Source organism: Borostomias antarcticus (assembly GCF_949987555.1).
Source record: "Borostomias antarcticus genome assembly, chromosome: 27".
Classification (NCBI taxonomy): domain Eukaryota; kingdom Metazoa; phylum Chordata; class Actinopteri; order Stomiiformes; family Stomiidae; genus Borostomias; species Borostomias antarcticus.
Genome location: NC_140260.1, coordinates 2,641,645 through 2,713,465, shown reverse-complemented (window position 1 = coordinate 2,713,465; position 71,821 = coordinate 2,641,645). Strand labels below are relative to the sequence as shown.

Here is a 71,821-nt window from a genome sequence, read left to right as displayed (position 1 = left end):
TATCTGTCTCAGGCGTCTCTACTACCTGCACACACCTGCCCTCTGTCACCTGTTAGGCCTACATGACATTACATTAGGAATTTAGCTGACGCTTTTATCCAAAGCAACTAACAATAATTGCATTTAAAAAGGAAAAGACACTTGTGTGTCAGAAGGGGGAAATGACTGGACCGATTGTGTCATCGGCATAGCAGTGATAGGAGAAGCCATGTGAGCGAATGACAGAGTCCAGGGATGTAGTGTGGAGGGGAAAAAAGGAGAGGACCCAGGACAGACCCTTGTGGAACCCTTGTATTCAGACTACGCAGTTCTGACAGCGACACTCTCCAAGTCACTTGTCCAACAGTACATAACATATTTCATTCACTAGTTATTTCCTCTGAATGATTGTATTTTGCTGAGGAGAATTTCTAAGGTCTTCCTCACACCCAAGAGTAGGCTATATTTTGGGGCCTTTTGTTAATCGACCTTTTCTTTTTGTCTTCAATCAAGTTCAAATTATGTAGCCTACTCCTTTTCGTCAGTTGCTGGGTGGCTGTGTTCCACATCCTTGACAATTAATTCAATATAGCAAATGGCTAATTAAAAAAAAAAAGAAGTGGGATCCAGGATCCTTCTCAATTAATTCAATATAGGGAGGGAAAGTGAAAACATGCGCCCCTAGCAGATTTGTTCCTATCGGAGAGGAGTTTCAATGTAAACTCCCCTAGACCGGATTTTCTAATATTTACTACGAAACCATTTCGGCGAAGTTATCAAAACAAAACTGAGTGTTTTTACATTAATAATCTACCAACTGTGAGAATTTCAAACAGTATTTTGCCTTCTTTCAATTTTTCGAAATTGCTCCATTCCTCCAGTCAGTCAATGGAATTTAAGAAAAATATTTTCATAATTCGAATTGTGATTGAAAATCAACTATGATCACCAGAATCAATAAAGTTTGTCTCCAAGTATTTGTCGTTTAAGGCATTCTACTAACTTTTCGGTGTCGACCAAGATATAATTTTTTAAAAGACATGTCTATGAGAAATCCCATTCATTCTCTCTGCATTAGTAACGCTACCACTAGGGGGCGATGAGATTACTTTCCCTCCCTATAGCTAATAGTAAAAAAAAAGAAGAAGTTTTAAATAGATAAAAAGCATATTTAAAATGTAACGAAACATCCTTAAAGGATAAGGACACTGAATTTCATGTTTAGCCCTATTCCTGGCTTCCCTGGCATGTATCTGACTAGTACAGGTTAAAATATTTCTGTTTTGTGCAGTACAGAGTAGTGTGTCAATAACGTCAGCGTGCGCACCCTGGCTCGTTGCTAGCTATGGGCACACTTGAAAAACTCAAAAAAGTATGATGTACGTGGATTTCAAGTTCAGGAATTACATGCTTTATGCTTACCAAGCTCTGAAGTTGTCCTGTAAACACCATAGGCCCTTTCGCCTCTGCATTTCGAAACAACTTGAACTTGTAAACAGTACCAATTTCACCGAACATACAACAGCCATCCCTTCACGCTGTAAACCTCCGCGAAATTTCAGAATTTCGCCGAGGTTTACAGCGTGAAGGGATGGCTGTTGTATGTTCGGTGAAATTGGTACTGTTTACAAGTTCAAGTTGTTTCGAAATGCAGAGGCGAAAGGGCCTATGGTGTTTACAGGACAACTTCAGAGCTTGGTAAGCATAAAGCATGTAATTCCTGAACTTGAAATCCACGTATATCATACTGTTTTGAGTTTTTCGAGTGTGCCCATAGCTAGCAACGAGCCAGGGAGCCAACTTAGACTCATTTGAGCTGTAGTGCAGTAGTCTTAAATATTTGCAAACCTTAAAATTTGCTTCAAGTAAGTTAAAAACTACCTTATAAGCAGTTGTATCTAGTGTTATTGTATATTATATGATATAGGAAAATACATATTCTGATGTCTGTCTGATGTGACCAAACTGTTTGTCTTCTTTCCGGTTTTCGGTTGTTTACAGTTGATCTCCTAAAGAATATTGGACAGTGGGCAGTTGTCAACAAACTGTGAGTGAATGTAAAAATGCTGAAAATGGAAAATTGAGAATGTATGCTATAACTGCTCCAATGCACCCAGTCCATTTATTTACCTATTTTATGCTTACATCAAAATGTTTTTTTGTTCGTTTTCATTCAATATAAATGTTCATTCATGCCTATCTGACTTGTCTCATTGAGTTTTCAATTAAAACATTTTGTTTGATTAAAGATGAGAATTAACAGGTTTAGTGTATTGGTCTTTACATTGAAGTAATCCATTAATTTTAAGTAATTACCACTCAATATCTCTTGGCCAGAGATATGCATGCGCTTAGGGCAGCCTTGTAGCAACAAACACAATTCCCTTTAAGAGTGCTCATCCTCTGAGTGAGATGGAGATGAGCTAGCAGAAGCCACTGAGCTGTCCTGTCCTGTCCTGTCAGCGGAATTGAAATGACAATGAGATTCTTGAACGTTTTGCAGGTCAAAATGGCAAGTTCTTCGTTATGGTTTTGACAAGTATTTATTGTCGTCAGTATGATTTCATGTTTTTATATGTAAATGTGTACATAATGTTTTTGATTAATTATAGTATTTTTGATGAATTTCCATTTTTAGTTAATCTCACCCCTAGCAGTGTTTCCTGTAGAAGACCTGGTGGTGCGTTCCCAGGGTGGGGCTCATGAAGGGGTCTGGGGGTCCTCTTCCAGGGAACCTTTCAACATCAAACCTTTAATTTCCTGGATTCTGGTGAATTTAAGTGTTGTAGCCGCTTCTATATGTGACGTGTGGCCGTCTGTTCGTTCATAGCATGAGACTTGGACACCAGCAGAGCTGCGCCACTTACTTCACCACCTGGGTGTGATTTTTATACACCGATTTGTACTGGATTAGCTGCTAGATAGTGAGTTAACTTGCATGCTAACGCCATTTAGAACTCTGTCCACAACACACAGCAACATTGTTACTAACACTGGGGTTACATTACTTGTGTAGCTACAGAGTTTCCCATTATCAAATCAACTTTTATTTATATAGCACCTTTCGTACACAAGAGCAATTCAAAGTGCTTTGACAATAGAATAAATAAATAAATAAACAAGGTACAGTAGGACCCCACTTATCCGAACCCAACGGGACCGAAGGTCGTTCGTATCTCTGAAATGTCCGGATGACTGAAACTTATGTTAAAATGCACTAAAATTCAATAAGTGGTATACTTGTTTCATATAGACTCATAATAGACCGATAAATACCCTTAATTACTTGTGAAAATGCATCAAAATTGCAATCAAATAGCCAACTAAACTCATACAGCCTAGCCTATAATAGACCTACAGTAGCCTTTAATAAAATAAATGAATTTCCACTTGAGTGCATGCTTTGATCAAATACAGTACTTTATTCTCAAATGAGGCGTACGCTGCATCGATAGGCAACTGTATTCGCAGAACAAAATGGTATAGCCTAAAAACAAACCAACATTAGAACAATCAGAGCAAATGATAATAAATAAATAAATAAATGAAATGACAGACAAGTTGTCGTGTCTTAGGCTATTGTAGCCTAAAAGAAAGTCTCTAAAACAACCGATGTAGGCTAACGTGGCCTAGGCTGTAGGCTATTATTTAACAAATACAGTAGGTCTAGTAGGCTAATCTACATGCTTACAACACGTCTGTGTTCCTGAGGTCCATTAACTGGGAACGAAAAATGACTCGTTACTCCTCTGCTTCAGGTTGCTGACGCGCTTTCTGGCTACCAAGGAATGCAGCTCTCAAGCAGCAGACTCGTTTGCGTTTTGCGCTCGACATTAAAGTAACAAAGAAATTAAACGTGACAGTAGGCTACAGCCTACAGGCAACATGTAGGTCTACATACAGTTCTGTTTTTATTCACAGTAGGATACAGTACGTGTTTATTATGACAGATTTAAATGCAAGTAGGCCTACAGTACTGTAATGAAAATCCCACCAGTAACCAGATAGCAGGCTAAAAAAAAAGCCTGTCCGGTAGACCGGGAGGTTCGGATCTCTGAAGTTCGGATGAGTGGGGTCCTACTGTACAATATAAAAATGAACACAATACTACAACAATACTACAAAAAAAAGAAAAGTTCGTATAAAATATGAAGGGAACAGGGTTTACGAGAATGCAAGGCTAAAAAGTTACGTCTTCAGTTTACTTTTAAAAGTCCGTACAGTCTGTGGTGCCCTCAGACCCTCTGGCAGGCTGGTCCAGAGGCGAGGGCCATGGACACTAAATGCCGCCTCCCCGTACTTCTTTGTCATCACCTGAGGGACAACCAGGAGGCCAGTGCTTGAGGATCTGAGGGGTCTGGGGGGATTATATGACACTAGCATGTCTGAAAGATATTCAGGTGCTAGGCCATTCAGTGATTTAAACACCAGCAATACAATTTTAAATTATATTCTGAATTGTCCAGGTAGCCAGTGTAAGGACCTCAGGACAGGGGAGATGTGCTCTCTCTTCCTTGTCTTCGTTAAAAGACACGCAGCAACATTCTGAATGATCTTAAGTCTGTTGACAGATGTATTAGGAAGGCCAGAGAAGAGGGCATTACAATAGTCAAGTCTACTGGAAATAAAAGCATGCATGAGTTTCTCTGTGTCTGCCTGGGAGAGAAATGGTCACACCTTTGCAATATTTCTAAGGTGGTAGAAGGCGGTTTTAGTAATACTGTTGATGTGAGAGTTAAAATTCAAATCAGGATCTAAAAGCACGCCAAGATTTTTTGCTAAGGGCTTGTTGTAAAGGCCAGGGACTTTAGGTTAGTGCACAGTGTCTCTCTCTGGGCCTTAGCACCAATAATTAAAACCTCAGTGTTGGCTTTGTTTAATTGGAGGAAATTATGTGACATCCACTGGTTGAGATGGTCAATGCAGACAACCAGTTTATCTATCGGGCTAGTGTCATGGGGTGATGGTGAAATATAGAGCTGTGTGTCGTCAGCATAGCTGTGGAAATTTACTCCATGTTCTCTGATGATATTTCCCAGCGGCAGCATATATAGACTAAACAATACTGGTCCCAGGATCGAGCCTTGGGGAACCCCACAAGATATGCTGGTTTTGGCCGAGAGGTGCTCATCAAGAGAGACAACATAGTCTCGACCCAAAATATAACTCTTAAACCAGTCTAACATTGAACCAGAGAGCCCAATGTAATTCTCAAGTCTTTCAATAAGAATGTCATGATCAACGGTATCAAAGGCAGCACTCAAGTCAAGCAGTGCAAGGATAGACAGTTTTTTGTTGTCTGTGTTTAACCTTAGGTCGTTGACCACTTTGACTAATGCAGTCTCAGTGCTGTGGTGAGGCCGAAAGCCAGATTGGAATTTATCAAAGATACAGTTAAAATTAAGATATTCATTTAATTGTTTGTAAACCAGTTTCTCTAGAGTTTTACTTAAAAAAGAAAGATTTCAGATAGGCTTGAAATTATTCAGCACTGTGGGATCTAGACTGCTTTTTTTGAGGAGGGGCTTCACAATAGCAGTTTTTAGTGCTAAAATTCACCAGTGGTCAGGGAGTTGTTCGTAATTGCTACAGCAGCACTTCCTCCTTTAAACAGGTGAAAACCGTTAAAAAAAAAAAAGGTGTAGGGATAGGGTCACGTGCGCAAGTGGAGGGCTTTAGTTGCATGACTTCTTTCCTGAGTGTTTCTTTATCAGTAGCAACAAAGTGACAACAGTTTTAGATACAGAAAGAGTAGCTGAAGGCTGTGGCTCACACACATTTAGGATGGTACAATCTAGATTCAGTCTGATATTTGTTATCTTGTCTCTGGAGAAAACTGCAAACTCTTTGCATTTTGAAGATGAGGAGATTAGGGAGTGGCTTTTGGGGCCAGGATTTATGAGAGAATCAGTAGTTGTAAAAAGCACTCTCGGATTGTTATGATTCTGCGAAATCAGATTTGTGAAATGGGCCCGTCTATCAGATCTGATTTCTAGATTAAAACTAGCAAGATTTTCTTAAAAAATATTGTAGTGGAATGCAGCTTAGTTTTTCTCCATTTACACTCGGCTTGTCTGCATTTTTTCTTTAATTCATAACAATATTGGTTCTCCATGGTGGTTTTTGTTTAGATCCGCGGATGGATGCAGGTTGGTGAGCACCGGTGTCAGTTCGATTAAATCTTCAACTCTAGCGCCAGGAAGACAGAAAGTGATAGCGCCTGGGATTTCTACAAATCTAACGATGAAGTTACCGATAATGAGGGTATCGGGCTGTCCGTCACTGCAGCCCCCATCATAAAGTTTTGGTGATGGTGAATAGTGAATTATGATCTGCCACACTCAATGAACCGACATTTTTTTTTATTTCATCATAAAATTGTCTGCTGTCTAACTTCCATTGACTTATACTATAATGTTAGCGATCTAAAAGTCCTCTATTTTTGGCATAAAAAACCTTCGCAGTCAGGTGGTGATGTAAGTGGTGCAGGTTTATGAGCAGTTTACTGCCCTCTGCTGCTGTACGGTATTGGTTACTCCGGTTTGGTCTTAATCGCATGCTAAGGACGGACAGACGCACAGACAGACGGATGGACACACAGGTCACATGTAGAAGCAAGCAGCTGCACGGCTTCAAACATGTCTGGGTCTGGCAGGGGTTCTCATTGACTAAGCAGAACATAATGTTTAGAATTTTTTATTGTCTTTACTTGCAACCGTTTGGTCAATGTTCTTTTTTTACAGTCACTACCATTGAATTGTCATGATTTGCATACAGATTACATTTGTTTGTTTTAAATTAAAATTGCAGTTTGAATGCCTGTGTTGAGTTATTGAAATGTTTGATTGTAGAACTAAACCAGTTTAAATAAGCAGCTAATTTGTAAATGTGAAAGTTCATTATTTCAAGACATGGCAGGAGGATGGGTTTCATTGAGCTTGATGCTATTAGTGTTGCCGACTTGGTGACTTTCTTGCTTTAGAGACTTTCCAGGGCTGCGTTTCCCAGAGGCATCATAGAGGAAACTCAGCCCAGACCCTCTTGGTGACTTAGTCAAAAGCGACTAGCGACAAATATAGTGAGTTTTTTTTGGTCATTTGGGGAATGATTGTGTTGACAGAGCTCTGCAAAAGCATCTAACATCCCGTTCCACGATTCACGTTACAACTGAGCTCAGGAGAGCCGAGGTAACAGCGAGGGCTGCCGTCTCCTCCTAAAACAAATAAGCTAACGTTATTTATGCGGCAACAAAAACAAGTTTGTAGGCCTAAATATGTTACTTAGTCCAGGGGCCAATACTGATATTTTCACAAATTGCTACCACCCAAGGTGACTGAACAATTTTGGTGTTTTTGTCTTCCTACATGTCTAGTATATTTTAGTTTGATAACCCTGCCCATCTAGTAGCTTAGTAATAGTAATCACATAGTAATCAAACATGCCCACATATAAAATAACAAAACCCTGATTACTGTTTCTTTTTTACTTCTAGACAATATTTTTGCAAATCAATGATCTTACAAACAGTGAATATGTCTCCAAAGTGTTTTATCTTTCACATACATTGGTATACGGTTACACAGTTAACCCTTTGATGCACATGCTAATGCTATGCAAACTAATGCACAACATGTAGTCCAGGGGCCAATCCAGAACATTAGTGGTACCAGAATGTCAGAAGGGTCAGTATGAAAACGCTAATACATGATAACCTCTCCAGCCTTGTAACTTAAAGACTTTTGTAACAACATTCAAATGGTGCTTTACGTGGCATTCACACTGGAGAGAAGCCATATGAGTGTCATGTGTAACAAAACAGCTGGGCTCAGCTGAACGGGGCGCTCTTCAGCTCCGCTCTCTGAGCTACCTAGCTAGCTGGATACGACAGAACCCACAGCAGTAATCTAGCTAGCTGGATACGACGGAACCCACAGCAGTAGTCTAGCTAGCTGGATACGACAGAACCCACAGCAGTAGTCTAGCAGGCTGGATACGACAGAACCCACAGCAGTAGTCTAGCAGGCTGGATACGACAGAACCCACAGCAGTAATCTAGCAGGCTGGATACGACAGAACCCACAGCAGTAATCTAGCTAGCTGGATATGACAGAACCCACAGCAGTAGTCTAGCTAGCTGGATATGACAGAACCCACAGCAGTAGTCTAGCTAGCTGGATATGACAGAACCCACAGCAGTAGTCTAGCTAGCTGGATACGACAGAACCCACAGCAGTAGTCTAGCAGGCTGGATACGACAGAACCCACAGCAGTAGTCTAGCTAGCTGGATATGACAGAACCCACAGCAGTAATCGAGCTAGCTGGATACGACAGAACCCACAGCAGTAATCGAGCTAGCTGGATACGACAGAACCCACAGCAGTAGTCTAGCTAGCTGGATACGACAGAACCCACTGTTAGGGTTTGGATGGAGGACCCAAGAGCAGACACGATTGGGGTGAAAAGCCCGTAGGCACGTTTATTGCGATCCGGGGAGAGGCAGGCAGTAACGTGATCCGTAGACAGGCGTGGGTCAGGCGGGGACGTGGTAGTCGTACAGGCGATGGTCAGGCAGGAGCGTGGTAGTCGTACAGGCGATGGTCAGGCAGGAGCGGGGTTGTCGTACAGGCGTGGGTCAGGCAGGAGCAGGGTTGTCGTACAGGCGTGGGTCAGGCAGGAGCAGGGTTGTCGTACAGGCGTGGGTCAGGCAGGAGCGGGGTAATCGTACAGGCGTGGGTCAGGCAGGAACTGGGAAGACAGGGAGAACAGGGTAAGGCAAGGTTCAAAAGACAGACGAGGCAGGGAGCTAGAGACGTGTACCCACTAGGTTGGTTGGTTAACGATCTGGCGCCGCATGCTGTGTGGAGTGGCTTCTTAACCTCCTGGGCTGATGGGCTGCAGGTGGTGGCTGGCCAGGATGGGGTGCAATCACCGGAATGACCGGCAGCTGCTCACGCCGACGAGCCCGCAGTTCCCTCTGTGCCCTCTGGGAGGTGCCAGGGGACTCGTTCTCGGAGATAGGGTTAGGGGCAGGCAGAGAGGCAGGGTTAGAGGCATGGGTTGTGACAGGACCCCCCCCTCTACGGGCGACTCCCGGCGACCGACCAGGCAGGCCCGGGTGGGCCCGGTGGAAATCCCGGACAAGAGAGGGGTCCAGGATGTGCCTGCGGGGCACCCAGCTTTGCTCCTCAGGCCCATAACCCTCCCAATCGACAAGGTATTGCAGACCCCGGCCCCGGCGACGGACCCTCAGCAACCGCCGGACAGTCCAGGCCGGATGGTCGTCGATGAGGCGGACGGGGGGAGGAGCATCGCCTGGGGGGCAAAGGGGACTGACCTTCACAGGTTTGATCCTGGAGACGTGGAAGACCGGGTGGATCCTCATGGCGGGGGGCAACCTGAGCTTGACCGCCACAGGGTTGACCACGCTCTCAATGACGTAGGGGCCGAGGAAGCGGGGGACCAGCTTCCTGCAACCTGCCCGCAGCGGAATGTCCCTGGAGGAGAGCCAGACCTCCTGGCCAGGCACATAGCTGGGGGCCGGGGTCCGACGCTGGTCGGCATACCGCTGGCTTCTGCGGGTGGAGCGGAGCAGGGCCGAGCGGGCGGTCCTCCAGATCCTGCGGCAGCGGTCAATGTGGGCCTGGACTGACGGGACAGCCAGCTCCTCCTCCTGCTCAGGAAAAAGGGGCGGTTGGTAACCCAGGGAGCACTCAAACGGGGACTGACCTGAGGAGGCGTTGGGCAGGGTGTTGTGGGCGTACTCGACCCAGGAGATGCGCTCGCTCCAAGAGGCCGGGCTCCGGCCCGTGATGCACCGCAGGGCAGTGCCCAGGTACTGGTTGGCCCGTTCCGCCTGCCCGTTGGTCTGGGGGTGGAAGCCCGAGGACAGGCTGACAGTGGCCCCCATAGCCCGACAGAACTCCCTCCAGACCCGAGAGGTGAACTGCGGCCCCCTGTCTGACACAATGTCGAGGGGGATGCCATTGAGACGGACCACGTGAGTCACCAGCAGGTCCGCAGTCTCAGAGGCAGAGGGGAGCTTAGGCAGCGGCACGAAGTGGGCAGCCTTCGAGAAACGGTCAATGATGGTCAGGATCACCGTGTTTCCCTGGGATGGGGGGAGACCGGTGACGAAGTCCAACCCAATGTGGCTCCAGGGTCGGCCGGGAACAGGCAGGGGACGCAGAAGTCCTGAAGGGGGCTGGTGGGAGGACTTACTCCGGGCACACACCGTACAGGCCTGGACGTACTTGGTGGTGTCGACGGCCATGGTGGGCCACCAGAACCGGCGCCTAAGCAGGGTTAGCGTGCGGCTGGCTCCTGGGTGACAGGCGAACTGGGACGTGTGGGCCCACTGGAGGACCTGGGTACGGACCCGGTCAGGCACAAAGAGGCGGTTTGCCGGACCACCGCCTGGGTCTGGCTGAGTCCTCTGGGCCTCCCTCACGATCCCCTCTACCTCCCAAGTGAGAGCACCCACCACACAGGAGGAGGGCAGAATAGTGTCCAGCTCTGCACTCCGCTCCGGGGGCGAGAACTGGCGTGAGAGGGCATCTGGCTTCACATTGCGGGACCCTGGTCGGTAGGTCAGGGTGAAATTGAAGCGGCCGAAAAACAGAGCCCACCTGGCCTGCCGGGGATTCAGCCTCTTTGCGTCCCGGATGTAGATCAGGTTCTTGTGGTCAGTCCACACGATGATCGGCTGCTCCGTCCCCTCCAGCCAGTGCCTCCACTCCTGCAGTGCGAGTTGGACCGTGAGAAGCTCCCTGTTTCCCACGTCGTAGTTCCTCTCGGCCGGCTCCAAGCGGCGGGAGAAGAAGGCGCAGGGGTGGAGCTTGCCGTCCGTCACGGCCCTCTGGGACAGGACCGCCCCAACCCCCGTGTCGGAGGCGTCAACCTCCAGGGTGAATTGGAGTGAGGGGTCCGGTTGGATGAGGACAGGTGCGGAGGTGAACAGGGCCTTGAGGGCCTTGAAGGCCACGTCCGCCGCAGGGGTCCAGGCGAAGGGGATGGCCGTGGATGTCAGCGCTGTCATGGGGCTCGCCACCCGGCTGTAGTTCCGGATAAACCTCCGGTAAAAGTTAGCGAACCCCAGGAACCGTTGGAGCTCCTTGCGGGTGGTGGGGACCGGCCACTCAACCACCGCCCTGATCTTCTCTGGGGAAGCCCTCACCCTCCCGGACCTGCCTGACGTGCCCGGTGTGCTCCTCCATGGTGCGCGAGAAGACGAGGATGTCATCCAGGTAGACGAAGACGGTGTGGTTGAGGAGGTCTCTGAGGACGTCGTTCACTAGGGCTTGGAACACGGCCGGGGCGTTGGTTAGGCCGAAGGGCATGACGCGGTACTCAAAGTGTCCGAGGGGGGTGTTAAAGGCCGTCTTCCACTCGTCTCCTTTCCTGATGCGCACTAGGTGGTAAGCGTTCCTGAGGTCGAGCTTGGAGAACACTGTGGCGCCCTGGAGCGGTTCGAAGGCGGAGGCGATGAGCGGCAGGGGGTAGCGGTTCTTGACTGTAATGTCGTTCAATCGCCGGTAGTCGATGCACGGGCGTAGGGTGCCGTCTTTCTTGCCCACGAAGAAGAAGCCCGCTCCTACGGGTGAGCTGGAGCGCTTGATGAGGCCGGCGTTCAGGGACTCGTGGATGTATTTCTCCATGGCCTCTCTCTCAGGACGAGACAAGTTGAACAGACGGCCGGAGGGCAGGGGCGCTCCTGAAAGCAGTTCAATGGCACAGTCGTAGGGGCGGTGAGGAGGCAGGGAGAGGGCCCTCTGTTTGCTGAACGCCTCTCCGAGGTCATGGTAGATGGAGGGAACCGTGGACAGGTCAGGTGGCTCCAGTGAGGCGCTGACGCCCTCTGTAGGCGGGGTGGCAGAGGTGAGACAGGTCCTGTGGCAGTGATGACTCCAGCCAATCACCCTGTTGGTCTCCCAGTCGATGTGGGGGTTGTGGCGCCGGAGCCAGGTCTGCCCCAGGACGAGGGGACTCTGGGGTGATGAGATCACCAGCAGGGAGAGGGTCTCGTGGTGGTTGCCAGACAGACGGATCTCCAAGGGCTTTGTGACCTGGGTGACCTCGGCCAGCAGTCTCCCGCTGAGGTCGTGAACGGCAAGGGGCGTGTCCCGGGGTTGTGTGGGGATGCCGGCCTGACGGACGAGCGTGGCATCGATGAAGCAGTCGTCCGCGCCCGAGTCAATCAGAGCAGGTACGGGAAACGGCCGGTTGTTAGATGTGACCACCGCTTCCAAGTGCAGGCGCCCCTGGTGGCTGGGGGTGAGTACGCCGCCCATCAGTGACGCCCCGCCCAATACCATGGGCTCGTCCTCAGGGGATGGAAAGGCAGACAGAGTAGAGGAGCGCAGGGGGGCGGAGTCGGGGCGAGACGAGAAGGGGGCCGGCTGGCCTGGGGGACGGTGACTTGGGGGCCGGACAGAGCCAGAGGGACGGGTGGCTCTTTCTCTCCTGCGATCCCGGAGCCTGTTGTCCATCTTCACGGCGAGCGAGATGAGGTTGTCCAGGGAGGTGGCATCTTCCCTGAGCGCCAGCTCATCCTTAATAGTCTCTGTGAGGCCTGAGCGGAAAGCGGTCTGGAGGGCGGCATCGTTCCACCCGCTCCCCGCAGCCAGGATGCTGAACTCCACAGAGAATTCTGCCACACTCCGGGTGCCCTGCTGGAGATGGAGCAGGCGTGAGGCGGAGTCGCGGCCGTGGGCTGGATGGTCGAAAACCTTTCTAAACTCCACACAGAAAGTCTCGAAGGACCCGAAACAGGCCGCCCCTGACTCCCAGACTGCTTCAAACCAGCGGAGGGGTTGGCCGGTCAACAGGTTGGAGACGAAGGCAATCCTCTCCGCGTCCCCAGAATACCGGCTAGGCTGGTGAACGAAAATGAATTTGCACTGCATCAGGAAGGACCCGCACTCAGCCGGGTCGCCGTCGAATGGCCTGGGGTTGGAGAGCTTGGGCTCTCTCCGGGGCAGAGCGGGGGAAGCGGCCTCGCCAGGAGCTGGAGCGGCGGGCTGGTCCTGGGGTGGTGCTGGGTCCTGGGGTGGTGCTGGGGCCTGGAGAGGGGTAAGGTGGGCGATCAGGTTCCGGAACTCCTGGGTGAGAGCCTGCAGGCCCTGGTCGGTTGGGGCTGCCTGGGTGGCGAGCGCGTTCACGCTGGTGGAGAGGCCCTGCATGGCACTGGCCGCATGTTGGAGGTCAGAGTCGTGTCTCCCAATCAGCGTACCTTGGTAGGCGATGGCAGTGCGTATGGCGTCGACGTCCGCTGGGTCCATGTCTTGGCCAGATCGTTCTGTTACCCACCCACAGCAGTAGTCTAGCTAGCTACAAGCATATCTAGCTAATTCAAAGCAGTTGATCTTTGCCATGATTAAACAAGTGCAGGTGAATGGAGGTGAATGGGCGCCCATGTGTGGCCAGCTCTGTGGCCCCAGCACTCCACTGGCTTTGGTCAAAGTGTTTTAATGCAATCCGCTCAATTCAGATCCGCTCAAATATAATGGGTTCTAAATTGGCCCATACAATAAATTGGCCCTACAATCTTGACTCCCAAATCAGACACCTGAGTTTGTTGCCCAGAGGTGGAGTGCTTTTGAGTTATCCTAAACTAAATTGACCAACTGTGCGGTTGTTTAAAGTATGTGTGTAAACAGCTGTAATGTAAATGAACAGAGACATTGGAAGGGTAAATGATCAGAGGAGAGTATCAGAGCACTGATGTGCCTGTGTCTGCCTGCCTGGCCTGTGTCTGCCTGCCTGGCCTGTGTCTGCCTGCCTGGCTATCGGTCTTTCTGTGTCAATAAAAAGTCCTCCCACTGCTGCTTGGACCAGTTGGTTCAGTTTGTCTGTTAGTGTGTTTTGGCTACTGTAGTTCACATTGCTCCTAATTCCAGTGGATTAAACATTGATATTTGTAAATACATACATTTGGGGTGGTATTCCATGAACTAATAAAACTATTTTTTTACATGGATCGAGTTAAGGTATGTTAAGGTTTGTTAACATTTAGTGCTGGTGCCTATTGTACTGTTGTGCTGAGAAAATGTATTTTGATTCATAGGCAGGGTTATCATACCGAAATAAACTAGAGACATATAGGAAGACAAAAATACTAATATTCTTTGGTCACCTGCCTTTTCTATTTATTCTGACTCTAGCAGAATTGCATATTATGCAAATTAGTTGATGACATCATCTAGCTACGTTTGGGAGAGCCAACAGCTACTTCCCATCCGGAGTTGGGTCTCGCGCTGGGTACTGTAGTGTGTAAGGGTACTGTAGTGTGGAAGGGTACTGTAGTGTGGAAGGGTAGTACTGTAGTGTGGAAGGGTACTGTAGTGTGGAAGGGTAGTACTGTAGTGTGGAAGGGTACTGCAGTGTGGAAGGGTACTGTAGTGTGGAAGGGTACTGTAGTGTGGAAGGGTACTGTAGTGTGGAAGGGTAGTACTGTAGTGTGGAAGGGTACTGTAGTGTGGAAGGGTAGTACTGTAGTGTGGAAGGGTACTGTAGTGTGGAAGGGTACAGTAGTGTGGAAGGGTAGTGTGGAAGGGTACTGTAGTGTGGAAGCGATATAGTCGCAAAAACGCCTGGGAATTAACGCGATAACACGACGAGCGTGCGATGGCGATGGAACAAACAGATGTAAAATCTTGGAATACTATGGATAATTTGTATTTTATTTTACATTAACTGATGTACGCTATTTCATAAAGCCTAATCATAGGGCTAGAACAGTGGCCATTTGTTTATAATATTACATAATGCGTTATATTGTAACCAGTCTGGGTGAAGAGATGTTTGAGTAAGTTTGGCGAACTAGTTTAGTGTTTACGACCGCCGAGACCGGTTCAAACTCGCTTTATTCAGGGACGGCTTATGGTGCGTTCGTTTGTGGTCGGAGGTGGCAAAATACCTACCTCCGACCTAGTGCATTCAAGCTATATACCATTATATCACAGTTACCTAGTTATATCTAGTGCATTCGAGCAACTGGGGGCTGAGAAACATCCGAATTTGCGACGAGGAAGTGCGAGTTCACGCGGTGTTTTATTTAATCATTCCTAGCAAGTCGCATTTTGCCACCTCCCAGTTATAAACGAACGCACCATTAGTCCACATTGAAAACCAGCACTGACACTGCGACAGGCTTGGAATAACAAAGCGAGTTGCACTTGCGAACCATCGTGGATAAAGCACATTTCGTGTGTTCAATGGGTATCTTCTGTCTCGTAAGGACCCGGTGTCTTCCCCGCCAGGTGCTACCCGGCCTGCCCGCTGTCCTTCATCGGAAGTACAGCCTGGACATCTCCCCGCAGCTCCTCCGCACGCAGGGCTTCGTGGCCGGGCGCTGGGTCTCAGCGGACTCGGTGTTCCCGGTGCTGGACCCGGCCACGGGGCGGGAGATCACCAGAGTAGCAGACTGCGGGCCGGCCGAGGCGAGGGAGGCTGTGAGCGCAGCCCACAAGGCCTTCTATTCATGGAAGCAACACACAGCGAAGGTACCGGTCCCCCTGTAGGCCTGTATATTATGAGTGGATCTGACTGATGCATTGCTAGCTGCTACCTAGAGCCCACTGCTCAAATAAGCACGTTTCGCATTAGCGCCACCCGTGAATTGCATTTCTTGGTAGTTTTGTCAATTAGCATCATCATTAGGGTGGTCCTATGTGAGGGGTACATTTTCAAATTCATTTATTTTAAGCTCCAACCCCCGGAATTCATTGGAATAGTGGAGAAACTCCTGGTGAATTGTGTTCGTGACGTGATGGTCTGGATCCGGAGGGGCGCAGAACCGTGTAGTCTGTTAGTCTAATAAAGAGACTGTGTTAGTCTAATAAAGAGACTCTGTTAGTCTAATAAAGAGACTGTGTTCATGGAACCAGTCTGTTAGTCTAATAAAGAGACTGTGTTAGTCTAATAAAGAGACTCTGTTAGTCTAATAAAGAGACTGTGTTCATGGAACCAGTCTGTTAGTCTAATAAAGAGACTGTGTTAGTCTAATAGAGACTGTGTTAGTCTAATAAAGAGACTGTTAGTCTAATAAAGAGACTGTGTTAGTCTAATAAAGAGACTGTGTTAGTCTAATAAAGAGACTCTGTTAGTCTAATAAAGAGACTGTTAGTCTAATAAAGAGACTCTGTTAGTCTAATAAAGAGACTGTGTTAGTCTAATAAAGAGACTGTTAGTCTAATAAAGATACTCTGTTAGTCTAATAAAGAGACTCTGTTAGTCTAATAAAGAGACTCTGTTAGTCTAATAAAGAGACTCTGTTAGTCTAATAAAGAGACTCTGTTAGTCTAATAAAGAGACTGTGTTAGTCTAATAAAGAGACTCTGTTAGTCTAATAAAGAGACTGTGTTAGTCTAATAAAGAGACTGTTAGTCTAATAAAGAGACTGTGTTAGTCTAATAAAGAGACTGTTAGTCTAATAAAGAGACTGTGTTAGTCTAATAAAGAGACTCTGTTAGTCTAATAAAGAGACTCTGTTAGTCTAATAAAGAGACTGTGTTCATGGAACCAGTCTGTTAGTCTAATAAAGAGACTCTGTTAGTCTAATAAAGAGACTCTGTTAGTCTAATAAAGAGACTGTGTTCATGGAACCAGTCTGTTAGTCTAATAAAGAGACTGTGTTCATGGAACCAAAATGATACTTCCATGTTGTGTTCAAATATACTGCAGTTACACTTGATTAACGTTGGGCTACAGCCGCTACAAACTATGTAGTATTTGAGATAGAAAGACATTTTGCTTAAGATTTTGGTTAGTTTAATACATTTAACTGTGTAATGAGGTAACCATTTATAAAACACTGTATGTTGTGTGTTATAAGCTAACATTTTGGGAATAAATTGCACAAAAATTTGTCAAGGATTGTTGTTTTTATTCATTTTCATTCTCATTTTAATCCTTATACGCTCTATTAATTCCCAGATAAAAAGCGTCTCAGGGATCCTCAGGGTGAAACTTCAAGGTGGATGAGGGAGGGGTAAATGTTGTCTGATTGAGAAAATAATTCACCAGGAGAGTTTTCTCCACTATTCCAATGAATTCCGGGGGTTGGAGCTTCTAAGTCTAATTAGACTTTCCAACTTTAAATTTTTAGGACCACCCTAATCACCATTACCGTGCTCTACTTCACATGAAACTACTAACTGCACTTCACGTGTACAAATGCTTGTCTTCCTCTGTATCATGGTACACGTAACATTTTACATTTTGGGGTTTTAAAGAAAGTAATGGTGCATGCTCTAATTACAATCATTCAGTTGATCATTATACTGCAGGTGTGTTGCCAGAGTAGTAGCCATGTAGCCTGAACTTTGAACTCACCACGCGTGCCATGCAAAGTGCACATGTTATGAGGTTGATATTACCAACATAATTTGAGCTGGTCAAGTATTCACCAACCATTCATTTATCGGACTACTAGCAGATTCCTGCATGCCCAGTGATGTTTCTGGTAGGAAATCACCTCTGCAGAATCACAAGGTTGCAAGGGCTTTTGCTGTCTATGGATGATTATATACTTATTCAACTTCACCTCATGCTCCACAACATGTAATACATCACTCAGTAATTTGGCCAAACATTAAATTGGGAAGAGCGAAGTCCAACATATTATACTGCATCCTGTCCCAAGTCCTGTCCTTTCCAGTTTTGTCCCTTTTCAAGCTTCAGTGCTCAGCATTATTTTCCACTCCAGTAATCCAACCCTCCCCCCTTCTCCTCTTTCACTCCTCCACCATGTCCACATGCTCTTCTCCTCTTTCACTCCTCCACCATGTCCACATGCTCTTCTCCTCTTTCACTCCATGTCCACATGCTCTTCTCCTCTTTCACTCCTCCTCCATGTCCACATGCTCTTCTCCTCTTTCACTCCTCCTCCATGTCCACATGCTCTTCTCCTCTTTCACTCCTCCATGTCCACATGCTCTTCTCCTCTTTCACTCCTCCATGTCCACATGCTCTTCTCCTCTTTCACTCCTCCTCCATGTCCACATGCTCTTCTCCTCTTTCACTCCTCCACCATGTCCACATGCTCTTCTCCTCTTTCACTCCTCCTCCATGTCCACATGCTCTTCTCCTCTTTCACTCCTCCACCATGTCCACATGCTCTTCTCCTCTTTCACTCCTCCATGTCCACATGCTCTTCTCCTCTTTCACTCCTCCACCATGTCCACATGCTCTTCTCCTCTTTCACTCCTCCTCCATGTCCACATGCTCTTCTCCTCTTTCACTCCTCCATGTCCACATGCTCTTCTCCTCTTTCACTCCTCCATGTCCACATGCTCTTCTCCTCTTTCACTCCTCCTCCATGTCCACATGCTCTTCTCCTCTTTCACTCCTCCATGTCCACATGCTCTTCTCCTCTTTCACTCCTCCATGTCCACATGCTCTTCTCCTCTTTCACTCCTCCTCCATGTCCACATGCTCTTCTCCTCTTTCACTCCTCCTCCATGTCCACATGCTCTTCTCCTCTTTCACTCCTCCTCCATGTCCACATGCTCTTCTCCTCTTTCACTCCTCCTCCATGTCCACATGCTCTTCTCCTCTTTCACTCCTCCATGTCCACATGCTCTTCTCCTCTTTCACTCCTCCATGTCCACATGCTCTTCTCCTCTTTCACTCCTCCACCATGTCCACATGCTCTTCTCCTCTTTCACTCCTCCACCATGTCCACATGCTCTTCTCCTCTTTCACTCCTCCTCCATGTCCACATGCTCTTCTCCTCTTTCACTCCTCCACCATGTCCACATGCTCTTCTCCTCTTTCACTCCTCCTCCATGTCCACATGCTCTTCTCCTCTTTCACTCCTCCACCATGTCCACATGCTCTTCTCCTCTTTCACTCCTCCTCCATGTCCACATGCTCTTCTCCTCTTTCACTCCTCCACCATGTCCACATGCTCTTCTCCTCTTTCACTCCTCCATGTCCACATGCTCTTCTCCTCTTTCACTCCTCCACCATGTCCACATGCTCTTCTCCTCTTTCACTCCTCCTCCATGTCCACATGCTCTTCTCCTCTTTCACTCCTCCACCATGTCCACATGCTCTTCTCCTCTTTCACTCCTCCACCATGTCCACATGCTCTTCTCCTCTTTCACTCCTCCTCCATGTCCACATGCTCTTCTCCTCTTTCACTCCTCCATGTCCACATGCTCTTCTCTTCTATGCCCTGACACTGTACACAAACCAATGCTAATGCTTGAGTTAAAAGCTATGCCCAAAATCAACACCCTATACTCACTGAAAATAACACGCATGATACAATACGATATACTTTATTGTCCTCTTAGGGAAATTTGTCTTGAACTCAATACTGCGCATACATAGATCGCCTCTATACAGAAACAGAGAACACATATCCCACATACTGCACATAATACATATATTGCACATAACCCGTATTGCACGTACCTCAGTGAAAAAAACACGACCCATTGCACAACCCCTACGACCTCACTTAACACCATTCAAAATCCTGATTGAGGTCGGCACAAATTAATGTTTAAAACAGATTAATTTCCAATCGGGCGCTTTATACCGTCTGCCCAAGGGCAAAGGCTCAAATTCAGCGTATAGGATATGAGATGGGTCAGATGGGATGAGAACCCACATTATCCTTTCTCTTAGTGCTTCTTGTTGTCATGCCTGTTGATGTGCGTAGTACAAGCACAAGACAGGTTCTGTTAGACAGACACGTGAACATCACCTCACTGCTTCCCCTCTCTGGTCTGATTGGTCCCCAGGATAGAAGTGTGCTCCTGCGTAAGTGGTTCGATCTGCTGACGCTGCACAAGGAGGACCTGGCAAGGCTGATCACCTTTGAGTGTGTGAGTATCGCTGTCTGGGTCCCAGGAACAGAGCTGCCTGGTCCAACATCAGATAACCTATCTCTGGTCTGGCATTTGCATGGCAAAACTGCAGAAGGTGTGTAAAAATTTGCATTATTAATGGATAATTGTCCCCCATCCAATGAGATCGAGGGGACGTTGCTTGGTGTCTGAGTAAAAGTAGTCTGGGGCCTGTCTCGTTCGCAGTTGTTTTGCCGGTCTAGAGCAGAAGCGCGATGACGCATCACAAAATCATCTGGTCTGGACCAGAAGAAGAACAGTTGTTGTAATCTTTTTACTGTAGGCTGATCAACAATAAAGAAGGGTCCGTACTCAAAATTATGTTCATGCTCTTTAATTCATAACGGTGGACAGACCTGACAGACGCGTTTGGGATCGGCCTTCTTCCGTGTTTAGCTACTGAACAGGTGCTTGTTCTGGCTTTTATAGTCGTGTCGCACCTGTGGACCATTTCAATCAACCCAACCCATGGATCATTTCAGTCAACCCATTCTCACGTGGGAATTACATATGCAAACAGCACGTCATAGAAACAGCAAATTTTACATCATATTTACATAGCATATTTAAAATGTACAGAAAATAGTTAATAGCCGGGGCTGATAACATCAAGTCGTTAGACCGTTCATTACTGTTACTGTAGGCTGCACATGGGGAAGTTTTGAGTAGATAACATTCGCGATGGCATCACACCGACGGAAATTGTAAAAGAAGATGCGAGGAGAACTACCGGTTAAGGAAAAATAAAGCAAGCGGATGTTGGAGGCGGGCTCTACAGGCTCAAGCCGGAAGAAGGGGCGGGCTTAAGGCAGTGAAGTAGATACCAGGCTCTTCTCCCCGAGGAGAGACTAGTAAATAGACACCAGGCTCTGCTCCCCGAGGAGAGACGAGTATATAGACACCAGGCTCTTCTCCCCGAGGAGAGACTAGTAAATAGACACCAGGCTCTTCTCCCCGAGGAGAGACTAGTAAATAGACACCAGGCTCTTCTCCCCGAGGAGAGACTAGTAAATAGAGACCAGGCTCTTCTCCCTGAGGAGAGACTAGTAAATAGACACCAGGCTCTTCTCCCCGAGGAGAGACTAGTAAATAGACACCAGGCTCTTCTCCCCGAGGAGAGACTAGTAAATAGACACCAGGCTCTTCTCCCCGAGGAGAGACTAGTAAATAGACACCAGGCTCTTCTCCCCGAGGAGAGACTAGTAAATAGACACCAGGCTCTTCTCCCCGAGGAGAGACTAGTAAATAGACACCAGGCTCTTCTCCCCGAGGAGAGACTAGTAAATAGATACCAGGCTCTTCTCCCCGAGGAGAGACTGGTGACGCGAGGCTACAGTAAGAGTATCTCAGTCTATTCTACTCAGCAGCCCGTCTGGTTTCTACTCAGCAGCCCGTCTGGTTTCTACTCAGCAGCCCGTCTGGTTTCTACTCAGCAGCCGTCTGGTTTCTACTCAGCAGCCCGTCTGGTTTCTACTCAGCAGCCCGTCTGGTTTCTACTCAGCAGCCCGTCTGGTTTCTACTCAGCAGCCGTCTGGTTTCTGAATCCCCAGAGTTCAGAGCTTGAGGTGTTCAGTAGCTCCTTTGGTGCTTGTTCTAAATGTTAGGATTCTTATAGGTTAGTATTGGGGTTAGGTGCACTGTGGGTACAATTATCATTATAGTCGTTATGTTCAACACACAGATCAGATGACTCTTATTGAGGTAGTTGTCATGCTGGATAGATCTGAGATGGAGTATGGCTTCATCATATATGTTTTCCAAACATGAAGAATTGAGTCATGCCGTTAGGTGGGGAGTCTGGGGTTTTATCACAGGCGGAGATGTAGTGCTAGCCTTGAGACCAACCTGATCTCGCCAGCTCACACTCACACTCGCTCACGCTCACACTCGCCAGCTCACTCCGTTTCTCACAGATCAGTCTGGAACGGCTCAACATAAATCTGTTTGTACCCCAGTAAAATTGACTTGGTCCAACTGAGAAGAGGAAGAGGCAGCTAGGTACATCTCAGATTTACATTCCTTTTATTATTACATGATCCATTGGAACCTCCGGCAGCAGATGAGTGCAAAACGAAGCAGCCGTATTCGGCGCCATCTTGGTTCAGCTACGGGTGTGGTTCAGGTGTGAGGGCAGAGTGGCAGCGGTCATTCAGTCATTCAATCAGTCACCTGCCAAGTCCTTTTGGAAGTGCCTGCTTTTTTCCAAACAGTTTCTAACCAAGCCGTCCCAGATGGTTGTGTGGAGCCATGTCTGGATCTCCTCCTACTTCTCACACAGAGTTTAGAGCTCTGGAAGTTAAATACAATGCACATTAAATGAATAACACTTAAAGCACTTAATATATTCATATTCATGAAGAAAAATCTCATTTTTAACCACCTTCACGTGCCCCTGGGTTTGAGCTCGAGTCCTTTGACCGAGAACACGTGAGCACCTCTCATAAACACGGCTGTAGCCAGGGCAACACCGAAGAGACAGCACTTCCATGGTGGAGGGATGGATTTATACGGAGCAGTGAGTTGAACCAATCCCACTCGGTTCCACGTTTGCTGTTGCAACTGGCTTGTTTACAAACTGCACTGTGAAGTAATTTGTTAAGTGTTTTATTTTTGGGCCGATTACATTCTTGTTCACATGATAGTATTGCACCAGAACATGTATTACAGCTCAGGCTGCTCTGTTCTGATCACATGTTCTCTAAATGAGCAGCCTACTCTGCCAATGAAAAACCAGGAGTTGTGCTGATAGGCCATCACACATTCATAGGAACAGGCAAATATTTGTGGCAAACGTTAAAAAATAAAAGTCACTTATTTTCATATGGTGGCACAGAACCACTATGACATTGTTTGAGGAGAACCTGTTTTGTGCAACTAAAGGTCAGCCTGTAATACAAGCATACGATTAAAATTATAATACAACCAATAATTTCATTGAAAGAAGCATGAGTTTCCAGGTAAGTGCCTCTGACAGTGATATTCACTCTGCATGTTTTCACATTGATAGTAATGAGCACATTAGTGAGTCATATTCACATTGATAGTAATGAGCACATTAGTGAGTCATATTCACATTGATAGTAATGAGCACATTAGTGAGTCATATTCACATTGATAGTAATGAGCACATTAGTGAGTCATATTCACATTGATAGTAATGAGCACATTAGTGAGTCATATTCACAGTGACTCGTCTAACTTGTTCTGCTGTCTGGCATCATACTCACACAGGAAACCTGGTGCTTGAATACGTCTGACTCAGTTAACTCCCATCAGTCTCTTTCCTACCGTATATCACCTATATCCTATATCTGCTACTGTCTTGAGCATCAGGAGGAAATACAGTTCAGTGAAAGCAGCAAATGAAATGCAAATCTGCAGAAAACGGAGGAAGGAGAGGCTGTAGTGAATCAACACTGAGGAAGAAGAGGCTGTAGTGAATCAACACTGAGGAAGAAGAGGCTGTAGTGAATCAACACTGAGGAAGAAGAGGCTGTAGTGAATCAACACAGGAAGAAGAGGCTGTAGTGAATCAACACTGAGGAAGAAGAGGCTGTAGTGAATCAACACTGAGGAAGAAGAGGCTGTAGTGAATCAACACAGGAAGAAGAGGCTGTAGTGAATCAACACTGAGGAAGAAGAGGCTGTAGTGAATCAACACTGAGGAAGAAGAGGCTGTAGTGAATCAACACTGAGGAAGAAGAGGCTTTAGTGAATCAAAAAAGACAAAAAGACATTCTAACAACTGTCTTTGTCTCTAGTGGTGTCTTACCTTTGCTTGTTGGGGTCTTTTTCCTTGTCTCTGTGCTGTTCCTCTCAGGGGAAGCCTCTGAAGGAGGCTGTGGGGGAGGTGGTCTATGCGGCCTCATTCCTGGAGTGGTTCTCTGAGGAGGCGCGCCGCGTCTACGGTGACGTCGTCCCCTCGGCCGCCAGGGACCGCAAGATCCTGCTGCTCAAACATCCTGTGGGCGTGGCCTCCATCATCACGCCGGTGAGCAGCGCTGCAGCACGTAGAACGGGTCATGTTAAACACGCTCTGATAAATAACGACTAAGAGACGACCTAATTGAAGACTGAGGTCGACCGATGGATTTTTTAAGGTCGACCGATGGATTTTTTAAGGTCGACCGGTGGATTTTTTAAGGTCGATATAATAACGATAGTTTGGGGCAGGATAAAGCTGATGGCCGATTAATCAGCCAATAGCAAAAAAGAACAAAAAAATCCCACTTTCACATAAATTAAATAGCTAAAGATTCAAGATTCTGTTATTGGTCGCATGTAATATACGGTGTACAGTCACAGTGAAATGTTGCTGCCCGCTCCAAGATTACGGTACAGATAAACGTAGATCGCTAAGGTGGGTCACCCTGACCCTTTACTCAGTACTTTGCTGAGGCAGCTTTGGCAGTGATTAGATTACTGATTGGAGTCCATCTGTGGTCAATTATAAGTTATGGGAGGGGGAGGTCTGGGGGTCTGGGACATTTTGAGCATCACATAATTTCGAGCATTCTGATGAATTTCTCTGGGAGACGGGGAGCCACTAGGAGGGGCTAGAGAGCCCCAGGTTCAAACCCCTGGTCTAGACGGACGGTGTTGATAATAGTTCAGAGGACTCATTGGGATGCGGCCCTTGATCTACAGATGCTCAACAACCTCAAACTATAAACAACTGGTTTGTATTAACTGGCTGCTGACCCCTCCCCCTCTCCCCCTCAGTGGAACTTCCCCAGCGCCATGATCACCAGGAAGGTGGGCGCGGCCCTGGCTGCCGGCTGCACCGTGGTGGTCAAACCCGCTGAGGACACGCCCCTCTCCGCGCTGGCGCTCGCTGAGGTCAGCGTCTCACTCCTATAACAGCACATACTTCCTCTACACCTCGACAGTGGAGGCCATTGAATGTCATTCAGCATATTTTATGATTATTTATCATGAACTTTGTGCCTTGCAGCGATACGGTAATTTGACTCCCTGTAGTTGGGAGGAAGGGCTGAAGGTGACGTGTGGGTGGGTGTGTGCGTGCGTGCGTGCGCGTATGCGTGTGTGTGTGTGTGTGTGTGTGTGCGTGCGTGCGTGAAGCTGGCAGACCAGGCAGGGATCCCGGCTGGGGTGTTCAACGTGGTGCCCTGCTCCAGAGAGAAGACCCCCTCTGTGGGGGAGGTCTTGTGCACAGACCCCCTGGTGGGGAAAGTCTCCTTCACGGGCTCCACGGCCACCGGCAAGGTGAGATGAAGACGAGCCATGCCTCACACTAGAAAACACTTATTGTAACCATTCATTACAGTGTACATGAGTTTAGGATTAATATCCTAGTATACGCTCATGATGATTATAAAGCAGGATGTTTAAGGTACAGTGTCTGATTTCTGGCGGCATCTAGTGGTGAGGTGAGGTAATTACATGGTGCAACATGGCAGCCTCCGTGGAAGGACCTGCCCCCTATGTAGATATGAATGGCTCATTCTATTGTAATGAAAAAATAATAATTTATCTTGTTTTCATGGGATTATACACTAATTAAAACATGCTTCTGAATATTATATTCCATTTCTGCCAAGTCTACACAAAATTCTGCCACAAAATTCTAGACACTGCACATTTAAGGAAGGAAAAGCTAATTGATGATGAATTTGAATGCCATTTAGCATATTTGAATAATTATTTAGCATGGACTTCATTTACACTCAACTACATGTCTTTGTACAGCACCCTGCGTTAGTCTAAATGTATCTTTGTATGAAATGTGTAACAGCTAATTGATGGTGTCATCGGTTAATATTTGATAACTGATGTCACCTCCATCTTCAGATTCTCTTGAAGCATGCTGCCGACACAGTCAAGAGGGTTTCCATGGAGTTGGGTGGCCACGCCCCTTTCATTGTGTTTGACAGTGCTGATGTGGACAGGGCTGTGGCTGCAGCCATGGCGTCCAAGTTCAGGAACTCAGGACAGGTACAGACAGAACACAGCATTGCACTGCAATGTATTTTCAACCTTTACAGTGCATTACTTTGAATTCAGTAGTATACTTTTACTACAGTAAATGTATTGACCATTGTTATACAGGACTGTTCTTATTTTGTCCCCCACCCGATGAAATCATGTGTTAGGGACTTTAGATCGACTCATATGTTAGTTCGTTCCTTTGTCTGTGCATTCGTTGGGCACATGTCCCAGAGCCCACCATCTGGGCGCGCTCGCCACAGTTAGTTTTTCCCATTGCCAAGTATATTTTGCTTTGTATATAAAAACTATGCTTGGTGTCTCAGTAAAGGGCCTGTCTACGTTCTAAACCACTTCAGATTAGTGGTGCTAGTTCAAAATGTTAGGGTTGTTATATTTATGACATGGATGAGATGACTTATTTAGGTCAGGGTGGATAGATCAGAGATATGGTGAGGTCCTAATGCAGATCTTTATCATTATATCCATTTATTCTTCACATGCCACGGCGTGGTATTTGTTTATCATGGAATTTATTTATAGTAAAAATCATTGTAAATTCAAGTGTTCATAACAACAACAAAACTTAAACAGGGCAGAATCCAGGCATTCCAAAAAAGAAACACAAGGCTTGTTGGGGAATAATTAATTGAAATAAAAGTAGATTTTTGACTGCAGTATCGTCCTCGGAAGCGTGCACTCGACAAACACAGTGAGTGGACTTCACACCCATATGGTCGAGCCATACAGGTTTTGAATGCACATGGGTACTGTACTCTGAACACCAAATGTTTGTTTTCTCAACGTCGGGGGAGTGAATGTACTGGAGGTGAAATTCACTTCCTGAACCGAAGCCGCCCAAAAGTTGTCACCTCGCCCAAGTGCAGTCTAGTTACCTGCTATTAACCTGCTATTAACAGAAGACATTAACAATGTCTTCTCCTGTGCATAAAGTCAGAAACACATTTTGAATCATTGTAAGTTCAAGTGTTCATAAACACCACGAAACACGGGGCTTGTTCTGGAATAATTATAGACTACCGAGACATTATAGTGTTGTCTAGAATACTAGAAACTCATTTATTGCATTTAACCGTGATTAGCAACAAGTATTTATTTGCATTCTAATAGATTTAATCCAAAGTGACTTACAAAAACTGGTACCCAATATTCTTATATTGAAAGTCGGACTGAAACTGGAAATACTGTACTGTTATTTATATTCTATACCATTGCAAAATTGCGCCTAGCAATTACACGACCACGGCCAAAACGAAGCTCTAACCCGGAGGCGGATCGATACGGCCGGAGCTGCGTTTTGGAGGTGGAAATCCTGAGCTGCGCTCTAGCGTAGTAGTGAATACGATACAAATAGGGCTACACTGTAACGCTGTTTAAACCAATCAAACAGGTGATTTAAGAGTATAGGAGCCTATCTTAGTGGATACAATGGTTAATATAAATTTGGAAATAAGAATAACAGGAGCTGATAATAATGTAGGACATAAACTGAATTCAGTGTTTAGCCTACAGGCTCCCCCCAAAAACTAGACATTTCAAATCATAACCCAAATAAGAGTAGACACTTCATGTCTTCCAAAAAAAATAAAAAAATAAAAGGCAAAAAGATAAAAGCCTTTATTGAGATATGGCGCTATACGAGTGGGTAGGCTCCCCAGCTCAGTCTGTGTTCCCGACCAAACATCTCCTTCATCACACCTGTCTGAACTTCCCAGCTCTCCTGTCGGGGCGGAAGTCATAACACTGCAGCTACTTCACGTTGTCATGACACAAGTAAAGAACTGACTGGTGCACGTTGCATCCTTGCTGGCAGGTTTTCATGTTTTCTGGATTTCCAGAATTGAAAGTGTTCAGTGTCCCTTCTACTTCTCACATAGACGTTAGAGCTCCATTAGTTAAATATGATACACATGAAATGAATAACACTTAAAAGTATTCCATATATTCAACAAAATGTCACGTTTCCACTCCTTTAGTAACACAAAGGAACATGCAAACATGTTTACTGTTTACATCAGGCTAGTTAAAATTTGGCATCTCCAATGGTAAGATGAGATTTAGCCATTGTCATTAAGTTTTCGTATTTGTATGACTAGCTAGCTTTTCAATGAGGACTTCACTTCAAATCTTTATTAATCTGTTCTCACAACTCTTCCTCTAATTGTTAATTCTCCTCTCACCTTGTTGTTTGGCTTCCCCTGTGTCCTCCGTAGACATGTGTATGCTCCAACCGCTTCCTGGTCCAGAGTGGGATCCATGAGCGCTTTCTGGAGAAGCTGAGCCAGGCCATGGACACGGAGCTGCGTCTGGGTCACGGCTCCGACCCCAACACCACCCAGGGACCCCTCATCAACGTCCGCGCTGCCCAGAAGGTAACTGGTCACGCCTGACGTCACGCTTCCGGCAGATCCAGGATCCGTTTGTACTCATATAAATGCATCTTCATAAATAACTGACCTGATTTGTTCAAGGAACACAAGGAAAAGAGGAAACACAGATGCATTATGGTTTCGGGTTGTCCGTCCGTCCGTCTGTCTGTTCGATGTTTGTTAATGCAATATCTCGGGAAAGCATTGACGGAATTGCTTCACCTTTGGTACAAATGTTCACTGGCACTCATGGATGAACTGCTTAGATCGTGGGGGTCAAAGTTCAAGGTCACTGTGACCTCACAAAATGTGTTTTTGGCCTGATGAACACAATATCTCAAGAACGGCTTGACAGAATTTGTACATATTTGCCCAAAATGTCCAGTTGGACTTAATTCGATTCATTGGATTCGATTTTGGTATACAAATGTCAAAGGTCAAGGTCACCGTGACATCCCAAAAATCCACTTTTGAACGCTAACGCTAGCTAGCTAACGATAATGCTAACGATAATGCTAATGCTAGCTAACGCTAATTCTAACACTAATTCTAACACTAATGCTAGCTTTAGCTAGCTAGCATTAGCATTAGAGTTAGTGTTAGCTAGCTAGCATTAGCGTTAGGATTAGGTTAGGTTAGCAGTTAGTTAGGGTTAGTTAGGTTAACTGCAACTTGCATTGTTGGACAGAGGCATTTAGCCGCTATGCGGTTTTTCTAGTTGAAGTATTCAACCCAGGCCTTGGTTGGTTGGGTTCTTCTCTATCTTGGCAACCCTTTACTGAGGTGGAGCACCAGATCACAGATGCAGTGTCGCGAGGGGCCAAGGTGCTGAGGGGGGGCAACCGTCTGGATGGCTCCTTCATGCAGCCCACCCTGCTGGCGGACGTCACCACGGACATGCTGTGCACCAGGGAGGAGACCTTTGGCCCGCTGCTGCCCGTCATCAGGTCAGACCCACACAAAATACTACTCAGTATTGGTTCAGTATACCATGTACAGTCACAGTGAAATGTTGCCGTGTACAGTCACAGTGAAATGTTGCTTCTGGCTCCATGATGTGAGCATTACAGATAATTACAAATACACAATTTACAAATTACATGAGAATTACAAATCTATACAAGATAAAGATACCGGTATGGATGGATTATGTAGAAGCTATTAATATGGATATGAATAACCCAAGAGGGGGCGTGGGTGTGTTATGTTCATGCTGTAGCTATAAATGATCCTGGGGGTGAGATATACGGTCATCTGCATCTACATGTACAGGATGGATATTCTGACTCTGTGTACACTAGATACTGTATAGTGACCACTGTATACACTAACCAGTCATTCAGGTGCCCAATGGCCTGGGCGAAGAAGCTCTTCCTGGGTCTCTGTGTTCGCTGTGTGTGTGTGTGGTTCCTTTCCCGGAGCAGGGAGAAAAGTCCATTACCTGGGGTCCTTCAGGGTCCTGTTGGCCCTGCTCTTGCTCTTGCCTCTCCTGGTGTAGATGTCCTTGAGGTGAGGGATGGGCCCCCCTAAGGTACGGTCATGATGCATGTTACTGAAGCATTTCTCGTCTGATCCTTTGACAGGTTTAATACAGAGGAAGAGGCACTTGCCATCGCCAATGCGTCTCATGTGGGTTTAGCAGGTGAGCTCATGTATTTGAGTGGGTCAACATCTCATAAGAAAATTAGTCCTTTATCTACAATAAGGTTTAACGGTGAGACAATGGCCGTGTCCGAATGTGCATACTGCCTACTATATAGTACCCACTGTATAGTACCTATTACTCCATGCAGTATGCGAAATAAATGTAGTATACAACTTCGAGTCTCCAGCGGAAATGACGGTGGTGCGACAGGAATGACATTATGAAGAGTGACATTTGCTCTCTTTTGACTGGGCATACATTAAAAGGAATGAGACAAGAGGCTGATGTAATTGAAGAAAGTTTAATTAATAAATTGACACAACACAACCCATCTTCATTTCCCTCAGCTCCTCCCTGTAAGCTGCCTCCTTCTCCTTTCTCTCTTTTTCTCTCCTCACTCTCATTCTCCTTCTCTTCTTCCAGCCTGTTACTTTCCATCTTCCTCCACATCTCCAACTCACCACTCCTAGATCGCCTCTTCTCTCCTCTCCCTGTCCTCGCTCTGTCTGCGGGTGGGGTCAGCGCAGAGGGAGGGGAAGCCACAGCCGATGAAGGGTACGAGGAGATGAGGACCACTGGGGCAATAACGTGGCTGGCCCCCATCGCCTCGTCCAACAACCCGTACCACTTCCAAGACACGGCTGTGGTCTCCCCATTCTCTGAGCTGACCCCCGTTCTGGGGCTCTTCAGATCCTATGAAGGGAGGTTAGAAAACTTGTCTAGTGTTATATAAACGCTGAATCCATATATATATATATATATATATATATATATATATATATATATATATATATATATATATATATACACATATTTGCTAACATGCAGCCAACATGCAGCCTGACATGGAACAGAGCTAAACAGTTGAACAACTAAATGTTAATCCATCACCTAAGAGGAATGAAGCCACAATGTTGTAAGACAAAATCACCTTATATTTTGCCACCAGATTCTCCCATTTCTTTTTTTCAAGTAGCCTGCCTCTACCTTCCCCCGCAGGCCACTCTCTTCTATGTAGGTCCTGCAAAATCAATAATCAAGTTAATGGTAAGGTAGGCTACATAATACATCAGATTACTCCCAAACAATCAGGGGCGGACTGGCACCGGGAGTTTTCCCCAGTCCGCCCTGCAAACAATGCAGTTACAGCCAAACAATGCAGTCACAGCGGCGTTTCTCATTGGCTGTCCGCCACAGGATGAGCTGCCTGGTGTCATCGTCGCTCCCTGTAATAACGTTAATATGAACTCTTAAAATTAGAGTTGCAAGATGCTGGGGGTTAGCCAGCTAGCTAACGTTTAGATAACCTTAGCTAACGTTGGGTCAATGAATGGTAGCAGCTAGCAACGAGATTGGCAAATCGTTTTGAAATCAAAACCTCACGTACTGTATGAACACAAAAATGCTTTCTAGCTCTGAATCATAACTAAGAACTTTATACAAAAATATATTTTTTATGGACAAATTTAAAGGTATATGTTATTTCCCCCATCTAGTGTCTAAAGATAAGAACTGCAACAACACAACCTATTGGTTTCCAAAATGCCAGAGAATGCACTGTTTCAGTCATACTGTGATAAGATCTTCACTCAGAGAGGAACATAACATTGCACTAATCAGTAAACACAATCAAGTATTTCAGAGTGCCATGTAATAAGTTACGTTAGATGCTGTAGTGTGGAGATAACGTTAGGTCTGGCTATGCAGATTCCAAGAAAGATAACGATAGCTAGTTAGCTAGCTTACTGGTTTAGTAGAAAAGTAGCCATGTCACCATGCGACTTTATCCCATGAAACTCCATAAACTCCGTCCAGCGAGCAAAGGCTGGCCCGATATTTATCCGACTTTTGCTCCTTCTTCAGTAACTGAGCTTTTGAGATTCGTATTGCACGGTTCGCCGGGGCTCAGGCGGAGAAGCAGGACGACAAAACTCAACCATTTTACCAAATGTTTAGCTGAAAAGAGTGAGCGGAAGTGGACGGAAAAGCTCCCGTTTTATAGTTGCACACACACTTGATGCTAACCAACATCTATAATGCTTCTAATTCATGGAAGTATAATGTTTGCTGGCTACTGCTAATATTACAGTGGTGAAGCTAGAATTGTACCTGGCAATCCAGCGCGTAGTACCAACGCTGTAATACGATTGGCTGGTATGATATCAACATAGTGTCATTGTCGGGCCGTCAAAAATTTCATAATGTAATAATTTTAGACAAAATATCATTTTTTATGGAAAAGCAATACTTTTACTCTACAGCCTTCGCAAAGCCCTATGGATGTATTAATTTTGAAAAAATGTTTATTTTAATCCACATATAACATATTAAACCTTTAACTAATACTTACATTTAAAAGGTACCGCTACTATTACCACTATTATGAAATAAATCGCTGAAGCGGAAGGTGAACAGTTGACGACGTCATTTGAGGCATTACTTCCAGAACAGTATGCTATCGACCTTACTACTTTTTTGCACTACATTTCAGCAAAATGTAGTACCTACTATACAGTATGCCAGATGCAGTATGCCCATTCGGACACGGCCTACTACATTTTCGCCTACTATATAGTAGGCAGTATGCACATTCGGAAACGGCCAATATCACCATTTACTAACCTCCTTATTTACTAACCTCCTTGTTCCTCCTCCTCCTCCTCCCAGGGTATTTCTTCTCCCAGGATGTGAGTCAGATCTGGCGGATGGCTGAGAACATGGAGGTGGGGATGGTGGGGGTGAACGAGGCCCTCCTGTCCACCCCGGAGGGCTCCTTCGGAGGGGTCAAACAGTCGGGCCTGGGCCGCGAGGGCTCCAAGTATGGCATCGAAGAGTACCTGGACATCAAGTACATGTGCTTTGGAGGCCTGACCCCCTGAACGAAGAAGCTTGTTTGACCCCTAGAATACCACTGCGTATGATTTATGTTATAGGGTGGGTAATCATGGTACAGGCAGCCCTTAACTATAGATCCCGGAATAAGAGAGAGATATCTGCAATCTGAAACTTTACTTAGCGTTATGGAGAGGGCACAGAAACATCTAATCCAGAATCAGTATTAACGTTGACCTACCCCAACTGTCACTCTTTCTAAGATAGGGTCAAGTGTTTGTGAGAGGGAAGATTGTCTGAGGGTCCAGTCATAGGGTTAGTGAGAGTGTGTGTGAGAGGGAAGATTGTCTGAGGGTCCAGTCATAGGGTTAGTGAGAGTGTGTGTGAGAGGGAAGATTGTCTGAGGGTCCAGTCATAGGGTTAGTGAGAGTGTGTGTGAGAGGGAAGATTGTCTGAGGGTCCAGTCATAGGGTTAGTGAGAGTGTGTGTGAGAGGGAAGATTGTCTGAGGGTCCAGTCATAGGGTTAGTGAGAGTGTGTGTGAGAGGGAAGATTGTCTGAGGGTCCAGTCATAGGGTTAGTGAGAGTGTGTGTGAGAGGGAAGATTGTCTGAGGGTCCAGTCATAGGGTTAGGGTTAGTGAGAGTGTGTGTGAGGGAAATGCCTGATGTCCTGTCATATGTAAGAAATGTTATCTGATAAATATCATATAATTTTACCATTATTTTTCAAACAGCTGAAAAACAATACAGTACATGTTCAGATAAAAGGTTTCTTGTGCTGCCTACTGTATGCGATTTGAATTAACTGTCCAATTAAAGAAAAAAATACAGATAAACCAGGCTGCAAATTTAGTATAAACTCTAATATGTTATTTGATTGTCGTCTTTTACATTTACAGTATATTGAGATAGTTGGGTAAACTGACATACCTGTCATTTAATGTTAGTTTTGTCCTATGAAACAGGCGTCTCCTGCCACATGTCCTGTAAGTGCCATCTTAATGGTTCTAATAACTGTAAATGGAGTACTTTGACTAAAATAAATTACTGTGAAATATTTTGTTTGCACGTGATATGACAAAACATGTCATTGTTATTAGATACAGTATATTTATTATGAAATAAGGCTTTCAAGAGAAACAGAATGCCAAGCAGTGAGCATGCTCATGGGATGGTACTGGGGTAGACAGGTACTTGCATAGTTTCTGGACTTGGTTATTATGTTTAACCCTAACCCTCCCTTCAGGCTCCTCAGGCCTGCAGGTATGTAGGTTCACCCCCCCCCCCCCCCCCCCAGGAAGGAGGAACCTGAACACACCCCTCTCTCCTCAGGCCTAGAGGAACCTGAACACACCCCGCTCTCCTCAGGCCTAGAGGAACCTGAACACACCTCTCTCTCCTCAGGCCTAGAGGAACCTGAACACACCCCGCTCTCCTCAGGCCTAGAGGAACCTGAACACACCCCGCTCTCCTCAGGCCTAGAGGAACCTGAACACACCCCGCTCTCCTCAGGCCTAGAGGAACCTGAACACACCCCGCTCTCCTCAGGCCTGCAGGTATGTAGGTTCACCCCCCCCCCCCCCCCCCCCCCCCAGGAAGGAGGAACCTGAACACACCCCACTCTCCTCAGGCCTAGAGGAACCTGAACACACCCCGCTCTCCTCAGGCCTGTAGGTACCTGAACACACCCCGCTCTCCTCAGGCCTGTAGGTACCTGAACACACCCCACTCTCACTCTTCACTGTTGAATGTCACTGAATGACCATGGTGCATAAATGTACCTGGTGCACATCAGTCTAAACATGAAAAGATGTAGACAAAAACCAGTTGACCCTGTCTAGGAGTCTTTAGTCCCTCCCATAGTCTCCACAGGGACTAGTCAACCTAGTCACACAGTCTCTGCTCATCCCAAAGCCTGTCCGTTGCAGGGGGCTGGAGCCCTGGCGCGGTTCCCACTCCTGACCGGTCGGTCGTGGCTGAAGACGCTGTCCTGGTCGCTGTCTGGCTCCGACTCTGACATCATCAGGCTGGAGTTGTGCTCCGTGCTTCTGTGTTTGATGTCTGAAAAAAAGTGAAATTGACTGATACTGACCAGTACAGTCTGCTCCGGTTTAGGAGCAACACCTCCCCCTTAAACCAGCCTGCAATAGAAACACCTCCCCCTTAAACCAGCCTGCAATAGAAACACCTCCCCCTTAAACCAGCCTGCAATAGAAACACCTCCCCCTTAAACCAGCCTGCAATAGAAACACCTCCCCCTTAAACCAGCCTGCAATAGAAACACCTCCCCCTTAAACCAGCCTGCAATAGAAACACCTCCCCCTTAAACCAGCCTGCAATAGAAACACATCCAGCTGACACAGAGAAAGATTAAATATTCTCACTATATTTGGGCCATAGCTCCATCCTCTCCTGTTCGTCCATGTTGTCCAGGATGGTGTACTTGGTTTTCTTTCTGACCTTCGTTCGCCTTCTCCTGAACATGGAAGTGTAATGCAGTTCCATTGACTCAACCATTCAGGTAATCTGGTTGGTACTTCACAAACACATCACACTGCACAAAGACCTACCAAGCCATCTAATGTAGGGTTTACTTATTTGTTTACATATAAACAATGTTCATAGTTCATATATACTGTAGATACAGAATTGTGCAAAAGTCTTAGGCTACCCAAGAAAAGTCCCAAAGCTATTTATCTGGGCAGTGTTTATTTACTTTTATACAACGGTATAGATCCGGTCCATTGTCTCTATTGGTCAGTTTGCATTCAAGCCATGGCGATAACCCGATAACCACGATATCCCCACGCTAAAATGGAATGTTCGCACATCTTTTAATATCAATCCACCTCTTATTAGTAGTCGTGTCAGTGTCCAGATCAATGTTTACAAAGATGTGCTGTAGCATTGTCGTTGCCTGTCAACATTCCCTTTTTCAGCGGAAGTATCCGCAAATTATTAACAAATAGTACCATTAAAAATACATTTTAAAGTTCGTATTGTGTTTCTTTTTGAAATATTGACGGATAAATGCGGCAACCGTTGTATAAAAGCATTATGGAACTCGAAGCCGTGGGATCTCACGGATATCGCCACAGCTAGCGGGGTGTAACGGTGTAACTCCGCTGCGCGTCGTGTCTAACCACTCCCGCTAGCCATGGCGATATCCGTGACATCCCACTGCTACTCGTTCCATAATGCTTTAGTGAAACACTTTATAAACCAGGCAAGGTCCAGCCTGGCTTATGTGCATGGCTGGCTTGTTTCTGTTCAGGACTGGTAGGGTGGAAGCTAGTCATGCCTCTGAAATAGCTGTGAATTGAAATGACATGAAATAATAAATAAATAAAGATAGGTCTTGTCGCCTGGACACATCAGTTCCAATGCTTCCAATTCTAATCCAGCACAATAAGAGCGGGATAGCCAGTTAGCTCATGAGTTCACAACAACTACCAGCAGCTTCCATAACATTAATGGTAGCGGTCAGTGGCTAAAGCAGTTACACTGATGATTCCTGTAACATTAGTTATTTGGCTGCAATTGGTTCAACTTCTGTTTCTGGACAAAGGTAAGGGATAAACCCAGATAACACAAGGCTAGCGGACCTACAGCGGGTCCCCGATGGATGCTCCACCACCATTCCACCAGTAGTTAATTGTCTATATCCTAGGCCCATTGGCCGTGGGGTCCGTGGTGTGGTGGCAAGACTCCGCCCCCTTGCGTCAGAGCGGTTCGGGTGTAGTGCAGTTACTTCCGAGCAATCTCCACACACCCACTGGTGAAAACCGTGTGTTCCGCGACTCCGCCCCCTCGCGTCATATTGGGTCGGGGGATGTGGACCCCTCTCTGGGCTACCCACCTGTTATACATTATAATATGTGGCTTTCAACCACGCACAAAAAAGGTTCTTGATATATTGTGAGATGGCTAGAAGAACACAGGCTTGGTTCCCAGATGTCTCACCAGCACTTATTCAACTGACAGGGATTGATTAGCTGAATCAGTTGTGCTACAAATACTGTTGCATCTCGAGGAGTGGTTTGGAAATGGCTAAGCTAACACCTTGACAGACATAAAATCATAGTTTTGTATCAAGACTGAGGCTATAGTCAATGAGCAATAGCCCATCAAACCGGATTTTGAAGATGTAGTGTTCAAGATAGATAGATAGATAGATAGATACTTCATTCATCCCCTTGGGGAAATTCAATAATAACTAGAGGGGCTTGCACTCAGAGAGTGCAGACCTCCGCCCCTGGGAGTTATACAGCCAATGACTTAAATCTATAGTCTATAGGCGAGATATAGTTTTCTATGAAGTCAATCATTTTAATGTGCAGACACTTTATTTTCATCCACCTGAAAATCGTTTAAATGTAAGTTGAGACACTAGTCTATATAACAGGTGTTACTGTGTTTCTTGGGAGTATTGCCTTTACGCTCACTTGCCCATGCTGGGTTCGATCTTGGCTGTACAGAAATCATCACACTAACAGATAGTATACATAAAGCATTAAACATGGTAATTTAGCGGACTCTATTGAGGTAGCCTACAAAATGCATCCCTTCAACTATCCACACGAATGAGAAATATAACGTTATGGGTCATTCCATTTGTCTCGGGAGGTGCGAGTGGGAACTGGCATGGTCACTCCCGAGGTGAGCGTTCCAGTTGCAACAGCTCGAGGGGTTGGAGCACAAGGGGTGTAACAGAACAGAGGGCTTGGAGCACAAGGGGTGTAACAGAACAGAGGGCTTGGAGCACAAGGGGCGTAAGTGACATTTTGTGGTAAAATGACTTTTTAGTATCATTGTAAAGGTCTATACAAACTCTATCCAATGGCAAAAAAATAATTTGAAAAAAGCCCAATCATGTGACCTAAAGGAACATAAAGGTGTATGTAAAAACATAAAATTCAGTTTGGAGCACAAAAGGCGTAAGTGCACTGTTTGGTGCACAAAAGGCGTAAGTGCCACACTTACAGCTTTAGTGCACTTAACAGGTCTGCTCTGGCCCCTTTTGACTGACAATCATGGATGACAGAGGAACTCACAGCAGCAGAGCAGATGCTTCTGTACCTCATTGGGGAATTTCCACATGGACAGTCCTTTGGTGAGTAAATGTCTGTATAATGGAAGTAGTATTGATAAAGATTGATAAAGATAGGCCTTTTGATCAAATGTGTCAACGTACCATCCTCACACTAAGCTAATGTTAGCTAGCTAGCTAGCTAGCCACTTTAGCATGCTGCTAAAGATCAGCTTATATTTAGTTATAGCTCCCAGTTAGTGCTGAGCTTTAGGTTGATACCATGTTACAGCCAGGGCTGGACTGGGACAAAAAATCGGCCCTGGCATTTTTGCTGCTGCGCGATTTGTTGACGGGGGGTGGGGGATGCTGCTGCGCGATTTCTTGACGGGGGGGGGGGGGGGGACGGGGGGGGGGTGCTGCTGCTGCGCGATTTGTTGACGGGGGGGGGGGGGGGGGGCGGGGGTGCTGCTGCTGCGCGATTTGTTGACGGGGGACAGGCCAGCTGGCTCTCTAACGGCCCACGCAAATGACACCTGAAACTAACAGAGGGAGGGGTGGGGCCTACATATGATTGGGCCAGCCCAGTGTCAGTATAGAAAATGGACCAATGGGCCGCTGTCCCTGCTCTATGGGCCGTTCGTTAGCTCTTTTTTTTTTTAGATCGGCCCACAAGTAGGTCCGGCCCACCGGGCATTTGCCCGGTACGCCACATGGCCAGTCCGGCCCTGGTTACAGCTCAGTAATAACATGCTAATACCATGGTAATAGCAAAACTATTACAAGGATAGCTTTAAGGTCAATATGAGTTACTGCCCAGCCCTATAGTTATGAAAATGGATGCTAGTAAATCATACATTTGGGGTGACTACTGAATGGAAATCAACATTGATTCAGACTGTGCTGACCCTTTAAGTTGGTCAGTATCAGTCAGTCAGTGTGATTTGATATTGTGAATAATAATCCATTGCCTTTCTGTCAGATGAGGCTCCAGATGAGGCAGCTCTCGGTGAAGAACAGCTCTGGGGGAAGAACAGCTCTGGGGGAAGAACAGCTCTGGGGGATGAACAGCTCTGGGGGATGAACAGCTCTGGGGGATGAACAGCTCTGGGGGATGAACAGCTCTGGGGGATGGAAGAAGCCACTGAGGCCACAGAAACCAGGGAGAAAGCAAGAGAGATGGATGGTGGAGATAATGAAGCTAGGGGTGAGAGACAGGAGTCAGACCCCAGTGATAACATCAGAGATCTCTAATAACAGATGGGTTTCTATGGAGGACTAAGTTAATGTAGCTGTGGACATATCTCAACCCCGGTTAGTTGGGAGCCCAGGAAACTGGGAAATAAACATTCAAGCCGTTTGGCTATTTTCTTACTATCGTCTATTCTCAATTTTTTGTCTGCTAGCACACCGCAATGCCACAATATTATGCATTGATGTAATGTGGATGATGTTCCTTTGTATTTATACTATATAATGTATTTTTACATATTCAATTGGTAAGGCCCATATATGGTAGGCCTAATTGCTAGGCCCTAGTCTTACATCTTCCTGCTCTACCAGGCCGGACTAGGCGGCTTATACACAGATGAAACCCATCTGTTATTAGAGATTCTGTGCCGTGATTGGCCCTTGCCCCCCACCCCTTACCTATATAACTGTCTGTCAGAAATGTTACTTTTATGCTGATGAAGGCCGAAACGTTCACTCTCGCCCATTAAAGTTTTTAAGACCATGTCTCTCTTGTGAGTGCCGGCGCTTTCCTTCATTTATTATAGCACTTGACCTGGCACCCGTGACTGCTCCAGATTAATTTTGAGTTGTGCGCACTCGTATGCTTTTTTGTGCATTAAGCTTTTTTGTCCATGGCCAGGAACAGCCAGTTTTTGGTGTAGTGGCCAAGCTCGGTATTGCAAGTGGCGCCAAGAACCTGAAACCTATGAGGAAACTGAAACCTAAATCCTCCACTACACTGAAGTTACAGTACTATGGGTACTGTAGAGCCATCTATGAATGAATCATGGTCAAAATGTCCTTCCTTCCTTCCTATCCTTGGCCCATGCAGCACCCCTCCACCGAGTTTCATGCATATCGGGCCAGTAGTTTTTGTTTAATCCTGTCCACCTACAGACACCCACACAGACAGACAGACAGACAGGGGTGAAAACATTACCTTCCGCCCTGCGGGGCTTTGCCCCTGGGGCGGAGGTAATAAGCTGTCAAAAAGACGTAGAAATTGCAAGTTGAGGACAGAAAGCTGCATCTGCATCTGGTAGGATGTTGCAGCTAAACTAATAGCAGAAAGGCAACAAGCAGAAGAGATGACAGTAGGCAAAAGACCATGAAGCATGGAGCGACAACCAGTGGCAGAAAGTCTATTTTTTTTATAAATCTATATCAGATTTGATTCGTTTTTCACCCAATTTGGAAGTCAATTATTCTCAACCTATTGTACAATTGTCGCATCACTGCTGTGGAGTTTGGAGGACCTGTTGTACAACACCACAGTCAGCAATCTTAAATTTATAAGTTTATATTTTCGAATTATCTAAAATAAAACGTTTTGTCCCAGGTCTGGGTATGTATGGTAACTGTAACATACAGTACCAGAGAATTTCAATTTCAAGTGCAGAAGGGCTGACCTGTTGCAGCAGCAGATGAAAGCCCAGGTGAGCGGTCCGATGAGGACCAAGACCATGAAGCAGGAGAAGATGACGTACAGCACCCTCCATTCTGCTCAACAGAAGAGGGGGAAGACAGATACTGCACTTGACTCACGGACCAACAAAGACTAAAACACAACAATACTGAGGACGGGTAATTGTACTGTACACTTAAAACCACAGGAAACTTGAAATATTAAAAATGGAAGTTCAGTGTCTCATTAAGCATCCACAAAATTCAGAATGAAAATAAACTTTCAGACCTATTAGTCTGAAAAATCTAGTTCGAAAACAGTTGAGACAAAATCTGAATGAAAGTCCTCAGTCTCTAGTTGAGCATTTAGAGACTGACTCGCGTGTCCAGGTGTCTCTAGTTGAGCGTTTAGAGACTGACTCGCGTGTCCAAGTGTCTCTAGTTGAGCGTTTAGAGACTGACTCGCGTGTCCAGGTGTCTCTAGTTGAGCGTTTAGAGACTGACTCGCGTGTCCAGGTGTCTCTAGTTGAGCGTTTAGAGACTGACTCGCGTGTCCAGGTGTCTCTAGTTGAGCGTTTAGAGACTGACTCGCGTGTCCAGGTGTCTCTAGTTGAGCGTTTAGAGACTGACTTGTGTGTCCAGGTGTCTCTAGTTGAGCGTTAAGAGACTGACTCGTGTGTCCAGGTTTCCAGGGGTGGTTTTACAAGTATATAAATCACCATGGGCCATTGTGTCCCTGTAGGGAATCTTAGAGCTTACCACAATTGCTTTCTCCATCGCCAATGAAACGTCGAATTAGGTTCTCTGTCCAGAAGGGGTCGCAGACACACTCCTTGCTGATTGGGTCACACTGGCCACGCCCAGAGCAGCGCAGCAAGCACACTAAGATCCCATTGGATCAGAAGGAAAAGAGAAACATGGGAAAGCTGAGCATTAAGGTCTGTGACAAAATCAGTACCATTGGTAACGAAGGAGGGAGACATAACACCCATTCAAGTACTGTATTTCTCTTTGATCCACTTTCCTCATGACATCTACTAACACCTGCATGCTGAGGTCATGAGATCATGCTACTGTTAGGTATGACTGAAAGGCACTCTGTTATTTCTTTACGTTTATGCATGGCCCAGTCTCAAACCAGAGACCTTTCGTTTGCTAGTCAGGTGATGTAACCACTGGCCTACCTACCGCCCCTATATCACGGCCTATATTATCAACTATTAAACTCCTTGTCCTTTTTCCCACCATTCATGATATATTCATGACACATCTCTCACGTTTTGTTGGTCATAAACTCGGGCTAGGCAATTATGTAACACGTTTGGACACATTTAAAATCTAGCTCACTGTATATTCAAGTGTTTCGAAAACTAAGCACAATGAAACCCAAAGCTTGTTCGGGAATAATTATAGACCACCAAGACATTATGGTCTTGTCAGCCATTGTTTGTTCTTAACCATTCTCAGACTTTTCAGTTATGGCTAAAATATTCATTCACATTTTAGGCATTTTATGCATGTACACAACACAGCACAACAATGTTCACACACTGTGCCTACGATGCAGTACAGCCATTCCGGTATGCACGATATAGCACAGCTTCTTGATATAGCACAGCTTCTTGTGTGTTAAGGCCTTTACACACCTTTTTTTTTGTGCGATTTCGTGGAGGACGCATCGAGCTATCACTGGACAATAAAAAAAAGGATTACACTTAATGAATCCCCTTGGGGAAATTCACAACTGCCACAATATGGGGTTCAGTGTCTCAAGGACACTTCAACATGCTGCCAGGAATTGAACTGGGTACCCTTCGATCCCCAGGCTCCTACTCTACCTCCGGAACCATCTGCAGCCCCAACACTTAGGATTCATGGAACCAGGTTTTGGGACTAACACACACTCTTTTGGAATACGTGTACACCTGGAGGTTCATGTAATGCTATTGGGAATATTGTATGTGCACCTTTTGTTTATTCTGCTGTATGATTCTTCTGTATGAAAATTGAATATGATTATTGTTGGTGAACGTATGTACAATATTTTGTGATGTTGAGGGGGAACTGGGTTGTTTCTGTGGACAGTTCCTCTGGTGTTATTGTTATTATTATATTATTGGAAAGAGGGCAGAACGGTACATTCTTTGACAAATCACTAGCAGCTGTAGACTTTAAGACTACGTTTTATATCCTCAGCTTGACCATCGTTACATAATAAACAACTGAGCAGACTGACCCGATGGCCAGGTGCAGCTCTGGGTCAACAGGATCCCAATAGTTGGTCCCGTCTCCTCAGATGCAGCGCTGGCATCCGCAGAAGGGCCTCAGACTGTGTCCCCCAGACATCCTGAGACACATCTCAAACTGTCCCCCAGAATCCTGAAATACGTTCTGAACTGGCCGTGGTCCAGCTGTGGCAGTGGAACTCCCATTTCTCTTAATCTACTTTGTAAAATGGGACACCCACAATATCTCTTCTTTTGTCGATTGAAGAGGAAGACAAGATAATCATCACTCGATGATGTTGAATCCATCATGTTTTCCTGAAGAATGAGCTGGCACGAGCCGTGCAAATCTATTACTGAACAAGTGTCGCAACTCGCAAATTCGCATCACCACCGGTATGAATAGTCTTGATGCAAAATACTTGCAGGCAAGTATTTCACATTTTCGTGTTGTTTATTCATCATGCTCCCATTGTGTAAAGGTTTTTATTGCTTAATTATGCATAGGATCTACTATTCAGGGGCAGCTGTAGCTCAGTTGGTAGAGCGGGTCGTTCAATGATCGAAGGGTCAGTGGTTCGAATCCCAGCTCCGACTGTCCACATGTCGAAGTGTCCTTGAGCAAGACACCTAACCCCAAATTGCTCCCAATGAGCAGGTTAGCACCTTGCATGGCAGCTACCGCCATTGGTGTGTATGTGTGTGTGTGTGAATGGGTGAATGAGAGGCCATTGTAAAGTGCTTTGAGTGCCGCTAAGGTGGAAAAGCGCTATATAAGTGCCGTCCATTTACAATTCAAAATATTTTCAGATATTGTAAAAGTGGGTTTGGCCTCCCTGCCTCAGAAGAGTGAATGATGGGAACCCAGAGCTACAGCAGTCAGGTCAGAGCAGTTATCATGAGACACTCAGATGGGTTTTTATGAAAAATACACACATACTTTCACTGGTCAGTATAGCACTCAATACCCTGCTTTTAGCTGATATGAATACAGAAATATCAGGAAATGCATTCTAGATTATGACACCATAATTAGGTGGGCTAGCTTGCAGAAGCTAGCCCAACTTGTGTTATTCCCACTATTTCTTTCTTTCTTTCTTTCTTATTAGGTGGGCTAGCTTGCAGAAGCTACCCCAACTTGTGATATTCCCACTCTTTCTTTCTTTCTTTCTTTATTAGGTGGGCTAGCTTGTAGAAGCTACCCCAACTTGTGATATTCCCACTATTTCTTTCTTTCTTTATTATTAGTCGGACTAGCTTGCAGAAGCTAGCCCAACTTGTGATATTCCCACTATTTCTTTCTTTCTTTCTTTATTAGGTGGGCTAAATTGTAGAAGCTAGCCCAACTTGTGATATTCCCACTATTTCTTTCTTTCTTTCTTTCTTTCTTTCTTTCTTTCTTTCTTTCTTTCTTTCTTTCTTTCTTATTATTCTCCCCAGTTTTTGTCTCCTTGACTACTTCTTGACTGTCTAAGCAGTGTGACTTATAGTTTTCGCTGTATGACGATTTGTTCGGCAACTGCCTCATTGAAACGTATGGCAACGCACTCTAGCTTTTGAGCTGCTAATTTTGCATTTTTACTCTTTTTCTAACTTGTCGCTATGCCTACAGTTTTAACAACTCATACACAGATTATATATCGAAACGTTCCCATAACTGTGCTGATTCGTACAATGTAAGTATCTAAGCCGTGTGACTTATAGTTTTCGCTGTATGACGATTTGTTCGGCAACTGCGCTCTCCATTGAAACGTATGGGCCCACACTCTACCTTTTGAGCTGCTAATTTTGCATTTTTACCCTTTTTCTAACTCGTCGCCATGCCTACAGTTTTTAAGCTACACAGACATATCATAGCCTAAAATGTTCAGCATATTTTCAGGATTCCTATGGTGTCAATATCTAGGCTGTGACCTTTATACTTTTTGAGAGAGAGCTGTCTGAAGCCAACATGCCTTTCCATTGAAGTGAATGAGAGGATGCTCACAGTGTCAGTTGGGATTTGAATTTGGGGACACGCGCAGGCTCTCTGTACAGGCACCCTTTTATGACTACTGTGGTAGCATTCATATTCATTCATTCCTACCTTCCTTCCATCCATCTTTCCTTCCTTCCTTCCATCCATCCTTCCTTCCATCCAACCTTCAATCCTTCCTTCCATCCTTGCTTCCTTCCTTCCATCCTTCCTTCCATCCTTCCTTCCTTCCTTCCATCCATCCTTCCATCGTTCCTTCCACCCTTCCTTCCATCCATCCTTCCTTCCTTCCATCCTTCCATCCTTCCTTCCTTCCATCCTTCCATCCTTCCATCCTTCCGTTCTTCCTTTCTTCTATCCTTCTTTCTTTCTTTCTTTCTTTCATCCATCCATCCATCCATCCATCCATCCATCCATCCATCCATCCTTCCTTCCTTCCTTCCTTCCTTCCTTCCTTCCTTCCCTCCTTCCTTCCTTCCTTGCATCCTTCCTTCCTTCCATCCATCCTTCCATCCTTCCTTCCTTCCATACATCCTTCCTTTCCTCCTTTCTTCCTTCCTTCCATCCTTCCTTCCTTCCATCCTTGCTTCCTTCCATCCTTCCTTCCTTCCATCCTTCCATCCATCCTTCCATCCATCCTTCCATCCATCCATCCATCCATCCTTCCATCCTTCCATCCTTCCTTCCTTCCTTTCTTCTTTCTTTCTTTCTTTCTTTCTTTCTTTCTTTCTTTCTTTCTTTCTTTCGGGCGGAGTCTCGCCACCACGCCACAGACCCGACAACTCAGCCCCTGATTGAGCTAGAGACACACAGTCTTCACCAGTGGGTGCAAGGAGACTGCCCGGAGGTCTTCATGGTGGAGTCAAGTAGGTGGCCTGGAGAGGGGTACACTGTCCCCGACTGGCTCTGACCTGAGGGGATGGAGTCTCACCACCACGCCACTATCCACGCCACGGGCCCCACAACTCAACCCCTGAGTGGGCTAGAGACACAGTCTTCATTGGTGGATGCATTGAAATTGCCCAGAGGTCACTGTACTGTCCCCAACTAGCTGTGACCCAAGGGGGCGGGGCCTAACCAGCACGCCACTATCCACGCCACGGGCCCCACAACTCAGCCCCTGAGTGGGCTAGAGACGCACGGTCTTCACCGGTTGAGTCAGGTAGATGGCCCGGAGAGGGGTACACTGTCCCTGACTGGTCTGACCTGAGGGGGCGGAGTCTCATCCCCATGCCACTATCCACGCCACGGGCCCCACAACTCAGCCCCTGATTGGGCTAGAGACATATGGTCTTCACCGGTGCGGGCGGGTAGGTGACCCGGAGAGGGGTACACTGTCCTCGACCAGCTCTGACCTGAGGGGGCGGAGTCTCACCACCATGCCACTATCCACGCCACAGACCCCACAACTCAGCCCCTGAGTGGGCTACAGACGCACGGTCTTCGCCGGTGGGTGCATGGAGATTGCCTGGTCCATAGTAGTACTAGCAGTAGTTGTTACATACAGCTGCAGCAGCTAGCCCACTTCACATTTTCTCCAAGAAATGCACTTTCTAGTCATTATTATTCTCCCCAGTTTTTGTCTCCTTAACTACTTCTTCATACTTTGTGCTAGAAACTTCATTCAAACTTTAAAATGTTCATGACGTTCAGCTATTGAACGGATCCATTCATATTTTTGATATTTTTGATATTTTTAAAGAAATTTAACTTTTAAAACTATTTTTTGTCCCATTGAAACTGCTTGAAACTGCTTTTGGAATGTTCAGAAACTTTATGTCTTTTAGAGTGGTGGCAGCAGTTGCTTGAAAATATTCACACATTTTGTAAACTGCTGGCACTCCTACAGTTTTGAAAGCTCACACACATATAATACATCAAAATGTTAACACAACTGTGCTGATTCGTACAACGTAAGTATCTAAGCAGTGTGACTCATAGTTTTCGCTGTATCATGATTTGTTCAGCAACTGCACTCCCCATTGAAACGTATGACACTGCACTCTAACTTTTGAGCTGTTAAATTAGCATTTTTACCCTTTTTCTAACTTGTCGCCATGCCTACAGTTTTAACAGCTCATACACATATTATACATCAAAACGTTCACACAACTGTGCTGATTCGTTCAATGTAAGTATCTAAGCTGTGTGACTTACCGTTTTTGAGGTATGACGATTTGTTCACCAGCTGAGCTCCCCATTGAAACATATGGTGCTGCACTAACGTTTGAGTTGCTAATTTAGCATTTTTACCCTTTTTCTAACTTGTCGCCATTCCGACAGTGTTTAAGATATACAGGCATATTATACATAGAAATGTTCTGCAAGTTCTCAGAATCCCTATGGTGTCAATATATAAGCTGTAACATATAGTTTTCGCGAAAGAGCTGTCTGAAGCAGACCATGTCTAGGATCAGAGTGTCAGTTGGGATTAGAGTGGTGGCAGCAGTTGCTTTTTTCGAATTTGTGTGCATGTGCAGCCTCTCTTAAAGGTACAGGCACCCTTTTATAACTAATGTCGTAGCACAGAACTCAGCCAAAGTGGAATAAAGACACATGATCTTCACTGGTGGGGGCTGGTGGGTAGCCCGGAGAGGAGTACACAGTCCCTGACTCGCTATGATCAAAAGGGGCAGAGCCTCGCCACCACGCCACTATTCACGCCACAGAACCCACTTTTCAGCCCCTGAGTGGGCTAGAGACACACAGTCTTCAATGGTGGATGCATGGAAATTGCCCGGAGGTCACTGTACTGTCCCCGACTAGCTGTGACCCAAGGGCGCGGAGCCTAATCAGCACGCCACTATCCGCGCCACGGGCCCCACAACTCAGCCCCTGAGTGGGCTAGAGACACACGGTCTTCACCGGTGGAGTCAGGTAGGTGGACCAGAGAGGGGTACACTGTCCCCGACTGGCTCTGACCTGAGGGGGCAGAGTCTCACCACCACGCCATTATCCACGCCACAGGCCCCACAACTCAGCCCCTGAGTGGGCTAGAGACACACGGTCTTCGCTGGTGGGCGCATGGAGATTGGCCAGAGGTCATTGCACTGCCCCCGACCAGCTCTGACCTGAGGGGGCGGAGTCTCGCCACCACGCCACGGACCCCACAATTCAGCCCCTGAGTGGACTAGAGACATGCGGTCTTCGCCGGTGGGTGCATGGAGATTGCCTGGTCCATAGTAGTACTAGCAGTTGCTGTTACATACAGCTGCAGCAGCTAGCCCACCTCACATTTTCTCCAGGAAATGTACTTTCTAGTTGCCATAAATGTACAAAATATATATATTGTATATCTAACTCCACCCTGTCAGTGCAGTCTAGAACTGGACCCTGGCCCTGTGAGTCTAGAACTGGCCCATGGCCCTGCCGGTCTAGAACTGGCCCCTGGCCCTGCCGGTTTAGAATTGGCCCCTGGCCCTGAGAGTCTAGAACTGGCCCCTGGCCCTGCGAGCCTAGAACTGGCCCCTGGCCCTGCGAGCCTAGAACTGGCCCTGCCGGTCTAGAACTGGCCCCTGGCCCTGAGAGTCTAGAACTGGACCCTGGCCCTGCGAGCCTAGAACTGGACCCTGGCCCTGCGAGCCTAGAACTGGCCCCTGGCCCTGCGAGCCTAGAACTGGCCCCTGGCCCTGCCGGTCTAGAACTGGACTTGTTCCCATCAGAGCTATTTTAATGAAGTTTCCACCTTTGAATCTAATGGTCTATCCTTCTACTATAGTAATAAATTGTATCTGGTTTTATTTGATATGAGATAAGTTGATAATCCTGCCTGTGGTTGAGTGTGTCTACTCACAGACTGTCAACGCGCAGGTCTACTCACAGACTGTCAACGCGCAGGTCTACTCACAGACTGTCAACGCGCAGGTCTACTCACAGACTGTCAACGCGCAGGTCTACTCACAGACTGTCAACGCGCAGGTCTACTCACAGACTGTCAACGCGCAGGTCTACTCACAGACTGTGTCAACGCGCAGGTCTACTCACAGACTGTCAACCCGCAGGTCTACTCACAGACTGTGTCAACGCGCAGGTCTACTCACAGACTGTGTCAACGCGCAGGTCTACTCACAGACTGTCAACGCGCAGGTCTACTCACAGACTGTGTCAACGCGCAGGTCTACTCACAGACTGTGTCAACGCGCAGGTGTACTCACAGACTGTGTCAACGCGCAGGTCTACTCACAGACTGTGTCAACGCGCAGGTGTACTCACAGACTGTGTCAACGCGCAGGTCTACTCACAGACTGTGTCAACGCGCAGGTCTACTCACAGACTGTCAACGCGCAGGTCTACTCACAGACTGTGTCAACGCGCAGGTCTACTCACAGACTGTGTCAACGCGCAGGTCTACTCACAGACTGTCAACGCGCAGGTCTACTCACAGACTGTGTCAACGCGCAGGTCTACTCACAGACTGTGTCAACGCGCAGAACCCTGAAGAGCAGGAAGTCCATCTTCTCCCCCAGCAGCTGTCCTCGCAGCACTCGGACCAGTTCAGTGCCAGGAACCAGACCCTCAGGGTCCCGCACTGAGAACCTCAACACCGTGCTGGAAACACACACACGCACGCACACACACACACACACACACACACGGGCACACATCTTGTGAGCACACTGTATATGTGCTAGTGAATGTGTGTGTGCATGTTTGAGCAGGCTTCAATGAAGAGCCAGGAATCAGCGGTCTATAAAAGGTGTGGTGCAATTGGCCAAAATAAGGAAAAGACAGCAGATATGCAGAGGACGTGTGTGTGTGTGTGTTTATTTGGATCCTCATTTGTGTTGTATTCTATGTGGACCCATAGCTACTTTATAGCTTTATAATTACTGTCCCTGGTGTCCACAGACAACACAAGGCAAACAATAATCCACACAAACAATAAAATTAAATAGACATACATATGAAAAATTAACAGAGTGTGTGTGTACCTGAGGTCGGAGTGTCCATGTAAGCCCCTGAGGTGGATGTCGTTGTCCAGGACGTGGAGCAGCGCAGCCAGCTGTCTGAGGACGGTGTCCCTCTGAGCCACGCTGACCTTGGCCACGGCCACCAGCATCTCCACCTCCACCTCCTCGTGTCCTCCTGGGTCTTTAGTATGTCGGGGGGCGGGGGGCACTTGGTCAACAAACCACAAACCAATCTGAGAACAGATCCATAAAGCACATTCACCCCCCCTCCTGGCTGTGAAGACATGTCTCACACACCTGGACGTACTTCCACGGTGGCTGTGGCGGTGCTGAGGCGTCCCTGAGCGTCGACCACGCGCAGCTGGAACAGGTAGGTCCCCTCCACCAGGTTGGCCAGGTACAGACAGGCCTGGCTCTCCGACGCATACAGCACGTCCTGGGACAGACACGGCACAGATTACACACTCTAATACTGGCGCTGCTGGTAACAGTTTGAAAGTAGATAGATTAGTAGAACTTTATTGATCTCCGAGGGAAATTAAGGTGTTACAGCAGCAGAATACAAGAAGCGCAATCAAGACGAGGTAGAAATTTAAAACAGACCATTTTATATTCTCAAAAAGCATCCATTTAAAAACGAAACAATCCCTCTCTTCGTTTTTCATAATATAAAAAAGTGAATATTTTATAACCTCTAAAGTGCACTGATCCATTCCCCACATGCTCAACTCACCCCAGCAGCAGGACTCTGCTTGTCCCGGACCCACAGGAAGTGCACCTTGGCTGGGTCAGCGTCCGTCACGGAGCCCCTGAGCACCAGGGCGTGAGGGAGTGGCTGCCGCTGGCGTGGGCTACAGGGGTAAGACTTCTGCCTGCTGGAAAATGTGTCATTTGGTAAGAAATGTCTCAATGAACAGTAGGGGCTGATTCAGCACCTCTTCCTGGAAAACTATCATCTTGCTTATACCCATCCACTGAGTCTGAGCAACTATTATACTCATACTAAATATAATATCAATAATCAAATAAACCAAAAAACAGTTTAAATAGTATAGCTGCAAGTGGCAATGAGACGGGGTCCTATGGACATGCCCCCTTCAGACAGACAGACAGGCAGACAGACAGACGGGTTGGCCCACCAGGTAAATCCAGCAAGACCAGCTAATGACCAGCTAAGGTTTGTAGCTTGTTCCAGCTGGATTTTCCAGTAAGGTATGACAGCACCATCTATACTGCGGTCATCTTTCAACCCAGCAAATGTGTTGTGTCACAAACAACAGACACAATGTTATATACCACCTAGCCACCAGAGGGCGCTGTGTGCACATTTTGAATAGGCACTACAGTACTTGGCATAAAATGGCAACTTTGCAATTTGTAATGAGATTCTGTTCCAGAAAGAGAGTTAAGTCAAACTCTGGGTCAGTTACCATGGTAATGTAGGCTGTGAACCCACCTGCGCTCTGGCAGGTTTTATTAAGGGTGCAGCTCACCCCCACAGTCAGGTTAATTAAGAAGGTTGACTCACCAGGACCTGCTCAATGCATTCTCTGTGTTAAAGCTATCGAGTAATAAGGCTTAGGGCTCACATGCCCTTTGGCTCACTGTCAAACAGAGTGTCGTAAGCAGAGAGTCTGCAACATTTTATCAAGATTACATTAATAATAGGGTTTTCCCTATATCCTCATTATAAGTTTTTCCCTATATCCTCTTGCTACTGTAAAATCGACTGTAAATTCACATTTTAAAGCTGATATTTAAGAAAAAAAAAGTCAATGGTTATGCCCTTGATACAAATAGGCTCAATATCTGTAATAATTTACCAGACAAGACAATGTGGGCTTGAAAGTCCTGTAAATCAATCTGAACAGGTTGGATTCTGCCCAAATAACTAGGTAAATAAGGCAAATTTAAAGGTGGGGTAGGTAAGTTTGACATCAACAAGGCCTCCGATTGGTCATCTTTTTCAAAAGAACCCGCCCCTCCCCCTGTCAATCATGATGTAGTCCCTCCCTCCAAACATGACTGGTAGGTGTGGTGAGATAGAGACCCTGATTGGTCAATACATTCAGGCGCGGTGCATTCTTTGAATCCAAAATACAGAGGCAGCAGTAAACACGGAGATCCAAGTTTATTCTCAGAGCACTTCTGTTACGGATAGCTGAAAGGATATTATGCCAATTTTACCAAATAAAGCCAAAAGCAAACTACCTATCCCACCTTTAACTAGATAAATAAGGCAAATAGGTAAATAAGGCAAATTTAAATAGGTAAATAAGGCAAATTATATAACGGGTAGGTTTGAGCAAGGTCTCTGATTGGTCAACTGCCGTGTACTAATCACGATAGAACCACGGCTAGCTGATTAATACATGGCTAGGGCCTCATCACTTAACGTATCGCTACGCCGTTATTTTCTTGCATTGAGTCTGTGATTTCCATGGCAACGTTTACACCGCAGCGCTTGATGTTTACAACTCGCAACAGCTGTTTCGATAACGTTACAAAATGTCTATGGCAAATGAGAGGTGAATTGGTAGATTTCTCTACGTTTAAGAAATCAAATAAATGGAATAATCTTTGAAAACCGTGTGCTTTGTTGCATTGATGTTTCAGCAGGCGATGTAGGCTACTGTAGCCTAATTGCAGTCGGCAGATGTTGATGTGAGCCATTTCGCAACCCATATTAAAATGTTTCGGTGGTAGAAGTAGGCTAACAAGTGGTGGAAACATAGGCTATTGTTTTTCTCTTGGCTACTGTAGTGTATTTTTATACGGTATTACATCAATACATTTGGATACACTCATTTAGTAATCATTTACTAAGAATAAGGAATAAACTCCATTTTAGATAGAACTCTGTAATTACAAGCAACTTCATTGCAGTAGGAACTTGGTTAACTTAATTAGTTTAACATGTAGATGACAACATATTGTCCTTTCCTGAGTCAACATTCCTTTGCCCCTGAGGAACAATAGAGATGGCACCTCTGAAGAAGAAGTCAGGAAGCCTACAGGTGATCAAAGCAGGACCGGAAAAACCCCAAGACTGCCCCCAGTCCGAAGGGGGGCAGAGCTCAGTGACACCTATTGACCAATTACAAGACTAGTTGTAAATGTACCTCCCTCGTATGCAAAATTGTTTTGTCATGTGATTCCTGGCTTGAAGCCAGTTTAAAAACTGAAGACACGAGACTGAGAATTCAGTACCGCTGAAATTTGACCGAATGGCGTGCTCAATAAATTTGGTTTAAACTGCATTTTTCTCCAGAAGATTCTTTCCAAGTCAAGACAAAAAGATACAACACTACCTTAGGTGGATAAAGACAGAACTAGACGTGAAGTGATGAATCAAGTTATGTTATAACCGGCAGCACACCGGCAACTAGTGTTAACTAGGCCCATAGTAAGGAACGCAATCCCAAGCATGTTGCCAGGGAGAGAATGCTCGTAGAGTCGCTAAGGAACTACTTTCCGTTAAGTTTGAGAGCAAATTAAAATTAAAAAGATGTAATGATTTTGTTGATTATAATGGTGTGTGTCATATAATCGCAATAATACACTCGATGCCGTTCTTTAAGGTCATTAATGGTACTCGAGTACAGCGTACATACCTCGGCACAAGCGCCTCGGTATTGCCGCAGCACTCTCGTACCATTAATGACCTTAAAGAATGGCATCTTGTGTATTATTGCTTAATTTAACTAGGTAAATAAGGCAAGTGTTATCCACTCCATCATCACTCTGGTCTCTACTGCAGCATAGCAACCATCCCTCTGGTCTCCACAGCAGCATAGCAACCATCACTCTGGTCTCTACAGCATCATAGCAACCATCACTCTGGTCTCTACAGCAGCATAGCAACCATCACTCTGGTCTCTACTGCAGCATAGCAACCATCACTCTGGTCTCTACTGCAGCATAGCAACCATCACTCTGGTCTCTACTGCAGCATAGCAACCACTCTGGTCTCTACAGCAGCATAGCAACCATCACTCTGGTCTCTACTGCAGCATAGCAACCATCCCTCTGGTCTCCACAGCAGCATAGCAACCATCACTCTGGTGTCTACAGCAGCATAGCAACCATCACTCTGGTCTCTACAGCATCATAGCAACCATCACTCTGGTCTCTACAGCAGCATAGCAACCATCACTCTGGTCTCTACTGCAGCATAGCAACCATCACTCTGGTCTCTACTGCAGCATAGCAACCATCCCTCTGGTCTCCACAGCAGCATAGCAACCATCACTCTGGTGTCTACAGCAGCATAGCAACCATCACTCTGGTCTCTACAGCATCATAGCAACCATCACTCTGGTCTCTACAGCATCATAGCAACCATCACTCTGGTCTCTACAGCAGCATAGCAACCATCACTCTGGTCTCTACTGCAGCATAGCAACCATCACTCTGGTCTCTACTGCAGCATAGCAACCATCACTCTGGTCTCTACAGCAGCATAGCAACCATCACTCTGGTCTCTACAGCAGCATAGAGTCAGTAAACCAGAAATCAAATTCAGCGAGGAACAATTACATTATTTTCAATCATTTAATTTAAGCTTGTTTACCAAGTGGCTTTAATATTACCATGTAAACTATTTCTACTCTAGTCAGGTCAGGGCAAACGGAGCATGAGTTTCCCATTATTAGAGTTCCTTTCACATACCGTGGTTCAGAGTGATGTTAACCGTGCCCTCTCCATACACCCCATCTCCAGATACAGACACCGTCACGACATAGCAGCCTGTTGAGAGCTGGACACAACCGGAGACAGACTTTCAAAAATCATCCTCTCTTCAAACCTCATCCTACAATCCTATATCCTACAATATCCTACACTTCCTACAATATAATGACTCCGTGTATAATTTCCAAGAGGAATTTTAAGAACTGTGATGCTCAATGGTTCCTGCATGATTTGAATGTGTGATTTGAACAATGTGTCCCTTATAACTGATCCAGATCTGGCCCTTGCATATTTCACCAACGCTTTTAATACTATGGCTGACCAACCTGCTCCCTTTAGGAGGCTACAGATGGTTTGGTGCTCAGGTCATTATTCACTGAGAGGAATTATACAGTTTGGACAAAAGCTATGAAAACCAGGGCTTTCAACTGGATTTTGTTAATGCAGTTGCAAAATACAGGAAATAAATGTACTATTATGGTCAGGAAAGCAAAATCTGTTTTTTAATCTTAATTTCTTACATACAGTATGTGCAGCCGGTACCAGGGACACCTGTCAAAAGATGGAACTTCCGTAAGGCCAACTGGGTGTTGTATGCTGAGGAGACGGAAAGAAGGTCAGCTGGCCTGCCTGTCCCAGAGTCAGTGGACGCGGATGCGGCCTACACAGCCTACTGCCGGATCCTCCTGGGTGCGGCAAAGAAGGCCATCCCACGTGGCTACAACAGGAGCTACATCCCAGGTTGGGACAAGGAGTGCAGCCGCCTTCTGTGTGACCACCAGAGGGCTAGTTCCAGAGAAGAGGTGGACATGACTGCAGCAGCTCTGACCCAGAGGCTGGACGTCACCCGCAGGACCAGATGGACAGAAGTCGTTGAATCGATCGACTTCACCCACTCTAGTCGCAAGGCGTGGCAGACCATCAACCAGCTTACTGGCAGAAACACAACACCTTCCAGCTGCCCAGTCACAGCTGATGCCATCGCATCCCAGCTCCTGAAGAACGGCAGTTTCTCGGATGCAGACAAAGACTTTGCCCGACAGACATCGCGTGAGGTGCCTTGCATCTTGAGAGCAGCCAGTGTCGATTCCAACATCTCGGGAGACTTTACGGAAGAGGAACTCAGTGAGGCAATGCGTAAACTCAAGCCAGGAAAATCTCCAGGCCGTGACAACATCCACCCGGAGTTCGTCATCCACCAGAGCACAACAACATCTCGCTGGCTCTGTGCTTTCTTCACATTGTGCTACCAGAGGTTAAAGCTCCCAAAGACTTGGCGCCGTGCCTCCGTCATAGCTCTGCCAAAGCCAAATAAACCTGCGGAAGACCCCAAATCATACCGGCCCATCTCGCTGCTCTGTGTCCCATTTAAAATCTTGGAGAGGATGATCCATAGCCGCATCGAGCCAGTGGTTGACTCACAGCTCCCACGGGAACAAGCTGGTTTCCGTCGTGGAAGATCAACAGCAGACCAGGTAACACTACTCGCTCAGGACATCGAGGACAGCTTCCAGGACAACGAGAAAGCTGGGGTAGTGTACCTGGATCTGACTGCCGCATACGACACCGTGTGGCACTGTGGTCTCCACCTGAAGCTGTTGAGGATAATTCCAGACCGGCACATGTTGAAGTTCATCATGGAGACACTTTCCAACCGCAGCTTCGTCCTCCAGACCAGCAGTGGCCAGCGCAGTAGACTCAGAAGACTGAGGAACGGGGTTCCGCAGGGGTCAGTTATCTCACCGATGCTGTTCAACATCTACATACATGACCTACCTGACACAACATCCAGAAAGTACGGCTATGCAGACGATCTTGCCATCATGCTGAGACGTCCAACGTGGAAGGCGATGGAAGATGGCCTTAACAAAGATATGGGCACTCTGGTAGCATACCTTCGAAGGTGGCGTCTACAGCTCAGCATCGGAAAGACAGTTGCAGCAGCATACCATCTAAGCACCAGAGAAGCAAAGAGGGAACTGGAGGTGCGTGTCGACAACAAACGCCTGGAGGTCCAGCAAGCTCCGAAGTACCTCGGTGTGCGTCTGGACCGGACCCTGACCTTCAGACAACATCTAGAAGAAGTCAAGGCCAAAGTTACATCTAGGGTTGCGCTGATCCGCCGCCTTGCGGGAATAACCTGGGGAGCATCCGCTAAGACTGCGAATATCGACCCAAGCTCTGGTCTTCTCTGCAGCGGAATACTGCGCCCCAGTCTGGTGCAGAAGCCCTCATACAAGCAAAGTTGACATGGCTATAAACAGTGCCCTCCGAATAATTACTGGATGCCTGAAGCCTACCCCAGTGTCCCTCTTGCCAGTCCTCGCGGGAATAGCCCCGGCCGGCCTCCGACGGGAGGCTGCCACCCTCGCCCTGGCCAGGAAAGCAAAAAGATATGAGTGGCACATCCTGCACAACACCACAACAACAGCGGCTCCTCTAAGCAGACTCAAATCCCGCCACCCCTACAACAAGGCAGCGCAAGAGATGCTCAATTCCACCTCTGAGGACATCTCCAGAGATGCTTGGCTGGCAGCAGCTTGGAAGCAGGAGTGGCAGTTAGCAGGGCCCTCCCGCGTCCATCACTACATCTGGGACCCAGGAGGTGGCGCCATAGGAGGAGACGACCTACCACGCCGGCAATGGACCACACTGAACCGCCTGCGAACTGGGGTTGGTCGTTTTAAAACATCGATGAAGAAGTGGGGCCTGGCAGACAGTGCGGCATGCAAGTGCGGTGACCCTGAACAGACAGCCGAACATATAATCACCACTTGCCCCTTGTACAGACCACCCTCGGAAGCCAGCCTCTTTGACCTAGGACCCGAGATGCTGGCATGGCTACACGACACCGAGTTGGACCTCTGACGTTACACGAAAGAAGAAGACATACAGTATGAGTGCTGGTAATCCAGCTAAATTCTGGAGAACTATGAAGTGGATGAAGAGTAACTGCGCCCCAGCGGTTACTGTCTGACCCCGGCTCCATAAGCGACAAGGTGACCCTGTTGGGTGGGTCAGCAGAATCCACATGAGACCTGCTCAGCAGACCCACTGAGGGAACCTCCTGCAGGTTCTCCTTTACTGGAAGGGAAGTGGGCAATGCTCTTCTGGACATAGACTCAAAAAAGTCTACTGGGGCTGACTCTCTGGACCCTGGTCATTTGAGATTAGGTGCTTTGGCCATATCTGGACCCTAAATGCATACTTTTCATCTTTCTCTTAATTTGGGGATTGTTCCAAAGCACTTAACTGTGCCACTGAGCAAATCAAACCGCAGTTGTTGTTTTTTAAATAGGTAAGTGCAGTAAAATTAATAGTTTTACCTACTGAATAATATCTAAAAGCAACACATTCCGTTACATTTTTCATTTCATTTTATAGTTCTCTCAAGAGGTTGTGTGGAAAAACACTTACATTGCTGAGTCTGATTGACTTGCTGTGCTCACCCTCTATCGCCTCCTTGTGGCCATCAGTGGAATGAATCAGGCTCCAGTTGTACGTGTAGAATGTTCCTAGAGACAGAGGCAGATCAGTGGAAGTTTGGTGATGTGAGCAGACACCTACAGTAGCATCATACTGCTGTGCTTTTTATGTGCTTGCCTACGTGCATGTATTTGTGTGTGTGTGTGTGTGTGTGTATCTGAGTGTGTGTTTACTCATGGGGAAGGAAGTTATTGTAACATACCTATTTGGGGCTTTGGGTTGACAGAGGCTTCAAGCTCAATGGTGTCCGTGGGCAAGGTCAGCTCTACGGGGTCTCCCAATGATACCAGCAGGGCTTTGACTTGGAGATGACAGGAAGATGTTAAAAGAGTATATATAGGTGCTTAAAGTAGTGAAGTAAATAATCCCTTTGGAAAAACAATAAAAACTAGAAATGGTGCTTGGAGAGCACAGACCTCCGCCCATGAATGCATTTTGTGGCTCTGTGTGAGCAGGACATGTTTGATATTGTTGCATTCGATAGGTCGAAAGCTCTATGCCAGTCCAAACCCTGTGTCTCTGTGACCTTCCCATGTTGAGATATGACCGTTTCAATCCCCCCCATTGACAATGAATAAGGGGACCGTTCACTCAAGTCTAAAAAATGAATGGAGGTGAATGGCCGGCCATGTTTGGGCGGCCTGTGGACCCGCCCCATGATACGCATCCGCTTCAAAATGTAATGGTAACTGGTAGGATTTGTGTAATCCTACAAACAAATAAATAAACTAACCAACCAACCAATAAATAAACATGCCACTGAAAACATGACCTCTTGCCCTGTGCTGTCGCTGCAACAGAGGTAGTTAAATATAACTGCAAGTAGTAATGAAGTCCTCCAACCACTCATGACCATAAACAAAAGGGGAGACTGACAGACAGGGGGCTAAACTAACAGACGGGGGTAGACTGACAGACAGACAGACAGACAGACAGACAGACAGACAGACAGACAGACAGACAGACAGACAGACAGACAGACAGACAGGGGTAGATTGACAGACGGGGTGACTGACAAGCAGGCAGGTAAACTGACAGACAGACAGACAGACGGGCTGACCCACAAGGTAAATCCAGCAAGACCAGCTAATGACCAGCTAGGGTTTGTAGCTGGTCCCAGCTGGATTTTCCAGAAGAGTATGACAGCACCATCTGCCCTGTATTAAGATCATCGTGTCACACTTTTATAACCACCTAGCAGCCAGAGTGTGGGCTGTCTGCACGTTCTGAATGGGCACTGTAGTACTTGTCGCGTGTGTGTATGTGTGTGTGCTGTTGAATCCTCAGGGGCAGACCTCCCAGGGAACGATGAGGCCAGTCCGGAGTGGTGGTCCTGTGCGGATCGACAAGCCCACCTGGGGGGCCGTCAGGCGAGTGAATGTTCACCTGTCTAAATGTCCCTACCTGCAGCAGTGCTGTGCCATGCCTGTACCTGTTCCCCCTGTTAGATGCTCCCTAGAAGACCGCGGGTTCCTGGTGTGGATTCCTGGCGGTGAGACTGTATGCAGTGACGGGGGCGGGGCCTTTACCTGTCACCCAGGGAACACTGGAGTGATGTGCGCTGGAGCCAATGGCAGCAGGCGAGTGCAAACCTGCTAATAGGGTGTGTGCATTAGAGCCGTAGATTCCACCCATGGGTGCGTCTCTCTCTTGCTTCCTAGGGGGAGGTCAGTGACCGAGTCCGGGGATTGGCTGACGCGGAAGTTGGGGGTAGAGCCAACAGGAAATTCAAACAAAAGGGAGAAGATCATTGACGGGAGGGGACCGCGGAGCACGGAACGCGGACTTCGGGAGCTTCCTGGATCTTACTGGACCGCCGATTGTTCTTAGCGGACCGTTTTCCTTGTGGGGATTATTGCCAGTGCCTACCAATTGAGTCCTGCTGCGGTGGAGTCTCCGTGACTATTGGAATAGCTGATTTTAGCGACAACTGAGCCTCCGTTGATTGGAAAACTTTATGGACAATGTCTGTTCCCAGTCCGTGGGTGAGTGATCATTGAGACACTATTGGAATATCTCCCCTGCGTATGAACTGTCGGCGCCCGAGCTGCGAGTGAGGAGGCTTAGATCCTCCATACCTGACTGTCCTCCCGAAGAGCTAACTTCCTCACTGACGTGGGGTAACTGACTTGAACCGGGGGAACTGTTGCTGTAGCCGTGCCCTTTCAAGCCGCCAGGAGGACGCTACTTGTAGCCCGCCTTTGTGGCGGTAGGTATCCTGGCTCCCGGCTTGGGGCACACGGCTTCCCCGACATAGTGGACTTATTTCGGTCCGAAGTCTGGGGGGAGTGAGAGAGAGGGAGGTGGGGAGAAGCTCTCCTGCCCCTCGACTTCGGGCCGCGTTTTATATCCTTTTGTGTCTGTCTAATCTGTATGTTTGTATTTATGTCTATGTATCTGATATGTAGGCCTACTGGCCCTGAGCTTAGTCAGGGAGGAATATCTCTGGACCTATAGGTGTAACCTCTGTTTAGCCTCCCTGCTCCTATAGCCCTCCTCTGTTGCTGTGTGGTACCAGTGTGTAGGAAGTAGCCTATTGTGTGTTGAGGATTCCCTGAGCCAGTTTGTGTGTTACATTGCTCAGGCCGTTTGCTGTGTAACAATATCGAGTGCAGGATTTACCCTGGTGTGCCTATAGGCCTGTGTGGAGTGCATTTATATCCACGTGTGTAGTGTATTTTCTGGGCAGGACAGGTGGGGTGAGGAAACAACTACTGGGTTGGTCCGCAGGCTATAGAGAATACCCCCCTCTGGGTTCATGGTCCTAGTATTTTATGAAATTACGTGTGAGTTACAGCAATAAAGATTTAGTGTTTACTCCTATCCAGTCTTCGCCTGTTTGCTTGTTGCCCTGGGAAATTCCTTTTGTGTAAGGGTTACACCCTCTGGAGAGTGCACTTGCGCCCTCCATTACGGTCCAGTGACATCTTTTGGTGTTTTTCGGCAGGATTCCCCACAGTCCACAACAAACATGACTGATGGTAATGAGACAATGCAGGTCAGTGAGCCAGAGACCTCCGCAGCCCCTAACCCTCCAGTGATAAATAAAGTAATCATGCCGTAGTATTTGGGGTCACATTGGGTTCCCAAGTTTAGTGGGGAAAAGGGACAACTAAATACAGTCAGTGGCTAGCACAGGTTGAGGCCTTTTTACGGGCACCGGCTTTACCGCCCCAACAGGGAGTAGACTTCCTGTTTAGTGCCCTCAATGGCCCCACACATAGAGAGGCCATGCTCCTCCCGCCAGCTAGTAGGGGCTCGGCCCAGGAAGTCATTAGGGAGCTAACCCTATGGAGACAATCGGTCTTCGGAGACACTGCAGGAAGAGTTTTTCAACTGTAGGCAAGTGGAAAAGGAAGGGATTGAAGAATTTGCCCTGCGCCTTAGAGAGTGTCTCCACAGGTGGCAAGCCAGTGACCCAGACCAGGTGAGGGAGGAGGACAAGAGACTGCGGGCACAGATTGCCAAGGGCCTGCGAGAGGGCCCCATAAGGCGTGAGCTCCTGCGCCACCTGAGGCGAAGCCCTCAATCATCCTTTGAGGAGGCAAGCTCCATAGAGCGAGAAGAACAATCCTTCATAGGGGAGGTGACTGCTTTCCAAGCCCGAGCTGCCCCAGAAGCACCACCCCCCAGTATTGAGACACTTCCGCCGAGCAGCCTACAACAGCTGAAAGACTCGTTGCGTTCTGAACTACAACAGGAACTACGCGAGCAGGTGGCGCTGCTGGGTAGCACCATTGCGGATGAACTGCTGAGTCAGCTGCAGGTCCCCAGGCGAGGCCCCGAGGCAACTCAGGGGTGGGGGCGGCCGTTGCCGGGCCCCCCCGCCGAACGCCCCACCAGATGACACCTCGTGGCTACCAGTGGGATGAACAAGGTCGGCCCATCTGTAGGAGCTGCGGGGGGGTGGGTCACATCCAGAGGTACTGCCCCCGCAGGTCAGCGCCACCCCCAGATTTTCATCAGTCCCGGTCGCTGCAGGGCGAGTGACCGGCCCAGGAGCCATGGTGGAAGCCCTAGAGAAACCAACGTAGGTAGGTCGCTGTCCAGAGGTGGAGGTCCTAATACGGGGCAAGAAGATATCCTGCGTGCTGGACACGGGTTCACAGGTGACCCTGTTTGGCCAATTGTTCTTCCAGCGCCATCTCGGTGGTGAAGGGCTTCAGGAGGCTGGGGGACTACAACCCTGCGGGCTGCTAACGGACTGCAAATCCCTTTTGGGGGTTACGCGGTTCTGGACTTCACCATCGGGGGCATCGAGGTGCCGGGCCGAGGGGTTGTGATTGTAAAAGATGACTGTATTAGCTCTGAGTATGGACTGTTAGGCATGAACGTTATATCAGAGTGCTGGGAGGGACTGTTTATGAAGGGGCACCCAGGTCAGGAGGCCTTCAAGTCCACTGTTCCTCCTGCAGCACGGAGGGTGTGGGAGAAAGCATTTACACTCTGCCAACAGGTAAAAGCACCCCACCTGCAGAAGCACCCAGAGGCACGGCTAGACTGCGGCGGCAAGCGCCCGTTCTGGTTCCCCCAGAATCCGAGATCGTGGTCTGGGCCGACATAACTCCAGCATTGGGCCGGCTGGGCTACCTGGTGCTGGTGGAGGATCACACCGACCTGGTGGCTGGAGAGCGTGGTTGGCGAGTAACCCGGTCTATCAGCTGGGCACGGGGAGGTAAGGTGCCATTACGTATTTGTAACCCCCACCTCTCCTCTGTACTCATTCCTCAGCGGTGCTCCCTGGCCACAGTGTCTCTGGTCGCCCCGCAGGACGTGTGCGGTGCCAACCACCTGATCCTGAGGGACACAGCCCCTGGGGTGGTAGAGGTGGATGTGCGCCCGGTGACTGAACCTACGGCAGTTGACCATCCGGCCCTGGAGCTGAAGGGTGACGGGCTAACAACGGACCAACAATTACAGCTCACCGCCCTGCTGCGCCGGTGGACCCACGTCTTTGCCGCACATGAGGAGGACTTTGGGCGTACCAGGGTGGTCCAACACCATATCCCCACCGGGACTGCGCCACCCATCTGGGACCGGTACCGCCCGGTTCCACCCAATTTATACAGTGAGCTGAGAACCCTGCTACAAGGGATGGTTGACAGCAAGGTGGTATGCGAGAGCTCTAGTCCGTGGGCCGCCCCAGTGGTGTTAGTACGCAAGAAAGATGGATCCTGGCGCTTCTGCGTGGACTATCGGAAGCTGAACACTGACCCATAAGGACGCGTACCCGCTACCTCGAATAGAGGAGTCATTGACCAGCTTGGCGACCGACTTGACCAGGGGGTGGCGACTGACACCGAGAAGACCCGGGTTGTCTGCACCTGGCCCATTCCCACGACAGCCAAGCAGGTGAAGTCATTTTTGGGATTTGTGGGGTATTATCGGCGGTTCATTCCAGGCTTTGCCCGGATCGCAGCCCCCCTGACCCAACTACTTCAGGGCACTGCTGGACGGCCCTCGGCGTCAGTGGCCTGGGCACCACCCTGCCAGCACGCGTTCGACAAGCTGAAACAGAGACTCCTGGAGGCCCCCATCTTGGCCTTTGCTGACTACACCCAGCCCTTCAGACTCTATACGGATGCTATAGGGGGGGACTGTGGGCAGTCCTGTCTCAGGTCCAGGAGGGCCGGGAATGGGTCATCGCATACGCCAGCTGCAGTCTTTCTCTTACCGAGCGCAACGACCAGAATTATAGCTCGTTCAAGTTGGAGCTGCTGGCCTTAAAGTGGGCGGTGACTGAAAAATTTAAGGAGTACCTCTGGGGGGCCCAGTTAACTATCTACATGGACAACAACCCCCTTGTGCACCTGGATACCGCCCGGTTGGGAGCACATGAGCAAATGTGGGTGGCTCAACTTGCTAACTACTCTTATGTGATTAAGTACCGTCCAGGGGCTGTAAACCAGAATGCAGATTTGCTGTCCTGGTTGTTGGAGGCCGAGAGCACGACGGTCCAGGCAGTTGGTGGGCAAGGCCAGCCGGGCAGTGTGGCAGAGGAAATGGCAGTTGCCACCCCGACAGAACAAGGAGAGATTGACTGGGTACAGAGCCAACAGGAGGACCCAGACCTGTGCCAAATCCGCCTGTGGTTAGTGGAGGGGAGACTGCCCCCTCTGGACAGCCGCCACCAACTGCCCCTGAGCCTTCCGGGGCCTGCTTGCCGAGTGGGAGCGCCTGAGCCTCCAGGAGGGACTTGTAGTGCGGAGAGTGGTAGAACCTGACACCCAACTGCCAGCCGACCAACTTTCAGCTGCGCCAAGGCCCTCTGGCGAGAGTACCATCGGGCAGCTGGCCACTCTAGTCCCGAAAAGGTACTGTCCCTGCTGCGGCGGCGTTTCTTCTGGGCGGGCATGGGCAAGACCGTACAGGCCTGGATCATTGAGTGCCCTGTGTGTGTTGTGAGTAAGGCAGGACCGGGTCAGCAGGCGCCCCTGAGCTCTATTGTGAGCCGCTATCCTTTTGAGGTGGTGGGCTTGGACTATTTATCGTTAGGTCGGCCGACTGATGCTTACCCCTACATCCTTGTAATAACGGACCTGTTCTCTCGTTATGCCCTTGCAGTCCCCATCAAGGACCAGACAGCGACCATCACCGTCAGAGCACTGTGGACCACACTGATCCAGCCCTTTGGATGCCCAGAGCGTTTGTTGACAGACCAAGGAGCTGCTTTCGAGTCCCGACTGATACAGCAACTGTGTGAGGTGTATGGCTGTGTGAAGAGCCGGACTACCCCATACCACCCGCAGGGCAATGGGGCCTGCAAGCGCTTCAATCAGACACTGCTCTCCCTGCTGAGCTCTCTTGACTCAGCCGCCCAACCACACTGGCACCACCAGCTTCCGTACCTGGTACAGGCCTACACCATCCATGCTAGTACCGGTATGACGCCCCATTTTGTTTTGTTTGGCCGCCATGCTAGGCTACCGATAGACCTGATACATGACATCTCGCCCCCGCAACAGAAGACCACACTGGAAGGGTGGGTCCACAGCCACCACCGAATGCTAGCAGAGGCTTACAAGCGTGTGCGTACGAATGCCGCCCGGCGGCAGATGTGGGACCGTGCCCGCTACGACCAAGGAGCCCGGGCAGTGCCATTTCTGCCAGGTGAGCGGGTCCTGGTGAGGAACTGTCGTTGGCGTGCACATGGGAAGTTGGCACCACGGTGGGTGCCGAGGCCCCACGTAGTCATCGGGCAGCCCTGACCCGACCAACCCGTGTACCTGATCCAGCCTGAAGGACAGGAGGGCCCTGGCCGCACCCTACATCGCAATAATCTTTGCCCCTGTCCAGCAGGAATGCCCCTACACCCAGAAGACCTGATGGAAGGACCGCCAGCGAGAGGGCCTGCCTTAGGGTCCCGAGCCCCCAACTTCCCCTTCCTGCTGCCGATCGCCCCTGAACCCACCATACAGGGTGGTTATGTTCCTCCAGTCCCAGAACTCCATCTTGTCCCCGGCCCCAACGAACCATGACCAGTAGAGATGGGTGGTGTGCCCCCCGGGCTAGAGGAGGTGGGCCTTGGGCCAGATGATGTGGGAGAAGGTCCGGAGGGAGTGGTGGCACCTATCGGTCCGAGAGAAGGAGTGAGGGCTGCAGGAAGAATGAGACCTGAGGCAGAACATGCTGCAGTTATCCCCGAAGTCCCGGCGCAGCAACCTGGGCAAGCCACCCATCCGCCTGCTGCAGCTGTGATGACCGGGATGGCCATCGATATAGGAGGGGGGAGTTATGTTGCGTGTGTGTATGTGTGTGTGGGTGTGTGTGTGCTGTTGAATCCTCAGGGGCAGACCTCCCAGGGAACGATGAGGCCAGTCCGGAGTGGTGGTCCTGTGCGGATCGACAAGCCCACCTGGGGGGCCGTCAGGCAAGTGAATGTTCACCTGTCTAAATGTCCCAACCTGCAACAGTGCTGTGCCATGCCTGTACCTGTTCCCCCTGTTAGATGCTCCCTAGAAGACCGCGGGTTCCTGGTGTGGATTCCTGGAGGTGAGACTGTATGCAGTGACGGGGACGGGGCCTTTACCTGTCACCCAGGGAACACTGGAGTGATGTGCGCTGGAGCCAATGGCAGCAGGCGAGTGCAAACCTGCTAATAGGGTGTGTGCATTAGAGCCGTAGATTCCACCCATGGGTGCGTCTCTCTCTTGCTTCCTAGGGGGAGGTCAGTGACCGAGTCCGGGGATTGGCTGACGCGGAAGTTGGGGGTAGAGCCAACAGGAAATTCAAACAAAAGGGAGAAGATCATTGACGGGAGGGGACCGCAGAGCACGGAATGCGGACTTCGGGAGCTTCCTGGATCTTACTGGACCGCCGATTGTTCTTAGCGGACCGTTTTCCTCGTGGGGATTATTGCCAGTGCCTACCAATTGAGTCCTGCTGCGGTGGAGTCTCCGTGACTATTGGAATAGCTGTTTTTAGCGACAACTGAGCCTCCGTTGATTGGAAAACTTTATGGACAACGTCTGTTCCCAGTCCGTGGGTGAGTGATCATTGAGACACTATTGGAATATCTCCCCTGCGTATGAACTGTCGGCGCCCGAGCTGCGAGTGAGGAGGCTTAGATCCTCCATACCTGACTGTCCTCCCGAAGAGCTAACTTCCTCACTGACGTGTGGTAACTGACTTGAACCTGGGGAACTGTTGCTGTAGCCGTGCCCTTTCAAGCCGCCAGGAGGACGCTACTTGTAGCCCGCCTTTGTGGCGGTAGGTATCCTGGCTCCCGGCTTGGGGCACACAGACTTATTTTGGTCCGAAGTCTGGGGGGAGTGAGAGAGAGGGAGGTGGGGAGAAGCCCTCCTGCCCCTCAACTTCGGGCTGCGTTTTATATCCTTTTGTGTCTGTCTAATCTGTATGTTTGTATTTATGTCTATGTATCTGATATGTAGGCCTACTGGCCCTGAGCTTAGTCAGGGAGGAATATCTCTGGACCTATAGGTGTAACCTCTGTTTAGCCTCCCTGCTCCTATAGCCCTCCTCTGTTGCTGTGTGGTACCAGTGTGTAGGAAGTAGCCTATTGTGTGTTGAGGATTCCCTGAGCCAGTTTGTGTGTTACATTGCTCAGGCCGTTTGCTGTGTAACAATATTGAGTGCAGGATTTACCCTGGTGTGCCTATAGGCCTGTGTGTAGTGCATTTATATCCACGTGTGTAGTGTAATTTCTGGGCAGGACAGGTGGGGTGAGGAAACAACTACTGGGGTGGTCCGCAGACTATAGAGAATACCCCCCTCTGGGTTCATGGTCCTAGTATTTTATGAAATTACGTGTGAGTTACAGCAATAAAGATTTAGTGTTTACTCCTATCCAGTCTTCGCCTGTTTGCTTGTGGCCCTGGGGAATTCCTTTTGTGTAAGGGTTACACCCTCTGGAGAGTGCACTTGCACCCTCCATTACGGTCCAGTGACATACTTAGTATAAAGTGCTACATTTGTCATTCCACAAAGCAATTATTAACAAAACAACTAGTCATTATCACCCTTGATGGAGACAATACTCAAGAGTGCGAGGGAGACTGAATTGAGTAAAGCGCTCATTACAAGATCAGTTTTATTCAATAGGCTTCGTGCCAAAGTGGTCAAATTTCAAATGCATGTAATTTCCTTTTCTTTTCTTTTTTTATATCTGCAAATGCTCCGACATGATGAATATGGTAACGCTCTCTTCATGCCCCATCCGTTTCAAGTCCCTAGATGTTACTGACGTCGCCGTGAGGCGCACAAGGGTGTTCCCTGTGGTGCGGTGGCTGGATGGGCAATGTTGTGTTTGCATCATAGCTCAAAAACAAATACTTGGTACATAGGCTATATTCCACATAAGGTATTCTGGACCTGATTAGATTTTGGAGCGGATCCAAATTACAGGGCCGATCCACAAATTATTTTTCTCTTTTGTTATGAATGTATAGAAGTTATTAATAGTTCCTACCAACCACCAGAGGCCAGCAACGACTACCTTTCTTCATTGCATAATTTCACTCTCTCCATTGCATGATTTCTCATTTTAGAAAAGTTGTTATTTGATTACAGTATCATCCTCAGAAGCGTGCACTCGACAAACACATTCAGCGGATTTCACACCCATGCGGTCCAGCTTGTTTCGAGGTTTAAAACTTTATATAAGGATTCTCTGAAACATCAGTGGATGAATGTAGCGAAATTCCTGAAACGAAGCAAAAACAAAAGTAAAACTTGCCAATTTAAAAAAAAAAGAGCCAGTTTTCCAGCATTTGGGTTTGGATTTCTTAGTTGTGAACACCCTATCCATTAGGGAGACATGCACCATAAACATAGATGTGAAATTTCTGACCAATCTGACTTATGGTTTATGAGAAGACATTTTTGAAGGTTTTTCCAAGCTGCAGAACAATCCATCATGGCAGACATTGGCCAGGTTTCCCGAAAAAGAACCTTCTTAAGGAACCCTTCTTAAAGCAATGCATCGCGATATTTGGACCTTTACAAACATGTCTGGTGCTAATTCTCCAATTAGATTTACTAAAAGTAAGCTGAATCGTCCAAACAGTCTACTCAGAAAGATAATACATTGACATTTATTACCTTTTAAAACTCGCGCCCCGGGGACGCAGAACATTCAGTCGAAGTGCGCATGCGTAACGTTGTGCTTAAACAACAGTAGTAGCTAACTATTCCGGCGTCTATGGATATCATGTATTAATATAACATCCAATGATATCATGGCGGAGGTGAGAAAACCGAAGCGAAACATCACGGAGGAAGCCAGAAAAAGAAGACAATCTGATAACTTTACGACAGTACGACAGTGCACTTACTCGCAGAGCCTGTGGGGGCGCAGTTCCAAGAAAACCGGAGAAAACGCCGGAGAAAACGACATGTATCGATTTAAGCAACCCTTTGTATGGGAGTTAAGAAGTACTTTGGAGTTGAGTGCCTCTTAACTCGTTCGTGAAACCCGGCCATTACTAGTACAAATGGTAAATTTGCCAGGAGGAATGACACACTGTAAGTGTACCAGGTTTCAACTATTTTTGTCCAACGGGGTGGAAACGCCAGCATTGTGTACTAAATTGCTTATTATAGCGCCACCTATAGATGAATCATTGTCATCACTCTAAGTGGTGTAGTTACTCATGGTCTATAGTGTGTGGACATGGTGATTTTTTGGTCTTTTGAGTTATTTGATCATTTCAAGGAAGAAAATATTACTGGCAATAACAATAGCATTCCTACTACCATAGGACCCATAATTATACAAAATAACACAAATAATAATACAAAAGTAGGCTAAAATAGATTACTTTTAATATCATAAATGAGCATAAAAACGACTCGTATTTCATGGCGCAAATAAATAAATGTGGCTTGGGCTCTAGCTAAAGCACGTCCCCTCATGCAACCTCCTGCAGTACCTGGAGGAGAGGACATGGACAGAGTACCTGGAGGAGAGGACATGGACAGAGTACCTGGTGGAGTGGACATGGACAGAGTACCTGGAGGAGAGGACATGGACAGAGTACCTGGTGGAGTGGACATGGACAGAGTACCTGGTGGAGTGGACATGGACAGAGTACCTGGAGGAGAGGACATGGACAGAGTACCTGGTGGAGTGGACATGGACAGAGTACCTGGAGGAGAGGACATGGACAGAGTACCTGGTGGAGTGGACCTGGACAGAGGCCTGGTGCTGGAGAGGAGAGGCGGGGCTTCAGTAGGAGGCCAAGTCTTTATTTGTCTTTGTTGGGAGGAGTTCGCTGATGAGGGCATAAGAGGTGAATCTGTTCCATTCTGTAGTTCACTGACCTAAAATAGCGATTCACATAATATAAACAGATATTAGTCATCACAGAGCATCAAAGGCAAATGAACACCATCTAAATGAGTCTGCTGGGAGAACAGATGATAGTAGTGACATCAATTATAAACATCATAGAATATGAAAGAGAGAGAGAGAGAGTTGTGATAATACCTGAGCTCCCAACTGAAATACTTAAAGTAGGCTATTAATAAGGCCTGTCATTATTTAATAGTATTCTAAGGTAAAGGTAAATTGACTCTAGAAAATTAGCATACATTTTTGGGTTCTTTGAGCTTCTGCAGCATGAAAATAAAAGGTATTAAAGAGGGAGTATAAATCATGAATAAATTACATTCTGACTGTTTCAACATTTGAATGGAGTCTATTATATTATATTATATTATATATATTATATTGATGATGTAATTATCAAGAAGGGACTCTCCCACAGACTTCCATGCTTTTGGGGGCTCTTTGAACATAAATGGTATAACAATAAGCGTATAAATCATTAATAAGAGTGTCATTTTGAATGTTCCACAGTTTGAATTGAGTATGTACAGTAGCTTAATATATTGAAGTACTGAAAGTATGACTCCCATAGACTGTATTTTTGGAGCAGCAGAATATATAGTACATATTAACAAGTTTAACTTCTCTCATGCCCATGTGGGCTACAATATCTAGGTAAAACGAACAGACCTGTCAAGATGCGCGTTATCGAACACAAGAGTGCTATACAGAGGACTGATAGTAAATCTTCCGTTACTGGGTCTTTCCCTGAAGCCAGTCATTCTGGGTCAGCACTCATTCTCTGTAATACAGCAGATCTCTAAACACGCAGAGGGGGGGGGGTGTTGATCAGACTCCTTCAGTTCAGTCTGAACGCAAATGCATTTTATATGAAGACCCTACATCCAGATGGACTCAATGAAGAACTCTCTCTCTCATGCTGATGATGGACTCAATGAAGAACTATCCCTCTGATCCTGATGAGGGTGTGCAAATATGACCACATCGCCCCCATCCTAAAGTCACTCCACTGGCTCCCCATCCCATTCAGAGTTGAATTCAAGGTTTCCCTCCTCACCCACCAGTGCATATACAGAAATGCCCCACCGCCCCCCCACCTCAAGGAACTCCTCACCCCTCAGACAGCCTCACGCACCCTCCGCTCCTCCACTGCCAACCTCCTCAAACCCCCTGGGTTCAAGCTAAACACCATGGGGATGCGAGCCTTCAGCACTGCTGCTCCCAGGCTGTGGAACGCCCTCAGGGCACCTCAGTCTGTTGCAAAAGCTAGCCCAACTTGTGATATTCCCACTATTTCTTTCTTTCTTTCTTTCTTTCTTTCTTTCTTTCTTTCTTTCTTTCTTTCTTTCTTTCTTTCTTTCTTTCTTTCTTTATTAGGTGGGCTAGCTTGCAGAAGCTAGCCAAACTTGTGATATTCCCACTATTTCTTTCTTTCTTTCTTTATTAGGTGGGGTAGCTTGCAGAAGCTAGCCCAACTTGTGATATTCCCACTATTTATTTCTCTTTCTTTCTTTCTTTCTTTCTTTCTTTCTTTCTTTCTTTCTTTCTTTCTTTCTTTCTTTCTTATTCTAGTTCTCCCCAGTTTTTTGTCCCTTAACTACTTCTTCATACTTTGTGCTAGAAACTTCATTCAAACTTTAAAATGTTCATCATCTTTAGCTCTTTAACGGATCCTGTTACGTATTGTTTGTGTTGGCTGTGTTTTCTTTTGGGCCCAGTATGTGTTTGGTGTTGTCTTGGTGTTGTTTTTGTCTCCCCCTTCTGTTTCTTCATTGTCAAGTTTCTAGCAGATGCGGCCGCCTGGTTCCAATCATTATTCATCATTCACACCTGTTCCGGTTCTCCAGCCCACCTCCCCACTCATCCAATCATCCAATCGCCTGGTGTCCCTCCCCTATATATATGTCCTTTTGTGTTCAGTTCTGTCTCTGCTACCTGAGCGGTGGCAGAGCTTTGGGTATGTAGAGCGGTTTTGGTTTTGTTTAGCTTTCTTGTTTGCGTTATTTGTTAACCTTTTGTTGGAGCTTCAATGTAGTATTATTAGTTGTTAACCTGATCCTTGTTTTGCTTAACAGCCCACTTTAGTTGTATTTGTTTGTTTGTGTTTTAACTGTTTTTGTCTGTTTGCACACAGGGAGCAGTGAGCAGGCCTTAGACACCCCGGGGTTTCCATTTCTTTCACCACATGTAGTTATTTTCTGTTAGAACCCCAGTTTTAGTTGTGGTCACCATTCCTTGTATTTTGTTGGGTGCTTTGCACCTGTTAAGGGAGGGGCGGGATTTATGTTTGGTTCTTTATTTTGGTGCCACATTTAGTTTTTCACTGACTTCCCTGTGTTGCCTTTGTTTGGTGATAAATTCTTTATAGCATATTCGTCTCTTGGTTTTGTGTACTTGCACCCTCACTGA

At 47.2% G+C, this 71,821-nt stretch overlaps 3 protein-coding genes across 5 annotated transcripts in view; 2 read left to right on the top strand and 1 right to left on the bottom strand.

Moving 5' to 3' along the window:
• Window positions 1-6,745, top strand: part of dek (DEK proto-oncogene) — a 12,939-nt gene extending 6,194 nt beyond the window's left edge. Inside the window, exons 12-13 of one of the 2 annotated variants that reach the window (XM_084459296.1) lie at window positions 1,981-2,026; window positions 2,618-6,745. In XM_084459296.1, coding sequence (XP_084315422.1) covers window positions 1,981-1,992 — 12 coding nt within the window. In that variant the 3' untranslated portion in view covers window positions 1,993-2,026; window positions 2,618-6,745. Of the gene's footprint in view, window positions 1-1,980; window positions 2,359-2,617 lie in introns of those variants that run through there. The other variant, XM_084459295.1, reaches the window with a different exon arrangement.
• An 8,145-nt stretch (window positions 6,746-14,890) lies between these two features.
• aldh5a1 (aldehyde dehydrogenase 5 family, member A1 (succinate-semialdehyde dehydrogenase)) lies at window positions 14,891-33,113 on the top strand. Of its 2 annotated transcripts, XM_084459263.1 has the most exons (10): window positions 14,891-15,480; window positions 19,732-19,815; window positions 23,657-23,827; window positions 24,559-24,675; window positions 24,919-25,062; window positions 25,648-25,791; window positions 28,017-28,175; window positions 28,956-29,119; window positions 29,756-29,814; window positions 32,485-33,113. In XM_084459263.1, exons 1-10 carry the CDS (start codon window positions 15,193-15,195, stop codon window positions 32,694-32,696), a joined length of 1,542 nt encoding a protein of 513 aa, XP_084315389.1. In that variant the 5' UTR covers window positions 14,891-15,192; the 3' UTR covers window positions 32,697-33,113. The 2 variants fall into 2 exon arrangements, with proteins under 2 accessions (XP_084315389.1, XP_084315390.1); XM_084459264.1 differs by lacking the exon at window positions 23,657-23,827.
• Window positions 33,114-34,552: 1,439 nt separating this feature from the next.
• On the bottom strand, window positions 34,553-50,316 carry LOC311326418 (dyslexia-associated protein KIAA0319-like; the record flags this gene model as incomplete). The annotated part of the gene is given in 9 exon segments (XM_084459311.1): window positions 34,553-34,710; window positions 35,034-35,125; window positions 40,321-40,411; window positions 41,075-41,197; window positions 48,927-49,063; window positions 49,447-49,606; window positions 49,723-49,861; window positions 50,159-50,247; window positions 50,250-50,316. Coding segments are annotated over 9 exon segments (1,056 nt in total).
• Window positions 50,317-71,821: the final 21,505 nt, after the last annotated feature.

What these genes read in the sequence shown, in the direction of transcription:
- aldh5a1 (XM_084459263.1), top strand. Translation starts at nt 15,193, where the DNA reads ATGGGTATCTTCTGTCTCGTAAGGACCCGGTGTCTTCCCCGCCAGGTG. An exon ending in GCTCCACGGCCACCGGCAAG is followed by an intron (nt 25,063 to 25,647) that starts GTGAGATGAAGA and finishes CTCCATCTTCAG; the next exon opens with ATTCTCTTGAAGCATGCTGC. An exon ending in GTCTCATGTGGGTTTAGCAG is followed by an intron (nt 29,815 to 32,484) that starts GTGAGCTCATGT and finishes TCCTCCTCCCAG; the next exon opens with GGTATTTCTTCTCCCAGGAT.